This window comes from Sarcophilus harrisii, chromosome 6, assembly GCF_902635505.1.
Source record: "Sarcophilus harrisii chromosome 6, mSarHar1.11, whole genome shotgun sequence".
Classification (NCBI taxonomy): Eukaryota; Metazoa; Chordata; class Mammalia; order Dasyuromorphia; family Dasyuridae; genus Sarcophilus; species Sarcophilus harrisii.
In genome coordinates, this window is record NC_045431.1 from 47,166,625 (window position 1) to 47,238,713 (window position 72,089).

Genomic DNA, 72,089 nt, shown 5'->3' on the forward strand with positions numbered 1-72,089 from the left:
ATGCTAATGACACATTGAACTTGATTTATTTCTAAATATTATAAACCTTGGAATAAGATTGCCTGATAGAAGCAATGTATTTTTGTAACTGATCTAAGTAATACATCAAATGTCTTCAGCCTCAATACTACTTTCCTACAAAATCAAATGAGGGGAAAAGGAAACTAATTCTGAGAAAGTAATTTTCAAATGAATCAAATCTTGCTTTGTACAATTAATAGATAGGAAATGGGGTTTAAATCAGATAAGGTCTTCAATAAAATCTCAGAATAAGATTAGACAACACTTTCTGAAGCAGGTTCCTAAACGTTTAGAAATTAGCCTATTAAAACATTTTTTCTCTAAACAATCCTAGACTCTGGTAGCTGGTAATTATGTCTGACCAAAGAAGATTATATAATACTACATCATAAAAATAAAATCCATCTTAAGCAGATATCTGGTATGTAAATTTTAAAAACATTAATATTTTATTTTTCCTCATATTTTTTTACAAAATAAAAAGTCTTGCTCAGATTAGTTCATGCAACCAAGAATTAATTTTCATTATTAATTTCATAGAACATGAGACTTTTAGCTAGGAATCTCAGCAGCCACCTATTCTAACTCATTCCTCAAGAACTGGCAAGTTCTCATCTAGCTTCTGCTTGATTTCAGCAAAATCCACTAGTTAAGGCAGCCCATTGAATTTTTGAACAGTTATAATTGTTGCTTGGTTTGGCTGTATTTTATTGTGTTGTATTGTGTTTGTTATTCAGTCCTCTATGCTATATTTGACAATTCATGATATCCATCCACTCCTGGGGTAAAATAAATCTTGTCTAATCACAATAGTAATGTAATATTTACTAGAATATTAAAGACAAGGTGATTTGTTAATAAAGAAATGACTCATTTATCTCCTAGAGGACACTATCAAATTAATTCTTAATCACTTCTCCTTCCATTTCAAACCCAACCCACTCAGCTGCTCTGAATATTAAAAGTTAAAGTTTCTTCTCTGTTCCCATCTCTCTCAGTCTCTCTGTGTTGTCTTTCTGTGTGTCTTTCCTATCTCTTTCTCTGTCCTTGTCTCTGTGTGTCTCTATTTCTCAGTCTATCTGTATCTCTGTTTCTTTTTCTTCTCTATTTTTCTCTTTATTTCTCCTTCTCCCTTTGTCACTAATGTTCAGATGTTTAAGGAGGGATGCTGTATCAATTACCTTTTTATTCTCTATATCTAACATTTTGTTGTTGTTTTTCCTCAAACCATTTTCAAAACCAATTTTAAAAAGTTGCATATCCCCAGAGTTCCCCCCCCAGAAAATTTAATATACTATTTATAATATTATTTATTGCTAAAAACACCATTAAAAACTTTTTCATATGGAACTCTAAATGGAATAACTGCTCTAAGTCACTCAGTTAAAGGAAAATTTGTCAAGAGTCTCTCTCACTTTTTAAACAATCACTAAGAGAGAAAACCTAAGGAGATGATTTTCTTATTCAAGAACCAACCAGACAGATTATTCTTATAGAGAATTATTCTTAATCTCTATATGTTTACCCTACATGGAAAACTCAAATCTAAAGAATTATTTTTAATTCATTTGTTTGCTTTGTTTTGTTTTTATTTTTTTTTACTTTGGTGTTTCATTTTAATTGTCAGGTAAGGTTAATGTCTTCAGTTGGATCATGGCCTTGTCATTGTGGAGGGCTTTGTGTATCTCAATGAAATTATGATCTGTGCAAGGTTACCCAAGAAGAACCTGATCCTAGGGGAAAGTTATGATAAAAGGTGACTCACTGGAGAAGAAAATGACAAATGATTCTAGTATATATGTCAAGGAAACCCCATGGATGGGCCCTGTAATGCTATGATCCATGGGGTCATGAAGAGTTCAATATGATTGAATGACTGAATAATGACAAGGTTGATATACCAATTAATTTTGCTGAATTGCTTCTTTCTACTTGACTTATAAGAGATGATTCTCTAGCTAAGAGAAGAGGTAAATGTATATACTGGGAAATTAAGGTAATATTAAAATAAAAGATAAATTTTAAAACAGTATATACTTTTTTGTTGTCCTAAATTGTAAAATTTATTGCTTTTGCTATATCTCTGAGTGTGATTTCATTTTTATTGTGCCTTTTTTTTCCTTTTATACATCAGAAAACATTGTTTTGATAGGCTGTTTTATTTGAGATTTTCAATGTTTTTGTTGAACTAGTCTAATCTCTAAAGAGAGGTGAAATTCAAATAGATGACTTCCTTAGATACTTGGTCTCTATAATGGTTACTAAGAAGTACTGAAAATCCATGCTAAAAATTTCCCCGTCAAGTTCCTTGAACTTGTAAGTTTTGTTATTCATATGATTTTTGTTGGATAAAAATACCTTGTTTGGTATGAAGGAGCTATTGCCTTCTCCCCTATAATTCAAGTGAAATAATATTTGACATATGAAAAGATATGAGTTAACCTATATAATGCATAACATATGATGTATAAATACAACATATACTATATCTATATATTTATATGTATGCATGCATGTATTTAGAGAGATTCAAGGGACTTCAAAAGCCATATAGTATAACTTTCTTACACTACAAATGAGGAAACCAAGAACTAAAATGCTTAAGGGATTTCCTCTGGTCCTGCAAATAATAAACACTCTTAGGATGATTTGAACTTAGATCTTTTATATACTTTAAGACCATAGACAATATGCTAGCAAATTGAACTAAGGAATAGTTATACAGTTAGGAACCAAGAAAGAAGCATGTCATAAAAATCCAGAACACGTAGAAAGAAAGAATTGCCAACAATGTTAAATGCTATAGAAGTGAAGGAAGATGATTATATGGACATGTATACATATACTGTTTTTAACTTATATTTTAACATATTTAACATGTATTGGTCAACCTTCCATGTGGGGGAAGGGGTAGAGGGAAGGAGGGGAAAAGTTGGAACAAAAGGTTTTGCAATTGTCAATGCTGAAAAATTACCCATGCATATATCTTCTAAATAAAAAGCTATAATTTAAAAAAAGAAAGAAAAAAAAGTGAAGGAAGATGATTCAGAAAACCAGTGGATTTAGCTTTGTAAACTCATAGATAAGTGTTGGGACTTCAGTGGCAAATAATTCTGATTGCATGGAGTTGAAAAGTGACTTTGAGGAGAGAAATGAAAAGCTTTTTTGCTCCATGAGTTCAGCTATGAAGAAAAGGGAGACATGGGAAGATGGTGTGATGAGAACACTTTTGGAAGACAAGATCACCAATGCACTGTTGGTAGAGATGTGCAATGGTCTGAGTGTTCTGAGCATCTGTTGGAATTGTTCAAGAAAAGTCACTAAAGTGTCTATATCTTCTTTGAACCTGTAATATATCCCTGAGTGTATCTCATAGATGAATAAAGAAATAATATTCAATAAACACTAATATTCGAAGAATAATTCTGTGGGAGTAATTAAAACTTACCCCCTTCCTATCTTTCCAATCTTTTTATACTTAGATTTCTCCCTGTGCACTTCCTCACCCATCTACAGTGATCTACTTTCCATTTCTTGTACTTAATGGTCCATCTCCCATTTTCATGACTTTTTTAATGATTGCCCCCAGTCTGGAATTTTCTGTCTCCCCACTTCTACTTATTAGTTTTCATGTTTTAGAGGTAGAGTCAAGATGGAAAAGTAAGAGCTAACAACTTTGCCTCCATACCCTCCTATACAATGACCTAGACAAATATTGAACTGAAAAGGAAAGTCAGGGAAAAGTCACAATGAGTCTTTCTTTTTTTTCTACTCCAGAGCAGTTTAAGAACATAGCCTGTCTTCTGATGGATGTGACTCTCATCAACATTGAGATGATTTAAACCAGTTCCACTTGTGCAGTGATGAAGAGAGTCATCTACACCCAGAGAGAGAGAACCATGGGAACAGAGTGTGGAATACAACATAGCATTTTTATTCTCTCTGTTGTTATCTGCTTGCATTTTGTTTTTCTTTCTCAATTTTTCTTTTTCTTCCTTCTTGATATGATTTTTCTTGTGGCACAAAATAACTGTATAAATATATATACATATATTAGATCTAAGATATATTTCAATATATTTAACATGTATTGGATTACCTGCCAACTAGGGGAGAGGTTGGGGGGAGGAGGAGGAAATTTGGAACAAAAGGTTTTGCAAGGGCCAATGTTGAAAAATTACCTGTATATATGCTTTGTAAATAAAAAGCTTTAATAAAAAAAATAACATAGTCTGTCAATATTAAAATAGGGAATGATCAAGAGCTCAGCACAATGAAGCAGCAGAATGTCAGCAAGTGGGAAAGAAAGAGGTATAGAAGGACAGCATACAAGGACAATAAAGTTATGAACACTGTGGTATCCCTATTGCATTGAAAACCGTAACAAGAATATAGCAACAGATGCAAGCTGTATCAGGACATAGCAAGGACACCATAACCTTCACTGAGTCTACTATAACCCTGGGTTTCAATGCACTCACATGACAGTGCTGTTGTCATTTGACCCTGGGGCCCAGTTCAAAATTAAAACTGCTTACTAACCTAATGGAAAACCTCAATGACCTATGCACTGCTTTCCAATTCCTTCTCCTTCTGTTTGATTTTTTATAATTACCATGGGATTTGTTAGGGGTCTTTTGCATAGATCCAGATCTATTGAATTGTTGGGCAGCTCCCCCAGACTGTGCTTCTATGTAAGTAGTACATATGATTAAATGGATTGTATAATCATATTGGAGCTCTCAGCCTTCTTCTTCAGTATCAATAAGCCCCTTTGGTACATGAGTATCCCTTGTTTTAGGAGAGGCTCTAAATTTTATTGATTGGGGACTCCAAATCCTGCAAACATCTAGACAGAAAGAGATCCCAGGGGATTCCTGTACTATTTATAAGGAATCAGGAATAAGTGACATTTAAAAGTTTTATTGCCCATTATCCAATTCTGGCTCCCAGCTTCCAAAGCAATGAGGAAAAGTCCGTCTCAATGGTGTAGGGGTTCTAACTTATAAGATACTTTGTAAGTTCAAGAATTATTGATAGTGTTAGGCTCAGGGTATATTCAATTTTAACCTACACTTCATGTATAGACTGGCAGTGGAATAAACTAGAGCAGGAGACTAAAACCTAGGGCAAGTCAGTAGTTAATTCACTATGAAACTTCAAAACCTTCCAGTAAGCTAACTATGATTTAATGTGACAGGAGCTGTCTATCATAACTTAACTATACACAAGTTAATTGAACAAAAATAATTGAGGAACTAGACCTATAACACATAATTTTGGAAACACTGGAACAGTATAGGCTCTAAAATTGAGAACTGAATGGAGCAGAAGTTCATAAAAGACTGTAACCAAAGCCAGACTCCCCCCTCCCCTCCCCGCATAGGCAGAGCAGAGCACAACACTAACATAAATTCCAAAATTAAGAAATAGGCTGGAAAAATGAGCAAATAAAAAGGACATAATCATAACAATTACTATAATGACAGGGCAGCACAACCTTGAATATGAGTTAGTCTTGTTTTGAGGATCCATATGCCAATTGTGAAATGCTCCCACTTGCTACTTTCATAAAGTCCAAACTAGGTTAAAAAATGGGAATCAAAAATGATTTCCTAGACTTTAAAATTAAGCATAAGAGAAAACAGTAGCTCATTAACAGAAATGGTGAATGATACTATTCAAAAGTTGAAATATAACTTAACACTGTTTTCCCCAAAGAGTTGGAAAAACACAACAATAACAACAATAAGGGCAACTGTTGCAAATAAGTTTTGGATCTCCAAGTATCTGGGTGATTGCTGGGAAATGCACTAAATTCAACAAAGTGACATAAATGATTACTTGACATAAGTAGAGAATTATATCAGGTTAACTCAGTAAATGAGGATATGATTATAAAACAAAATTAGGATATGTATTAATAGCCTTTGTTCCTGTTGAATGCCAAGACCTACCTTTATTGTTTTTGTTTGTTTTATTTTTTGCCTTTGTTTTTTTCTCTATTTTTATATTCATGGAGAGAGGGCTGTAGTCATCAGTGAGTATAACTCACATGAAGGTAGGGAATCCGCAAGGTTTGAGATGGCCAAGAATCCACTAACTTTGTTATGGAAAAATGGGGGTGCCAAAAACCATATCATCAATGTAAAGTCTTCTGATACATATGGAACAAAGAAATGAATCAAGAAAAAATGTGAAATACATCAACTAGAAGGTGAGATTTTTATCTGAGACTTGAAAGAAGCCAGGTATATGAGATGAGAAAGGAGAGTATCCCACCCATGGGAGATAGTCAGTGAAAAAAAAAAAAAGCATAGAATCTAGAGACATCATATTTCTCACCTGGCTGCAGTGCCTTGGGGTTACTGGTTGACTTGTAAATAAAGCCTCAGAAAGCCCACTGAATTATCTCATTGAGATAATTTCAATGTCCTTTAAGATCTCAGTCTTGGCATTCCATTTCATCAGTTCCTGTTTTAGGGTTGTTTCCCTCAATAGAATGTGGACTTGTTGAGGTCAGGAAATATGTTTTTCTTCTTTTCTTATCTCCAGCTCTTTTTTTAAGGCCTGGCCAAAAAAAAATATTCAATGCTCTTTGACTCACTAGATTGGAAGATGTAGAGTCTAAGAAAGGCTAGGGGATATCCTAGCAAAGAGGTGAAGTTACAGTTCTGACACTCAGGAAAAACCAGGAATAAAGTTCATTACATTAAAAACCAAGGAAGAAGCTACTCATATAAAGCCCCAGCGATCAGGATGTCTCACCATATACTCAATATACTTATCTTAAGCTTTGCTCCAGCATTTAAATTTATCCCTCCTCCTTTTTCTGTAAAGTCTTTGCAATTGAGTTTTTAGTTAGTTCTGAAAAATATTCTGGATTTTTATTACCAGATGATGAGTAACTGATTGCATCACACAAGATTGATCCAAATTGGTTTTTACCCTATCTGAAATCACTAGTTAGGGTCTAATTATTTTTAATGGCTTTCAGAAACTCTATAGGACTGGTTGGCAAACATCCCAATTCTCATTCTCCATCTACCACCACTCTATCATCTTTGCCTTTTTATAACATAAAGATTAGAAAAGAAAAAAAGAACCCTGAATTTCATAAGAACAATGTATAAAATATTGGTATAGGGAGAGGAGACAGACAGGCAGACAGATACTCAGCTAGATACATGGGGATGCTTCTAGGAATAAATAGAAGTTTGATATCAAAATATGAAAATATCCTGAATGGAAAAAACGGTTGTCATATAAGTAAAATAACAATCCATTTCATGATTACTCTTGTTTAATGTCTGAAGGTAAAGACATTATATAAATCCAACTAATAAATACCTAATTTTCCTTATCTTGCAGGAAACCTTATTAGAGATTTTAATGCTATGTCTACTTCTTGGTTCTCATTCCAGTGGAGAAGTATATTTTAGGGGCTTAATTGCTTCAGATATGATTTGGTGGGAAAATACTCACTACTATTATTTATTATCATTTAATTCGGTTTTGTACTTTCAAATCACTTTGAGTAATTAGCCAATTATTCTTTTGGTTATCTTTTTCAGGTTGGAGGAAAAAAATGATTGTCTTCATCATTATCTTGCTCTGTTCTGCTGTACAATTTTTACTTCTGTTCATAAATTTGAGCAGCTTGTCTTAAAATCAGAACAGAGCATTTGAATAATGACTTCCTGCATGACTGAATACTCCATGTTGCAGTAAGGAGTAATGCTTTGTTTTTCTTTTTTTCCCCTGAACACCCTACTCTTTAATTCATGCACATTGCAACTATAATCTAGTTGCAAGCTTATCAAGAGCCCTCCAATATACAAGGGGGAAAAAAGTATATTTTACAATCTGGAGGAGAGAGGGAGAGCAAAGAAAGAAAGAAAAAGAAAGGAAGGAAGGAAGGAAGAAGAAGAAGAAGAAGAAGAAGAAGAAGAAGAAGAAGAAAAAGAAGAAGAAGAAGAAGAAGAAGAAGAAGAAGAAGAAGAAGAAGAAGAAGAAGAAGAAGAAGAAGAAAAAGAAGAAGAAGAAGAAGAAGAAAAAGAAGAAGAAGAAGAAAAAGAAGAAGAAGAAGAAGAGGAGGAGGAGGAGGAAGAAGGAAAGAAACAAAGAAACAAAGAAAGAAAGAGAGTAATGACAATGTTCTAAAAGTTATAAAAAGAATTTCAGTTTTTCTACAAAATGCCCCTAAAGTGATAGAGCTGTGGTGCCTTCCTCTCAGTTAAAAATATTTTTAAAAAGACTGGGAAAAATTAAATAGAAAAATCCTCTGATGGGATAATAAGCTGGTAATAGAGTTTGTATCTATAGATTCATACCAACTTATGCTAATTGCCTTGGAATCTTGTAGTTGAGCCTGAATCTGATGCATCCATCTCTGATGTATAATCCTAAGAAAGCACCATCCACCAACATCAATTTCCTTAAACAAGTATTATGACAGACCCCAAACTGCTGTTTGCAATAAGGTTTATTGCATAACCTGTATCAGTAGTTGCCCCAATCACAAAAGGCCTAAAACTACCTTCAATTTCTAGAGAGAACCCAAAAAGCCTCTCCTACGCATCTAGCACCTGGCTTAAGATGACTCACAGATCCAAGAACCTACTTGTAACCTAGCAGAAAAGTGATGAATTTTTCTGCACTCTTTTCTTCCTGTTTCTTTTCTTTGGTAATAGGCTTGAATAAAAGAGTATCTCTTCTGTCTTTTGCTGCACTAAAAAGAAGCCTTGGGAATCCTGTGAATGCATTGCTCTCTCAGCTCCCTAAAAGCATTGAGACTTAAATTCCTGCATCCCATCTGCCTTTGGAATGCTTTGCTGTATTCCATTTTCCTTGCCCTGGGTCTTCCAAGAATGATGGAAGCCTCTTGGCATCAGAAACAGGTACAAACAGCCTCTTTAAATGCTAAGGTCTTGCTTGTTAAGCTTACCTGAAAATGTCCAGAATTGTTCAATGTCTTTTCCATTATTCAGCCCTACTCTAACCTTTCTTAAAGCAAAAATTCTCTGTGGCACCTCCTTACAAATTCCAAAAGTTACGAAGCATTCTAAAGTCTCATTTCTCACCCCTTTATAGCCAAGATTCTCCTAAGCCTAATCTTAGTTTTTGGTTTAGACCACTGAACTAAGAGCAATAACTCAAAGTTCAATGTAGGTCAGATTTGCTAAGATCTGCTACTTCTATGACTCTTCTCCCTGGATGGAAGCATGAGTAATAAATCAAAATAATTTATAATACAATAAAAAATTCTGCAGTTTCAAAAACCTAAGAGATTAAAGCCTTTTAGAAGGAAAATCAAATCATCCATAAACAGAATAGGAACAACACAGAATAAATATAACTTGATAGTAACTCCACGGAAGGATTTAAAGGGAGCTTTTTAATGGTTAAATAAAAACAAGTGATAAAGGAACAATTAGGAAATTTGGAAAATAACACACAAGGACTACAATGGACACATTGATCTCGACATAAGGACCCAATGAAATCGACAGAAAAAAATAAAATTAAGTTCTATAAAGATCTTTCTGAAAATTCTTCCTTCCCTCCTTCCTTGCTTCCTTTTATCCTTCCTTTCTTTCTTAACAATATTGCAAGCAAGATGGGCTGGCATTCAGGTAATACTAATCTTGTACCTCTCTAATAATTAGGGAATGTTAATTGCTTTATGAAGCCCATCTGTATCTTGTAGTGTTTGCTAAGGGATTGCAACTAACAGACTTGCTTTCTCCCTGGAAGAGATTAAAAACTCCTTTAACTACAGAAAATTGGAAAGACCATACATTTTGGAAATGGTGATTTTATGAAGCTAAACAAATTGATATCCATGAAGTGTCCTAGCACATTAATAGCATGAAAAAGAAAAACATTTACTTATTTCATTTTTTACCTAATTGTATTTTATTTTTTTTAATTACACGTACATAATTTTAACATTCATTTTGTAAGATTTTCAGCTCCGAATTTTACTGTCTCCTTCCTTTTCCTTTCTTCTATCCCTTCCCCAAGAGAATAAACAATATATGGTGTACATGTGTAATCATGTTAAGCATATTTCAAATTAGGAATGTTGTGAAAGAAGACTAAAAATAAAACATAATAAATCAAACAAATGAAAAGAATACAAAAGAAAAAAATAAGAGTAATATACTTAGATCTACATTCGGTGTCCAAAGATTTTTCTCTGAATGTGGTCAGCATTTTCCATTATTTGGAATTATCTTGGGCCATTGTATTGCTGGAAATAGCTAAGTCTATCATAAGTGATATGCTGAGAACACAATGCTGAAAACAAACTTTCTTTTAAACTAAACTAACTTAGAACCAGCTCAGCAAAATTCCTGAACTCAACTTGAGCCAGGTGGATACAGATCCAATTATAAATTCAATGCAGAATAAAGTCAGTTTTATTGACACAGTAGAAATCAATGTAAAATAAATTAGAGGTTTTTTTTTTAATGCTCCCTGGGCTTAATTATCTTTATGAGAATTCTTTACATGTATACACATAGGCATGTGTAAGTAGTTTATATATATATATATATATATATATATATATATATATATATATACATACATATATATATATATGTATATATATGTACACATACACACACACACACACACACACACACATATATATATATATATATATATATATATATGCATTTCCCCAGTTCTTCCCCTGAGATTCAGCCCCATATCTCCAGTTATCTATTGGACATTTCAAACGGGCTGTCTCAAAGACATCTTAAATTCAATATACTTCAAATTGAACTTATTACATTTCCTCCAAAACTCTCTTTATGTGTGTCTCATTAATTTTCAAGGACTCCAGTGAACTGGATGTCTTTATTTCTGTCAATGGATGTCTTTATTTCAGTCTCTCAGATTCAGAACCTTGGTCTTATTCTAAAATCTTAATTCTCTTTCCCTGCATATCCAATCAGTTGTCATATCATGCTGTTTCTACCTTCACAAAATTCCTCACAGTGGCTCCCTCCTCTCTGCTCATAGAGCTAACTCCTTAATGCAGGCCTTCATCATCTCTCCTCTATATAACTATAATATTCTATTTTCTCTTTTTTCTATCTCAAGTCACTCCTTTAGTCCATTAGACATATGATTTTCAAAGTAATTTTTCTTAAGCAAAGATCTCACCATCATGACTCTTCTTTTCAACCTCATCTGATGGATTCCCATTGCTCTTAGGATAAAATATAAATTCCTTTTTTATATTTAAAATACCTATACAATATGGCCTCATCCTATTTTTTAAATATCATTGTGCACAATTTTCCCTAAAGAAACTGACCTACTCATTTTTCTTCATACACAATATTACTTCTCCTTAATCTGTGTCTCTTTACTAGTTGTCTCCCATTCCTAGAACTTATTCCCTCTTTACTTCTGCCTGAGAAAGTCCTTTTATTTTTTAAAGACATGTTTCAAAGATAGGATTTTTCTATCTAGTCTTTCACAAGAATATCTAAGTGTCAGAGTAGAGAGAGTGCCAGGACTGGACACTTGCATTCACCCTAGGCTTCGGGCACTTATTAACTGGGCAAATCATTTAATTCAGTTTGGTTTAGTTTCATCAAATGTAAAATGAGTTGGATAAAGAAATGGTTAACTAAAGAATCTTTGCCAAGACAATCCTCAATGTACCACAATCATTCAGATGTGACTGAAACAACTGAACAACAATAAAAGCCTTCATTTTCTCCAAATGCAAGGCCCTTTTTTTCTAGTTACCTTATATTTAAATATAATTGCATATTTGTATATATTACTTTTATTTGTGTTGTATATAATAGGTTTGTATATAGTTTAGATACACAGTATAATGTATATGTTATAGAACATGTTTTCTCTGTTTGTAAGAAATGTTAATTCTAATGGAAGAGACTAATAAATATCTCTATATAATCTATCTATACATCTATACATGTACATATGTGTAGATAGATATATGTCTCTCCAGAATATGCACACACACACACATACTGATAAATTCACATCTAGACATAAGTATACAAATATAAATACATATTAACATGTGCATATATATTACATGTATATGCTTGTATGTGTATGTATAGGTACATCTGTGTATACACATAAACAAGTACTTGTCTGTAATGGGCTGAGGCTTGAGTTGATGCACTGAGGTCCCAAGCACGTGAGGCTAAATAGTAATTGGACCATACGCTATTAATATATATGCTTGGAGAAAGAATGGCCCCTGCCCACTCTCTGTGCAAGTCCTGATGTGTTGTATAGGAAATGACGATTTTGGTGGGTGGAGGCAGAGGGGCAGGAAGAGAGGCAGGGAGAGAAGGCTGGCTGGCTTCTGATCTGGCTAGCTTCTAGTCTGGCTGGGTTCCTGTTACAGCTGCACACATTGCGTGATAACCCCTTCACCTCTGATCCCCCTTCACCTCTGATCCCCCTTCACCTCTGATCCCCCTTCACCTCCGATCCTTCTTCACCTCTACTGAGAATAAAGATTGAAGATTTTCCCTTAACATGAATTCCTGACTCTGGCTGATTTTAAAATACACAGTCATCACACTTGTCTCTCTCATATTATATAATTTCTCTCTATTACTGATACTTAGATCCTATTATCTAGTGTAAGGAGAGTTATGACTTGGTCATTTTATCAGTGGTCTTTTTCATTGTCCCTATGTATATTAGTATACATGGGATATAAAATAATCACAGTATTATTTTACCCTGTATGGGACTGAGGACCACACATGACTCAGGGGAATATGTAAAGTCCTTCTCTTAGTTTGTCTCGCTCTTCCCTCTAGTTTTCAAAGTTTCAGGTCTAAGTTTCACATTTTATAACTAAAGAAACCAAAGCACACAGAGGTAAGTTGTTTTCCAGGGATCATAGCTAGTTAAATGTCTAAGGGTAGATTTAACTTCAGGTCTTCCTAATTCCAGACCCTGACTTCTATTCACTCACTGCTTTGCCTTGGAAACCAATATGGTCAAGCAAAACAGTTTCTGACATTGAACATGTCCAAAGATGAGGATCTCATTAATTTTCAAGGACTCCAGTAAACTGGATATTTTGGTGAATATATATATATATATATCACCCTTTCAAAATCAGAGGAAATGTAGAACTAGTTTTGATTAGGGGTTTTGTCAGAATTGTCATCTGTGTGCCCATGCACATATGCCCTTATTATGAGAATTTCTTTATGAAGTAATGAATTTACTATTGTACTATAGGGAAACCCACCAATGATTATTTCTTCAAACACAAAACATAAAATAACAAGAATATAAATCAATTTATGAATGTGCTGATTTTAAAAAAATGAACAATAATAGCAAAACAACCACCCTTATTAATTTTCTACTGGTTCCAGTTTATGGACTGACATAAAGCTTAACATTGTGAAGCACTTTGTCAAAGATTATTTAGTGGGCAATACCAATTAGTATAGTGGGCCAAAATAACTGGAATAATTTTATAATTGTTAGATACATAACTTTTGGTTACTTTTACAAAGGGTAGGTGAGGAAAGGATATTCATCTAAAATCTCATTAACTGAACGAGATTTTTTTCACTGCTAGAAATGGATTTGATAATTTCATGGAAGTATTTGGTAGTAGAGTTGAGACTTGAATTGAAGTCTTTTATCTGTAATTAAATTTATTCAAACCAATCCATCACACTGCTTCTCACTTCTCACCTCAGTTGCAAGGGTTAAACATATAGTAAGTATCTTATTCTGAGGGACTGGATCTCATAAGTGGCCACTGTTTTGGGGTTTTTCTGTTTTTGGTTTTGTTTTTTTTTTTTTGGTGACTACTTTGATTTTTTATTTCCCTTTTCTTTCCCTCACTTTACCCTCTTCCCCAATCTGAGTAGAATAAGAAGAAAGGTATTATAAGAACAAGTCCCCTTAGGAATAAGTTGGTGACTCAGAATACTCTAAATAATAAATAATGATAATATATGATAGTGATAAAATTAAAATTTAAATTTTATATATGTACTGTTTAAGGTTTGAAAAATGTTTTTTTTAATCTGATTCTATTTTCCCAACAACTCTGTAAAAGAAATGCTTTATCCCCATGTTACAGATAAGGGACTGAAACTGAGGGAAATGTCTTGATCAGAATGACCCCACGTGAATCAAACAGCTAAGTGTTTCAGTCATGATTGGAACTCATTTCTTCCTTACTCCAAGTCCAACCCTAGCTTCAGAGAGAGAAAGAGGAGGCAGACAGAGGAGAGACAGGGACAGAAAGGTAGCTTATGTTTACTGTGATCATGTCAAATGATTTTGTGGGAAAATTCATTCACATTTCACTTAAATTAAAATGATGCCATATCTTAAAGAGCTCACATTATCAGAAGTGTTTTTCACTAAAAGCCCACTTTTAAGAATTCTTTGTTTAAATTATGTTGCTGTTTGCTAAATAATTATCATGTTCCAGATGTAGCATCTGGGCATTGTTCTGTACTGTTGCAGAATCTTTATATTTAACTATTTCTGAAAGCATTCCTCATAATAGGATTTGTTTTTTATTATTTCTACTCTTCCATGAGGGAGGCCAATAGAAATTTCCTATTATGGCAGAGATTCTTCAGGATGTAGGTAGACATGGAAGATTCATCACTACATGTAATTTCTCTATGATTATTCCTTCCACTAGATGAATTAATTTTCTTTCTCTTCTCTTTATCTTATACCTCAGATTCTCCTTTTTCTGACAAATATCTTAATCAATGTCCCTTGCTCTCACTTTTGCTATAGGAATTTTACTTATACTTAGGTTTAAAGCAAATTATATTGATCACTGGGTGGATCTTCTACTTTGTTAACCTTTGGCCTAAGAAAGGATAATAGGTTTCAGAATTTGAATTTAGAGATAATTTAGCCCAACCCTTTCAGAAGTAATGTGTGGTAATAAATAAAGCACAAAGACTTGGTTATGGATTCTGTCTTTACAGGAGCTCAAAGACCAGCAAAATAGCTGATTTGTCACTTTCTTTAAACCATTTGAACCCTTTACCTCTCTCCCCAATGGAACCATGTGTCAAATGTTGTAAAATAAATACAACTAAATTCAGAAAAGACCAAAATTTGAATCTTCCAACAAGGAAAATGTTTTAAAGTTAATGCCAGAGAAATCAAATATGTTAGTCCATAGTCTTCATCCATTTGCCTCCACATTCAAGAAGACAAATACACTTGTAGATTTGCTTGTATTCTGGTCCTAGGTTTTGTGGGGAGGAGTGAGTATGGCAAAAGAGAGCAAAAAAAGGGGAAAAAAGAAGAGTGAAAACAGCATGACTAAGTTTGAGAGACTTAAGGGAAGGAGAGAAAAACCCAGATGGATTAATCCTGGCCCAGAAGAATTTATTTATTCCAGAGACCAGAAGAGAAAACATCATATTTTTATAACTGGTTAAGGCAGCTTTGAAACATCAATTCTATTTATGGCAAAGAGAAAATCTGCCAAAAGTAAGTGACAGAATATTAAAAAAGGATAAAATACCAAAAAAAAATATCAAAAGGAAAATATATTCCAATTCAAAAAAGTCATTAGAGAAGATTCTAAAAATAGAAGTAAGAAGGAGCAAAACCTCAAAAGAATTCAAAGTTTTCTACATAATTACTATCATAATGCAAAGAATAATGAACTAACTGCATTATAAAATATAAAATCCTATGGATTATCAGGGAGTATAAAAACAGCTATTATAAAATAATTCAAAAAATAAAATTCATATGAGAGGAAAAAGAGAATGAATGTGTCAGAAATTGGAATTCAATGCAAATTCTTTTTAAAATGCAGATTAGGAAAAAAATCTCTTTTTAAAGAAATATTTTTTTTAATTTTCAAAACAAAAGCATAGATAAATGTTCACCCTTGCAAAATCTTTTGTTCCAATTTTTTTCCTCCTTCCCTTCCCCCACCCCCTCCCCTAGATGGCAAGTAATCTAATATATGCTAAACATTTCAATTTTTCTATACATATTTCCACAATTACATTCTGAAGAAGAAAAATCACATCAAAAAAGGAAAAATAAATGAAAAAAATGCAAGCAAACAACAACAAAAAAGTGAAAATGCTATGTTGTGATCCACACTCAATTCCCATGGTCCTCTTTCCATGTGTAGATGATTTTCTTCATCATAAGAACATTGAAAGTGGCCTGGATCATCTCATTATTGAAGAGAGCCATGTTCATCAGAACTGATTATTCTATGATCTTGTTATTGCCTTGTATAATGATCTCCTGGTCTCCTGGTTCTGCTCATTTCACTTAACATCAGTTCATGTAAGTCTCTCTCGGCCTCTCTAAAATCATCCTGCTTATTGTTTCTTATATTATATAATATATGGAAAATACCTCTAAAGCAGAAAAGGAGGGATTTTTATATTAGAAACCTAAAAATACCAAAGTAAAATAAAATTCATGTTTAAAAAAATGAAGGAAACATAATAAAAATACAATACAAATTCAAAGGATTTAAGACAAGATGTGCAGAAATAACCTAAGATCTACTAGAAGAACATGAAAGTTTAAACATCAATTTATTGAATCTTCAGTTAGATTTAAACAAAGTAACACACTTTCAATGCTAAGTGATCAAATATAAAAAGTACACATCCAAATAGCCAATTGTACATCAGCCAAGAAATAGATGTCTGTTTAAGTCAACATTAACACAAAATGGTTACAGAATAATCTAGTATAAAGAAATTGTGGGCAACTAGGTGGTGCAGTGGATAGAGCACCAGCCCTGAAGTCAGGAGGACCTGAGTTCAAATTTGACTTCAGACACTTAAAACTTCCTGTCTGTGTGACACTGGGCAAGTCACTTACCCCCAATTGCCTCAGGGAAACAAAAAGAAATAATGGGAACAATGGTGTAGATGAGATTGGAGCAAAAGGAGTGAGGTATAATGCTATCCTACTAAAGGACAGTAGCAGATAAGGAAGTTTTTTGGGAGCGATTAGTGTGTCAAGACATTTCATGGACTAGTCAAAAATAACTTAAGTTCCTTCCATTTGTTGAATATTTATATTATTTTCATTAATGGTTAAGGTTGATTTGAATTTGGGTCTTCCTGAATTCCTAGATAGGTGTTCTGTGAAGTACAAAAAATTGAAATATTGAAATAGCTTTCCTATGAAATAATGTAGGGAATTAATTTGAGGAGAATAAAAGGACCATGTTGTTGAAAAGAGGACTCAAATGAAATAGGATATCATGAATTTGTAATGTTTACAGTTATCTTCACTGTGGGATTTCACCCATCTTTCTTGTGATAGAACAGCACTGATACTTCAGAAGATTTCTCATTTATTTAAGGTATTAGGATATAGCGATTTTTTTAGTGAGCAGGAATTGTGTGACCATTCATGCCCAAAACTACAATCAGGGTAGGAATAATTGATTCATAAATTGTAACCCATTCTTATGCTTATATAATTGTTATAAAAGTTATTTCATATTTGGGCAATTATTTAGAAGACTGTACTTCTAGACTTGTGCCATAAAGCAAAATTTTCTGTGGAAATGATACATTATAATAATGTATCATTTAATCATAAAGTATTTAGGGCCATTATAGTGATAGTGAATCTATTCTGGATTCATCAGAATTATAAAACTCTTAATGATAAGTAATTTTATAAAGCAATTTTTCTGGGTTAAAATTTGAATGATTTTGCATATGTGGAGAGCTAATTATTCCCTTTCAAAACTTGGTTCCATATGTGATAACTACATATATGACCCTGGTAGAAAAAATAGAAAAAAACAAAATTATTGAGCATAAGATCTCCAATTCTTGAAGGGCTTCTTCTTCATTTTAAACCGCACATTCTGTTCAGAAAACTAGTTTTGGTCATGAATAGTCACACAATTCCTGCCCACTCAGTTATAAGCTAAAAGAAAGGGAAACATTGGTAATGACATAAAACCAAAGATCTCTGACATTTGTATTCTGTAGTACAAATGGGAAAAGGAAATTAGAACATTTTAAAGATGGATATGATGTCTTTTCTTCAAAGTGAAACCTCCCAACACCATTCTAAATTTAATTAGAAATTCGCTATATTTTTTTCTCATCCAAATCCAAGCATCACTATTTAAATGGGAAATGGCTTTATTGTGACATAAATGACAGACTAGATAGATCATTTGTGTATCAACTGGTTTTTCTAAAAGTAATAGGCTTATTTCTTAGCCCTGGGCATTTATTTTGATGTTGCTGGCAAAGTTACTGAAGAATAAATTTGGAATACAGGAAGGGTGAGAAATAAACAAACAAACAAAAAAGCATCTTTAAAAACTACATAATGGAGAATGTCACTTAAGGCACTGCTACAATTTCCTTTTACTTAAGAGATTTCAAAAACAGTTTTAGTAAAATAGATGTATCAGATTTGTCTCATTGCTGATTTATGTCACAATCCTTTGACAATAGCCAGACATGCAGATGTGTTCCTTGATAATTCTACAATTTTGCCATTGGGGAGTGATAAACTGAATTAGGAAGCTGATGTAAGCATCCACCAGTGCTTTGATCTTCATAAGGTTATGTTTTGAAAATTAAAGGGAGAGCTACATGCAAAATCAAAGCCAATCTACTGTTTTCTTCAGTGGGGAAGCATGAATTATCCAATATAAAGTGCAGAGCCATATAAAGACTGTAATCTCATCTCAGTATTCTTATAGCTTTAATAAACTCTTCATGCTTCCTTCTTGCAGTTTATGGCATCATAGGGACCCTTCTGTAAAATTGCAGCCATAAATTTCACCTTATGCTGGACAGATTTTACTTCCTCTATTCTGTATATCTTTCATTCTGTTTTGCACAGAATCAAGACATGACAAAATTGATTAAAGATTTATATTGCCTTTTCAAAATTCAAGAAAAAAATAGAGATGCTTAGTTAAGAAATGACAATGTGAAAGGGGAACTAAGTTCAAACTCAGCTCTTAATATTTCATGCTACTCAGACATGAGCAAAAATAAAAAAAAAAACTAAAATACAAACCTTTGTTATCACTGAATTTTAATTCTGCATGTTCAAATCAAATATAGAATGGATTTCATTATGTCTACTGACATTTGGCAAAAGTTGTTAATCAGTCATCAAAAAGTGCATTGTTTACTACCATCTGCTGGCACATCTGGTTTTTAAGAAAATTCATAGCTCCAAAGAGATCATATTTAAGTTTGGTATATTAAAAAATCCCTCTAGAATTATTATATAAGGAATAAGTATAAAGCAGGGCTACCCTCTAGAGATAATTTTCTTGGTAGGCTCTGGAATATTTGATAATTCATTTAGTCATAGCCAAAGTTTTACCTATAATTTCAAATTTTCTAAATGCTTCCTAGTTTTGATCGAGGTTCTTACTATCACTTTATTATTGCTATGTTTTACATTTTCTTTGTGAGAAATGAACACTGAATTTAGAATAAGCAGCCCTTCTGATCATCACATCACTGCCTTCCATACCCTTGGAGCATACTCAGAAAAATGGACCTCTGACTTCACTTTCTCTCTCTATTCTATTCCCAGTTCAATCTGAGGCCTCAACTATTATGATTAGATAGGCAGTTGTCAGATACATACATACATATACATATATATGTAAGTATATATGTATATATAGTCTTTCCAGTTTGTTAATCCAGTTTTTCTACTGCCCCTTGGATATCTTCACTTTGAGGTAGTTTAGTTCTTTCTAAATCAGCACAAGAAGCAACATGGTATGGTTGAGAGGGTGCTGGACTTGAAGGCATGAATATTTGGCTTCAGATACTTATCAGCTTTGTGATTCTAGGCAAATCACTAAACTTTTTCTAGGCCTCAATTTTATATCCTAGAAAATGGGGATTTGGGATTCAATGATCGATCAGTAAGATCCCTTCCAGCCTCAAATTTATGATCTTAAATGTATGTTCATATGATAGCTAACAACTTTCACATTTAAATATGCGTGTATACACACACATATATACATATATATCTCAATCTGAGCCTTAATCATCTCTTTTCTATTATTAGTTCTATGAGCTTCCCTAAATACTCATGATCACAAAAAATGCAAGGAATATTTGACGTAATCAGTTCCTACTAATATCACATTTAGTTGCAAGCTATATGGAGTAGAAGAAAAGCTATTGAAATGTTAGCTTTTTGGTAAGACAAGATAAGGAATTACTTGTTCCTGGTCTGGAGAGAAAGAGAAAGAGAGAGACACACACAGAGAGAAAGACATAGACAGACATACAGACAGACAACAGTGACAGCGGGGGGAAGGGGAAGAGGGAGGGAGATGGGGAGAGAGAGGAAGAGAAAGAAGGAGGAGAGGGAGGAGGGAGAAAGTGGGATGAAGAGGGAGAGAGAGAGAAGAAAAAGGAGAGGAATAGAGAGAAGGAGAGGGAGAGGAAGGGAAAAGGAGGGATAGAGAGGGAGAAGAAGAGAGAGAGGGAGGAATGGAGAGGGAAAAGGAGAGGGAGAGGAAGAGGAAGACTATGATGAACCTTTTTACCTGGATAAATTGATGTCACATGAATTTCCATCTAATTCCAAAATGCTTATTATGGTTACCCAAATTTTCTCCAGTATGCATGAAGTTTGTCTTTGTCCTCATTTTTTTCATATGAATGTACACATATATATAGATGTATGCATATATATATATATATATATATATATATATATAAACATGCTATTTAAAGTGAAATCTGCAAATGAGAAAATCTGAAACACAAAGTTCTGAGCATAATCGATTTTTAAGTAAAAATAATCATTGCCAATAAAAAAAGATTCAAAACTCCTTATTATATAGAAATGTAGCGTACATTTAACACATAAAATATAAACACATAACTGATAAGAAGTAAAATAAGATAGTTAATAGTCATCTTTATCAATTCCTTGCATTTATATTTATTATTAAGGAAGACTACTATCAATTCCTTGCATTTATATTTATGATTCTACCAAGTCACTTCCCCTCTTCATAGGCAAATAATGTGGCACCAGACAATGTGCTTTTGGGGAAGCACTGAATATTGGGGTTCTGTCATGTGAAGAATTCACAATGGCCATTCTCTTTCACCAAAGGTAGATTTATTTAGAAGAGGTTACAGACAAAATGAAGGTATATTATAGATATCAGAATGGTCAATACAAAATATAGTAGGAGAGCATATATAGCAAGGAAAGAGGTTTTAACAATTAACTATGAAAAGGACATGTTTCCTAGTAGAATTTACAATTTGACGAGAAAGTGTGAAGACCGCGTATTTTAAAATCAGCTGGAGTCAGGAATTCAGGTTAGGGGAAAATCGTCAGTCTTTATTATCAGTGAAGAAATATCGGAGGTGGAAGAGAATGGGCAATAGCAATGTGTGCAGCTGAGTCAAGAAGCTAGCTAGACCCAGCATCTATTTAAAACCATCAGTAAGCATCATATGTAATGGAGACAAACTGCAACCATTCCCAATAAGATCTGGAGTGAAACAAGGTTGCCCACTATCACCGTTACTATTTAATATTGTATTAGAAACGCTAGTTTTGGCAATAAGAGCTGAGAAAGAGATTAAAGGAATAAGAATAGGCAATGAGGAAACCAAATTATCACTCTTTGCCGACGACATGATGGTATATTTAGAGAACCCCAGAGATTCTACTAAAAAGTTATTAGAAATAATCCACAACTTTAGCAAAGTTGCTGGTTATAAAATAAACCCACATAAGTCATCAGCATTGTTATATATCACTAACAAAATCCAACAGTCAGAGTTACAAATAGAAATTCCATTTAAAGTAACTACTGATAATATAAAATATTTAGGAATCTATCTGCCAAGGGAAAATCAGAAACTTTATGACCAAAATTACAGACCGCTTTTCACACAAATTAAGTCTGATCTAACCAATTGGAAAAATATTAAATGCTCTTGGATAGGGCGAGCAAATATAATAAAGATGACAATATTACCTAAACTAATCTATTTATTTAGTGCTATACCAATCAGAGTCCCAAAAAACTATTTTAATGTCCTAGAAAAAATAACAACAAAATTCATATGGAAAAACAAAAGGTCAAGAATTTCAAGGGAATTAATGAAAAAAAATCAAATGAAAGTGGCTTAGCTGTACCAGATCTAAAAATATATTATAGAGCAGCAGTTACCAAAACCATTTGGTATTGGCTAAGGAATAGATTAGTTGATCAGTGGAATAAATTAGGTTCAAGGGATAAAACAGTCAACAAATATAGCAACCTAGTCTTTGACAAACCCAAAGATCCCAGCTTTTGGGATAAGAACTTACTGTTTGATAAAATTGCTGGAAAATTGAAACTAATATGGCAGAAACTAGACATTGATCCACACTTAACACCGTACACCAAGATAAGGTCAAAATGGGTTCATGACCTAGGCATAAAGAATAAAATTATTAACAAATTAGAGGAACACAGGATAGTTTACCTCTCAGACCTGTGGAAGGGGAAGGACTTTATGACCAAATCAGAACTAGAGATCATTACTGATCACAAAATAGAAAATTTCGATTATACCAAACTGAAAAGTTTTTGTACAAACAAAACTAATGCAGACAAGATTAGAAGGAAGCGATAAATTGGGAAAATATTTTTACAGTCAAAGTTTCTGATAAAGGCCTCATTTCCAAAATATATAGAGAATTAACTCTAATTTATAAAAAATCAAGCCATTCTCCAATTGAAAAATGGCCAAAGGATATGAACAGACAACTCTCAGATGAAGAAATTGAACCTATTTCTAGTCATATGAAAAGATGCTCCAAGTCATTATTAATCAGAGAAATGCAAATTAAGACAACTCTAAGATACCACTACACACCCGTCAGATTGGCTAAGATGACAGGAAAAAATAATGATGATTGTTGGAGGGGATGTGGGAAAACTGGGACATTGATGCATTGTTGGTGGAGTTGTGAACGAATGCAACCATTTTGGAGAGTTTGGAACTGTGCTCAAAAAGTTATCAAACTGTGCATACCCTTTGATCCAGCAATGTTACTACTGGGCTTATATCCCAAAGAGATATTAAAGAAGGGAAAGGGACCTGTATGTGCACGAATGTTTGTGGCAGCCCTTTTTGTAATGGCTAGAAACTGGAAACTGAATGGATGTCCATCAGTTGGAGAATGGCTGAATAAATTGTGGTATATGAATATTATGGAATATTACTGTTCTGTAAGAAATGACCAACAGGATGATTTCAGAAAGGCCTGGAGAGACTTACACGAACTGATGCTGAGTGAAATGAGCAGGACCAAGAGATCATTATATACTTCAACAACAATACTATATGATGACCAGTTCTGATGGACCTGCCCTCCTCAGCAATGAGATCAACCAAAACATTTCCAATGAGAGTAATGAACTGAACACACTTCAGAGAAAGAACTCTGGGGATGACTAAAAACCATTACATTGAATTCAATCCTATATTTATGCCCACCTGCATTTTTGATTTCCTTCATGTTAATTGTACAATATTTCAGAGTCTGATTCTTTTTATACAGCAAAATAATGTTTTGGTGATGTATACTTATTGTGCATCTAATTTATATTTTAATGTATTTAACATCTACTGGTCATCCTGCCATCTAGGGGAGGGGGTGGGGGATAAGAGGTGAAAAATTGGAACAAGAGGTTTGGCAATTGTTAACGCTGTAAAGTTATCCATGCATATAACCTGTAAATAAAAGGCTATTAAATAAAAAAATAAATAAATAAAAAAGCTAGCTAGACCAGCAGCCACACGACCAGCAGCTAGGAGTATGGAACCCAGGCCAATCTTCCCCAGCTTCTCTTCCTGTCTCTCTCTGCCTCCACCCCCCAAAATCATCATTTCCTATACAACACATCAGGACTTGCACAGAGAGTGGGCGGCGGCCATTCTTTATCCAATCATGTATATTAATTACTATTTAGCCTCATGTACTTGGGACCTCAGTACATCAATTCAAACCTCAGCCCATTACAAGAAAGGAAATACCTCAAGAGACTGGAGTGTGCCCTTGACTAGTAGGTTAAGTCCTAAATGGGTTTTGGTACCCTTGAAGAGTTAGCTATAGGAAGGAGAAAGATACTGTAAGGCATGGTGGGGATTGAGAGGAGAGAATAGTGGGGAGGCAGGAAAGTGGAGATACCACAAGGCATGATGGAGGAGGAAGGAAAAAGAAATCATGAAGCAGAATACTTTGGTAGCAACCCAAAGGAGTCTAACAAAATGGTATGATCTGTAAGCAGATTTATAGGGGGAATTTACCCTCAGGGATGTGTCTGGGATTTCTGACAGAGGCTTAGGCCTCAGGAACTTGACCTAACTTGGATTTCTTGGCTGGTCACAGAGAGGTAGGGTCAGGGGTTGGGGGGGTAGACAGGGAATCTCCACAGAGGGTGGGACCACTAAGTCGTTCAGAGCCTTTTCCTTGCCTGCTCAGTGAGGAATTCCATAGATGTTCCAGTCCCTGTCTACTAACTGTATCCAGCTATCCAGACCTCATTATTCTCAGTGCTCCAATATCTCTCTAAGACTATAAAACTAAATGGTAAATGGAGTCAAAGTGGTGAAGTAAAGAAAGCACTCAGCTGAGCTTTCCCAACATTGCACTACAAACACTTTTAACATAGTGTTTCAAATAGAATGCTGGAGCATTAGGGACAAGAAAAAGGTCAGAGTAAGATATTCTTCCAGGCCACCACAACTTCGCAGTTCAGAGAAAGAAAACAGAGAGAAGGTATTATATACTCAGATGCTTCCTGAAAAAAAGATAATAGAAATAATCTGTAAAATGTGTGGAAGCTGACCTAAATCCTGTATGCAGAGAATAATAGTAGTGGAACCAGGTGATGACAATACAATCAGCATCTGCTTTGTAAGCTCTTAAGTCTGAAACCATTATGGGATCTGGAAACTGGGAAGCAAGAGATAACAATACTAATACAGCAAATTTCCAGACTCCCAGATCTTTCTCTGAAAATAAAAGTGATTAAAAAATCTCAAATTTGAGACAATGACTCTCCCCCTCTCACACCAGGAAAAGATCCCACATTTTACATAAAATTCAGAATTAAGGAGTGGAGCAGAAAAATGACTAAATAACAATAAAAGAAGGAACATGATCATAAAGGCTACTTTAGTGGCAGTGAAGATCAAGGCACAAATTCAGAATACAATGAAATCAAAACAACTATAGGAAACAAAAATAAAACAAAAGCAAGGAAACAAACCAGAACAGGAAAAAAAAAAAAGGAACAAACAACAATAACAACAACAACAAACAAACTATGATTTGGACATATCCCCCAACAAGTAATCTTGAAAAAAATAAAAATAAGATTTTCAAAATAATGAAGGGGTGGAGGATAGTTAAAGAAAGGAAAGCAAAGGAAGAAAATAAATTATGAAATGAAAATTGCTTGGTTAAAAAAATGATTAAATACTGAATGCTAAGCTGTTTAGTTTTATATAGGTGTGGATAATAGTTGTTAAAATCTAAGAATTATTATTATTGCAATTATTAGTGCAATTAGAAAAATTCTACATATAAAGAGGGCATGGAAGTGAGTTATTAATATTTGGATGATGTAAAAAATGGATAGGCAAGGAAAAGAAATACCCTGGGAGAAGAGGAAAGGGAGAAGACTGAAAAAAAAAATTGCATCACATAAATAGGTGTGAAGGTAGAGGTTTTATAGAGGAGAGTAAAATGATGGGAGGAAGCAGGCAATGCATGAATCTCAATCACATTTAAATTGGTTCAAAGAGGGAATAGACATAAACACACACACAATTGAAAATAGAAATAGGAGAGGAATGGGATAAAGGAAAATATGCTGTAATAAAAAAAATACAGCAGATTATAGAAGACAGTTGTTAAAAGCAAAACAGACTTTAGAGGGGGAACAGGATAAAAAGAGCAAAGGAAAAGTAGAATAAGATTAGACAAAAATGGAAAATTAGTAATTTTATATGATTTTGAATGGGATAAACTCAACTATAAAACTGAAGTACATAGCAGAATGGAATAACAACCAGGATTCAGCAACAAGAAACACACTTGAAATAGACAGAGTTAAAATAAGAAGCTGGAGCAGACTGTATTATGTTTCTACTGAATCAAAAAAAATTATGGTAACAATAATGTTCTTATACAAAGCAAAAGCAAAAAATGGACTTAATTAAAAGGAATTAACATGGAAATTATGTCTTGCTAAAAGACACCACAGACAGGAATAAATGTCTTTTCTCTCCTCAGTGCCTACCAGTTAATATTAACTAATATTAATAGTAAAGATATATGCACCAAATGGAGGAATAGATGAATATATATATATATATATATATATATGTATATAATTTATTTATATTTCCATGTCTTACTTACCTTTATATCTCAATGACAAACACTGAAACTTTCTTGTAATTTTTTTAATCTAACTTTTATTATTGCTGTTCATTTAATTTAATGTATTTTTTGGTATTATTCCCAATGCTTAAAACTCAAAACTCTAATATCCTCAAAGTAAGGCTGATTTCCAAGAAAATATTTCTCCCTATTTCTAGTATTGAGGGACAAAGAAATACACTTGTATAATTCAATTTTGTAGGTAAATCTAAGTGCTAAATAGGGTAAAGAGTCAAGATTGTTGATTGATGAATAGATTTGGACATTAGAATTTGCATATAGTTATCAATCTTTAATTTTATCACAATAATAACTAACCTTATTTACATATATTTATATGTATACATAAACACACACATACATATTACTACTGCAATTGGAAGGCAAACCATGAAAAATAAGTTAGAGGAATTTCTTTAAAAGTGTTTTCTTTTTTCATTCCTGACCTTTATTTGAAATTTTCAGAGTTTCTAAAAAAGATATTTTTTTCAAAAGTACAATAGGATGCTTATGTCTGTGAATAAAATCTGTTAGATGAGCAAGCTTCATGGGATCTACATCTATCTTGCTATCCAGACTTTCTTTGGGGACCTGTGTCCAAATTAATCATGAAATGATGAATGAAGACTTTTTCATTTGTGATGAAAAATAAGTCCATCTGACCTGGTGCTTCAGCAGAAATGTCATGAAATTTGAAAGTGCCTTTCTATAGTCTCAAAACTCAAAGGTCCTCAAATTAAGAACCAATTTAAAATCTGTAGTTCTCATGCTGCTTGCAGCAGGGGAGCCAGTTTCAGATGAATTGAAAAAAGCAGTTAAGATTTATACAGTGCTAATACTATTACAAAAATAAATTTTATTAAAAGCAACCCTTGAATTTTGGTCAAAGATTCTAATTAATGGGAGTAAATTTATTAATTTTATATTCTTAAGCTAGTAATAGGTATTTCCGTGAAATAATAATATCTAGCATTTATATAGTTTTTACTATGTTCCAGGTATTGTGCTAAGTATTTTACAATTATTACCTCATTTGATCCTCACATCCTTCCTGAGACATGGTTGCTATCATTATCTCCACTTTACAGCTGTAACTGAGACAGGTGGAAATAAAGTGATTTCCCAGGTGTTACACAGCTCCGAAGTATATGAGTCTGGACTTGAATTCAGTTATTCCTGACACCAGGCCCAGTGTGTCTACAAGTCTCACTGTGCTACCTACCTATTCCTAATATATTATGTCAAATATAATTATGCAAAATGTTAAATAGATGTTTTCCTGTATAATAAAATATTTCTTCCCTCTATGCTAAATCACACTGACCAAAACAAGTCTTATCACAGAAAATGTCAAAATCAGTGATCACAATCTTTTGAAAATGAAGCTTCTATAATTCTATAATATTATATTTATATACACATATATGTGTGTGTGTGTGTGAATTTAAATACACATACACACATGGGTATATACATAAACACATATATACATATATCCCATCAAAAAAAAACCCAAAAAAGAACCAAAAAAAACTTTCCTAAATAGTAAAAATCAGTATCTGAAAGGAATATATTTTTTTAATTATAGATTTTTATTTACAAGACATATGCATGGGTAATTTTTCAGCATTGACCCTTGCAAAATCTTCAGTTCCAACTTTTCCCCTTCTTCCTCCCATCCTCTCCCCTAGATGGCAGGTAGACCAATACATGTTAAATATGTTAAAGTATATGTAAAATACAATATATGTATACATATTTATACAATTATCTTGCAGCAAAAGAAAAATCGGATTTAGAATTAAGGTAAAAATTACCTGAGAAGGAAAACAAAAATGCAAGCGAACAAAAACAGGAGTGGAAATGCTATGTCGTGGTCCACACTCATTTCTCAGAGTTCTTTCATTGGGCTTAGCTGGTTCTCTTCATTATTGAACAATTGGAACTGATTTGGTTCATCTCATTATTGAAAAGATCCCCATTCATCAGAATTGATCATCATATAGTATTGTTATTGAAATATATAATCTTCTGGTCCTGCTCATTTCACTCAGCATCTGTTCATGTAAGTCTCTCCAGGCCTTTCTGAAATCATCCTGCTGACCATTTCTTTTTTTTTGTTTGTTTGTTTGTTTATTTAATAGCCTTTTATTTACAGGTTATATGCATGGGTAACTTTACAGCATGAACAATTGCCCAACCTCTTGTTCCAATTTTTCACCTCTTATCCCCCACCCCCTCCTCCAGATGGCAGGATGATCAATAGATGTTAAATATATTAAAATATAAATTAGATACACAATAAGTATACATGACCAAACCGTTATTTTGCTGTACAAAAAGAATCAGACTCTGAAATATTGTACAATTAGCTCGTGAAGGATATCAAAAATGCAGGTGGGCATAAATATAGGGATTGGGAATTCAATGTAATGGTTTTTAGTCACCTCCCAGAGTTCTTTCTCTGGGCGTAGCTGGTTCAGTTCATTACTGCTCCATTGGAAATGATTTGGTTGATCTCATTGCTGAGCATGGCCAGGTCCATCAGAACTGGTCATCATATAGTATTGTTGTTGAATTATATAATGATCTCCTGGTCCTGCTCATTTCACTCAGCATCAGTTCGTGTAAGTCTCTCCAGGCCTTTCTGAAATCATCCTGTTGGTCATTTCTTACAGAACAGTAATATTCCATAATATTCATATACCACAATTTATTCAGCCATTCTCCAACTGATGGGCATCCACTCAGTTTCCAGTTTCTATCCACTACAAAGAGGGCTGCCATAAACATTCGTGCACATACAGGTCCCTTTCCATTCTTTATTATCTCTTTGGGATATAAGCCCAGTAGTAACACTGCTGGATCAAAGGGTATGCACAGTTTGATAACTTTTTGAGCATAGTTCCAAACTACTCTCCAGAATGGTTGGATTCGTTCACAACTCCACCAACAATGCATCAATGTCCCAGTTTTCCCACATCCCCTCCAACAATCATCATTATTTTTTCCTGTCATCTTAGCCAATCTGACAGGTGTACAGTGGTATCTTAGAGTTGTCTTAATTTGCATTTCTCTGATTAATAATGAGTTGGAGCATCTTTTCATATGACTAGAAATAGTTTCAATTTCTTTATCTGAGAATTGTCTGTTCATATCCTTTGACCATTTTTCAATTGGAGAATGGCTTGGTTTTTTATAAATTAGAGTTAATGCTCTATATATTTTGTAAATGAGGCCTTTATCCTGCTGACCATTTTTATGGAACAATAATATTCCATAACATTCATATACCACAAATTACCAGCTATTCTCCAATTTCTGAGCATCCATTCAATTTGCAGTTTCTAGACAGTATGAAAAGGGCTGCCCCAAACATTTTTGTACATATTGGTCCCTTTCCTTTCTTTAAAATCTCTTTAGTATATAAGCCCAGTAGAAACATACTGGGTCAAAGGATATGTACAGTGTGATAACTTTTTGAGCATAGTTCCAACTTGTTCTCCAAAATGCTTGAATCAGGTCACAATTCCACCAACAATGTATCAGTGTCCCAGTTTTCCCATGTGCCCTCCAACATTCATCATCTTTTCCTGTCATCCTGTTTATGCTGTTCTGAGAGGTGTGTAGTGGTATCTCAGTTGTCTTAATTTGCATTTCTCTGATCAATAATGATTTGGAGCATCCTTTCATTTGGCTAGAAATAGTTTTCATTTCTTCATCCAAAAATTGTCTGTTCATATTCTTTGACCATTTATCAATTGGTCAATGGCTTGAATTACAGTCAATTCTCTATATATTTTGGAAATGAGATGAAAGCAACATTTTTAGATCACTGATTATAACATCCTGATTTTACAGATGAGGAAACTGAGATGCAGAAAACTTGCAACTTATTTCAGGTCATGGAGGTAGTGTTAGGTACACTTAGCACTACATCTTATTTAGCACTTGCTAGAGTTATGACTAGAGAAATGGTTTTGTTCCTTGATAAATTTATTTATATGTCCCTGTTTAATGTAAGTCAGAGGGAGATTAATTTTCTATTCAATACATCTCAGTGATAGAAGAAAATGACAATTAACTCTTGGGCACTTTCCTGTAGAGTTAACTTGATATGTCTTTAAAGACCTAAATTCATTTTTTTTGCAAATCCTTGTCTTCAGATTATCCCCGTGATTTTATCCATATTGTTAGTCCCCAAGTACTCTACCAAGACAGATTAAATCTGTTAGAAAACCTGTAAAATTTAGAGATTTGCTTTGGGTTACTGAGATTTGACTCAATTGCCCAAGTATTTGTCAAAGGCAAGACTTCCACCTCCCCTTGACTCTGAAACCATAAAATTGAATATTCTTCCCAAGGTAGCAATTAAAAAAGTTTTAATTTCCCATTTTGTAACATAAATGTGGTCCAAAAATGGAAATTTAATTTCATGGATAGATATTTGATTAAATGCTTTGTTCATATTTGTGTGTCAATATCATCTATTTACAAAGAAGAAACTGAGGAAATGAAGAAACATTAGTGACAGCTAATGAATATCAGAGATGACACCTGATTCCTTTTCTGACCCCCTACACTAGTGAGCTTTATTGATAATGGTAATCATCACTATCATCATTTTCAACACCATTATAAAATCTTATTATTGCTCAGTCATTTCACTCTGACTTTATAATGCCATTTAATTCTCTCAAAAGATACCATTGCAGTTTGCCATTTTCATCTCCAGCTCTTTTGACAGATAAGGAAACTGAGCAAAACAGATTTAGATGATTTCCCAGAGTCATATGTCTAATCACTAGATTTGAACTCTTGTCTTCTAGACCCCCTAGTATTCTATACTCTATTCACTGCACCTGCCCAATGGAACAATAAACTATTCATATTAACAAAGGGTGTTATATTTCAAAAATAACTTTTTCTCAGATTTCCTGTGAGAAAATTAATGTAAATGTTTCAAAAACCATTTTCCATATGGTAGGTCTTACTCAATAATACTTTTTCATAGACTTAAAATTAATAATACCCCTAAAAATTCCTTCAACCAAAAAAAAATACTTTACTAATTAAAAAGTCTGATAATTTGAAGGGGCTTCATAGACTAACTCAATTTAAAAAAAAATACCAGAAATTCATACCTGATAATTGCCTTTTCAGAATATGCATACATGCTTTCAAGGAAAGGGAACCCACTGTCTCTAAATGAAGTTCATTTGCCTTTGGGGAAGCTCCAATTATTAGATTTTTTCCCTCTCCTCAATGCTAACCTTCCTCTGAAATCTCTTCCCATTTTTCATGAGTCTATCTTTGGGGTGAAGAAGATCACATCTGATCTCTGCCATATGATAAATCTTCAAATACACGAAGAAAGTCTTATGTACCACCTGCACTTTTATAAGTAAAAATCCCTATTTCCTTCAAGTGATTTTCATATGTCAAGGAATTGTCTCCTTTAATCATCATGGTTGTCCTCTTCTTCACATTTTTAAACTTACCAATGTCTTTTTTTTTAAACTATGGCACCCAGAACTGAACATAATTGTACATATAAGATCCCATGAGAGCAGATTGCAGTATAACTAACAATTTCCTATTCCAGGATACTATGCCCTCCCTAATGCAGCTCATGATTTATTTATTTAGCTTTTTCTCTACAGCCAAAAAAATATTGCTTTCTTTTACTGAACTTCCACCAATCCCAAAACACCACAAGATCTTTTTGTTTCTTTAATTTCTATATGCAAACTTTGACCAACTAAACCCTCTGCCATTTTGTTCTGGTTTGTTCTCAGCTAGAAGATTTTGCATTTAGTCACTCTTTTTTCCTTCCAAAACCAAATATGAATTTTTTCTGCTATTTCAAGTACTTCACAACTTGCTCTTTTTTCATTATTTTTGCGTTCACATATTTATTCTCTTCATTATACTTTATAATCTAATGTTTCTGGCTTTATTTCTGCTCCCTGATGGGCAAGATAATCCATCCTCAATTGTCCATATTTTCATTGGTTCCATTCCTTAAATTCTCCTCCTTCTTACCTCTATCTATATGATTGTCTAGTTTGCTTCAAGTCTCAACTAAAATCATAAAGTGTTTTTCCAACATTCTTTTTATTATTTGTCTCTTCCCTTAGACTATCCCTCATTTATCCTCTCTCTATCTTATAATTACTTTCATATTTTTGGTCTATTTCCCACATACTTCAATTAGGTTGTGGGCTCCTTCAGTACAAGGCCTGTTTTTGCCTTTATATAAATCCTGTGAAGTAAGTATAGTGCCTGACTCCAACAGTAGCTTAATAAATTTACTTGTTTACTTATCTTGGCTTGACTTTGATCTAATTAGGTTCCTTCCATTAATTCTAGACTTAATTGATATAAATATATAAATATAGGGCTATATAATAGATATAAATATATAGATATAGATAGATGGGGGGAATAGATGATAGATAATTTACTATTGTCACCTAGTATGTGAGTCATCCTTTCCACTTTTCCACTTGAAATTTGGTAAGTATGCTATTTATTTCTTTAACTCAGTATGAAAATATTATGCCTAACAGAGTCCAACACTGATAACAGGAATCCTCCATTGAAGACCACCTGCTACAATGACATTGAATGACTAACAAGTACTCTTACCATCTACTCCACATTGCTTTATTTTTCTTCAGAAAAATAGTATAAAATATAAAATACTGTCTAAATGAATAATTGTTATTTGTCATTTACATTTGACAGTTAAATTTAGAATAATAAATTTAGAGATGGAAGTGACCTTTCAGATGACCCAAATACATTATTGTGTGCACACACATATAATATGTGAATATATATAAATGAAATATATACACACACACACATGCATGTTTATAAAGATAGACATGTACAATACAAATTTCTATCCTGAACTATATCTATTACTACATTTTATCTCTACATAAGTGAGAGGCAAATTGTTGGTTAGAACTGTGGACCTAGAATCCTAAATTCAAATTCAGCCTTAATTAGCTGTGAAACCAAAAGAGCAAATCACTTGGTACTCTCGGTCTCAATTTCCTGTCTGTAAAAGGTGAATAATAATAGCATCTACCTCACATGGTCCAAGTGAGGATCAAATAAGTTAATATGTGTATGACAGTCTCAATTGTTTTTGTTATTATTGTTTTTGTCATTAGTGTTTTTTGTTATTGTTGTTGTTGTTATATTAAAGTGCAACTAAGATCCCTGATAACTTAATTGACTCGTCAATAGTCATAAAGGAATAAGTAGCAGAGGTGAGCATTGAACCCTTATGCCCTTACCCTGAATTCAGTAAAATAATAATAATAATAATAATAATAATAATAATTTGACTGTGGCTCCTTATTTCTTGTAACGAGTATAACAATCTACTATAATACTTGTTACTGACGTCAAAACAGTTTTTCTGTATTTTAATTAAAATATGTCTTGTTTTTGCTAAAATAGCTTTTTTTTTTCATTTCTTTCATGTTCCTTCTTTCTCATCACTTAGAAATATATGTGTAAGTTGTTTAATGTATAGTGGAAGGTGAGAAGATTATTTTTCAGTGGGTAAATAATGTGATGATAGTAAACATAGAAAGAATGAGAGCATTTTAGCATACTATAGAATGATAATTAGGAATAAACATTATAAATCTCTTTTTCATACTGGGGCTCTGATTATTGCCCAAAGACTGGAGAGTTGGCTTCATCCTCTAACTAGAGCTTCTGGGTCTCTAATCCTGCCAACATTCCTGGTGTGAAATTGTTATTCTCTCTCTTCAGGGAGGAATATAAAGAAGATTCAAAAATCTCCACTCTTCTAGAATGTAAAGTAGACAACAGAGATGGTCCCTTTATCCCTCAATGGTTATCCACATAGTAATGTTGGATATAATAATAGCCTACATTTACAAAGAAAAATTTCAAGTTTACAAATATTTATATATATATATATATATATATATATATATATATATATGCATGTACTATTGTATAGATAAGGAAATTCAGGCTCTGTGAGTTTGTCCATGGCAAATAAATCTTTTTAATTAGTCATTCTACTATATCACAAATGTGCCTCAAAGTGCTGTAGAATATTGAGAAATAATCTTCCTGTCCTAATCTAGTACAATTTTTACACTTGTCTCCTAGTGCTTGTATGCTTTCAAGTTTACCCATAATACATGTGAGTCTTTTCAGTCTATAATTGAGTTCTATGTGAAAGTTATCTTTTATAATATAAGATATTACAGGACAAGTGGATGAAGAAAAGTGCAAAACAAACTGCTGTTGGAAATTAAAGTACACATAATCTTTGGGAAGAGCATCATGGTAGATTTAATGGAAGAGACAATATTAGAATTAGACCTCAAGGGATGTATATGAATTCAATAGGTAGAGGAAAAATGTATTCTGGGTATAAAGAACAGGAAAAGCAAAAACAGGAAAAGCCCTGGACATGTATAGAAGACAATGTTTTCATATTGTTCAGGAGCAGATTACACAGAAGGACCAAGAATATAAAAGCTACTTAGAAGTTACATATTTTAACCAGGAAGAAAAATAAGGAGTAAGGTATACTGAAAGGAGATGGGGTTGTACGGCAAGAGACTGAGATGCAATTCTAACACTGACATCAAATCATTATATAAGAAAGCACAAGTAATTTTAATCTCTAAGGATTTCTCTTTCATATGACAAAAAGTGGGTTTGGAGTAGAAATGAAATAAAATCCTCTTTGAATGCTAAAATAATGCTTTAAAAATTCCAATGTATTATTTATTTTAACATAATTTCTTTTAAATTTTGAGTTCAAAATTCTCTTTCTCCCTCTTATCTCTCTTTAAAATCCTGAAAAGGCAAATAGTATATGAATATTAGATCCCAAGCCATGAAAAACTTATTTTCTTATTAGTAATTTTTTTATAAAACAATAATATTATATTTCAATCTGCACTGAGTTCTTCAATTATTTCTCTAGAGGTAGACATTTTTTTTTTATTGTGAGTACTTTGGAATTATCTTGAATTATTATATCAATCAGAATAGCCAAATCTTTCATTGTCAATCATCATTACAACATTGCCTTTAATGTGCATAATGAACTTCTGGTTCTTCCAAATAACTTTGCATGAGCTATATGGGTTTGGAATTGTTTTTATTGTTTGTTCCCCTTTCTAATCACAATAATGCTCCACATAAAATGATATTTCACAACTTCTTCAATAATTCCCCAAGTGATGGGCATTCCTTTAGTTTCCAATTCTATGTAACTATTCAAAAGGCTACTATAAATATTTTTTTCACATAGAAAATTCATTTTTTCCCTTCATTTTCTTAGAGACACAGACATAGCAGTGATATTACTAGTTCAAAGAGTATGTACAATTTTACAGCCATTTTGGCAGAGTTTCAAATTGTTCTCCCTAATAGTTTGACCAGTTCACAATCCCACTAGTAATTCTTTGGTGTACTTATTCTTTTCCTCCTCTCCTCCAGAATTTTTCATTTCTTATAGGTGTGAGGTAGTATCTCAGAATTATCTTAATTCACATATCTCTAATCAATAGTAATTTAGAGCATTTGTATATTACAATAAATAGCTTTGAAATTAAATGATTTTAAGGAAGTTTTCCAAGTAAATTTCCAAAATCTAACAAAAGATACATAGACAAGAGAATAAAATTAATATTAAGAACATGTAAACAAGATCTTAGATTATTAGCGTATTAAAAACTGGAAGCAATGGGTATTTTAAATAGTGATTAAAAATGTATCATGATTATTAGGTCATTTTTTTTAGAAACAATAAATACTTTAATTAAAGAGAATTACAACAATAGGACAATCATTCAAATCTTTGGGGTTTCAGTTCTTGCTTTTTAAAAATTTTATACTTTTTTTTACACCTTTTTGTTTTCAAAACATATCCATGGCTAATTTTTAACATGGACCCTTGGAAAAGCTTGTGTTCCAAATTTTTCCCTCCCTTCCCCTTATCCCCTTCCCTAGATTGCAAGTAATACAATATATGTTAAACATGTTGACATATGTTAAATACAATATATACACATATTTATACAATTATTATGCTGCACATGAAAAATCAGATCAAAAAGAAAAAAAATGAGAAAGAAAACAAAATGCAAGCAAACAACAAAAAGAGTAAATATGCTGTTGTGATCCACACTCAGTTCCTACGATGCTCTCCTGTAGATAGATCTTTTCATCACAAGATCATTGGAATTCACCTCAATCATCTCACTATTGAAAAGAGCCATGTCCATCAGAATTGATCATCCTATAATCTTGTTGCCATGTACAATGATCTCCTGGTTCTTCTCATTTCATTTAGCATCAGTGCATGTAGGTCTTTCAAAGACCTTCTAAAATCACCGTGCTGATCATTTCTTACAGAATAAAAATATTCCATAGCATTCATATACCATAATTTATTCAGCCATTCTCCAATTGATGGGCATCCACTGAGTTTTCAGGGTTTTTTGCCACTACAAAAAGGGCTGCCACAAACATTTTTGCACGTGTGGGTCCCTTTCCCTCCTTTAAAATTTCTTTGGGATATAATCAGACTAGATGCACTGCTGCTTGGAAGAATAGGCACATTCTGAAAGCCCTTTGACCATAGTTCTAAATTACTCTCCACAATGGTTGGATCATTTCACAAACTCACCAACAATGTATTAGTGTCCCAGTTTTCTCACATCCTCTCCAACATTCAGCATTATCTTTTCCTATCATATTTGCCAATCTGAGAGGTATATAGTGATATTTCAGTTTTCTTCTCTGATCAATAGTGACTTAAACATCTTTTCATATGACTAGAAATGGTTTCAATTTCTTCATCTGAAAATTGTTGGTTCGTATCCTTTGACCATTATTCAATTGAAGAATGGGTTGAATTCTTATAAATTTGAGTAAATTCTCTATAAATTTTAGAAATGAGATGTTTATCAGAACCCTTAAATGTAAAAATATTTTCCCAGCTTAGGGCTTCCCTTCTAATCTTGTCTGTACTAGTTTTCTTTGCATAAAAACTTGTTAATATAATCAAAATTGTCTATTTTGCGTTCAATAATGTACTGCAATTCTTCTTTGGCCACATATCCCTTGCTTTTCCATAGATCTGAGAGATAAACTATCCTATGTTCTTCTAATTTGTTTAAAATATCACAATTTATTATTTCTGCCTTACTGCATTTGAGTTTGAGGTTTTTATGTCCTAATATATGGTCTATTTTTGTATAGGTTCCATGAACTGCTGAAAAGAAAGTGTACTCCTTTCTGTCTCCATTTCATTTTCTCCAGAGATCTATCATATCTAACTTTTCTAGTATTCTATTTACCTCTTTGACATCTTTCTTATTTATTTTGTGGTTTGATTTATCTAATTCTGAGAGTGCAAGGTTGAAATCTCCCACTATTGTAGTTTTGCTGTCTATTTCTTCTTGCAGCTCTCTTACTTTCTCTTTTAAGAATTTAGATGCTACACCACTTGGTGCATATATATTTAATATTGATATTGCTTCATTATCTATGTTACCCTTTAGCAAGATATAGTGCCCTTCCTTGTTTCTTTTAATTAGATCAATTTTTGTTTTTGCTTGATCTGAGATCAGGATGGCTATCCCTGCTTTTTTGACTTCACCTGAAGCATAGTAGATTTTACTCCAACCTTTTACCTTTACTCTGCAAGTATCTCCTTGATTCAGGTGTGTTTCCTGTAAACAACATATTGTAGGATTCTGGCTTTTAATCCATTCTGCTAACCACTTCCTTTTTATGGGGGAGTTTACCCCATTCACATTTATGGTTAAAATTACCAATTCTGTATTACTTGCCATCTTGTTAATCCCTATTTATGCTTTTCTCCCTTCGTTCCCCCTTACCTCCCTTCCCAGTATTAAACTTGTGAGCACCACTTACTTCACACAGCCCTCCCTTTTTTAGTGTCCCTCTCCCCCACCTTAGAGTTCCTCCCCCTATCTTACTCCTTCCCCTCACAGTTTCGATATTCCCGTCTGCTTAGCTTATTCCTTCCCTTTTCACTTTTCCCTTCTCACTTTTCAATGAGATGGGAGAAGTTTCACCACAAATTGAATATGTCTAAAATTTTTCTCTTAAAGCCAATTCTGATGGCAGTAAGATACCCACTCTATTCATCTCCCTCCATTCTTTCTCTCAGATATAATAAGTTTCCTTTGCCTCTTTGTAAGATGTATTACCCCCACTTTACCCTTTTTCTGGTACATTGTCCTTTCCACCTCTAATTTCTAGAACAAGGTATACATCTATTCTTTATACATCTTTACAGCAGAAACATAGTTCCCAAGATTTCTTTTTACCTTTTTAGGTTTCTCTTGAGTTCTATATTTGTAGATCAAACTTCTTGTTAAGTTCTGTTTTTTTCATCAAAAATAGGTGAAATTCACTTATTTTGTTGAATGACCATCTTCTTTCCTGGAAAGAGATGGTCATTCTGGCTGGGTAAGTTATTTTTGGTTGCATACCAAGTTCCTTAGCCTTTTGGAATATCATATTCCAGGCCCTTCGATCTTTTAATGTGGATTGCTAGATCCTGGGTGATCCTTATTGTGTCTCCTCTATATTTAAATTGGGTTTTTCTAGCAACTTGGCGTATTTTTTCCTTCATTTCAGAGTTCTGGCATTTGAGCCACTATATTTCTTGGTGTTTTGATTTTAGGATCCCTTTCAGTAGGTGATCGATGAATCCTTTCAATGTCTATTTTACCCTCTGTTTCTATGATTTCTGCACACTTCTCTTTGATAATTTCCTGGAAAATAGTGTCCAGGCTGTTTGTTACATCATATTTTTCTGGGAGTCCAATAATTATCAGATTGTCTCTCCTAGACTTATTTTCCAGGTCTGTTGTTTCCCCAAGAAGGTATTTCACATTTTTCTCCATTGTTTGATTTTTTTTTTTGGTTTTGCTTGACTGATTCTTGTTGTCTCCTTGAGTCATGCAATTCCATTTGTTCGATTCTGATTTTCAATGAAGTATTTTCTTCATTCACTTTTTTTATATCTTTTTCTAATTGTCCAATGAGTTGTTTTGTTCTATGGAATCTTTTTCCATTTCGCCAATTTTATTTTTTAGAGAGCTATTTTCTGTTTCCAGTTCACTAATCCTATTTTTTAAGGATTTGATTTCTTTATCCATTCTGTCTTTAAGTGAGTGGAATGACTTTTCCAGACTCTCTTACCAGGCCTCCTTCTCCTTTTGCCATTTTTCTTCTAGCTCTCTTGTGAGAGCCTTTTTAATTTCTTCTATGAGATTCATCTGTGCTGAGGAACAGATGATCTCCTCCTGTGGGGATTCACCTGGAGACAGTCTGTTTTTAGTCTCCTCAGGATTTAGAGTCTGCTCTCTATCCCTATAAATGCTGTCAATCATTAAGGTCCTTTTCAATTTTTTGCTCATTTTGGCAGAGAAGAATCAGAGACAAACTAGCAAAGAAAAAAAGAAAAAAAAAACCTCAAATGGGATCTGCTTTTTTTGGGGGGGAAGGGTTGGGTGGTGTTACCGAGCTTCCTCTAGAGACTGAGGGGGCAGCAGCGAGGCACTAGCAGGACTCTTCTGTGCCTGCACTCTGAGACTCTGAGAGCATGCTGAGACACTGTGGGGGAATGGTGGTCAGGTCTGGAGAAACTCCAGCTGTTTGGGGTTGTATTCTTCACCCCCGGTGTTTTTAGCTTCTCTGCTGGGCTACTGACTTGCTGCCAGGGCAAAGTATCCAAGCCTGTAGCAAAGCTCTCCCTGCAGAGACGGCTGAGATCACATCCCAACCCCCTCCGGTCTGCCTGCCAAGCTCTCGCTGCTGCTGCCTGCCCTCTGCCTGTGCCTGATCTAAAATTGTCCCACCCTCAAGCAAAAACAGATCTTTCCTGTTGACTCTTAAGGATGTCTTCTCTTGGTAACTATTTGTGGGGTTTTTTTCAGCGAAGCATTAATTTAGAGACTTATCGTGAAATGAATTCTGAGAGAAAACGCAGAGCTTACACAGTTGTGTACCTCCTTGCCACCAAATCATGTCTATGATTTGCTGTTTCACCCAATCATTCTTTAGTATGAGATTATTTAGTTTCCAATTACTTTTTGGTCTACTTTCCCCTGGGTTTTTGTTGAATGTAATTTTTATTGCATCATGGTCTGAAAATGATGCATTTACTATTTCTGCCTTACTGCATTTGAGTTTGTGGTTTTCATGGAACGTATACAAAAACTGACCATATATTAGGACATAAAGACCTCAAAATTAAATTCAGGAAGGCAGAAATAGTAAATGATTTCTTTTCAGATCATGATGCAATAAAAACTACATTCAACAAAACATTAAGGGTAAATAGACCAAAATGTAATTGGAAATTAAATAATCTCATTTTAAAGAATGATTGGGTGAATCAGCAAATTATAGACACAATTAATAATTTCACTCAAGATAATGACAATGATGAGACATCATACCAAAATTTGTGAGATGTTGCCAAAGCATCAATAATAAATTTTATATCTTTAGAGGCTTACTTGAATAAAATAGAGAAAGAAAAGATCAATGAATTGTGCTTGCAGTATAAAAAGCTAGAAAAAGACCAAGTTAAAAAAACCCCAATTAAACACTAAACTTAAAATTCTAAAATTAAAAGAAGGAATTAATAATATTGAAAGTAAAAATATAGATATATATATATTGAATTAATAAATAAAACTAAGAGTAGGTTGTGATGACCACATATTTTAAAATCAGCTAGAGTCAGGAATTCAGGTTAAGGGAAAATCCTCAATCTTTATTCTTTGCCTAGGTGAAGGGGGATGGAGATAGGAAGTGAGAGCAGTCACAACACGAACCCAACCATCAGTCTCTTTGCCTTTCTCTCTCCATTCACCAAAACCGTCTCTACGTCATTTCCTATACAACACATCAAAACTTGCACAAAGAGTGGGTGGGGCCATTCTTTCTCCAAGCATATATTAATAGAGTATCATCCAATTGCTATTTAGCCTCATGTGCTTGGGACCTCAGTGCATTAACTTGAGCTTCAGCCCATTACTGTTGATCAGTGGAATAGGTTAAGTTCACAGGACAAAACAATCAATAACTTTAATAATCCAGTGTTTGACAAACCCATAGACCCCAGCTTTTGGGATAAGAACTCACTCACTATTTGACAAAAATTGCTGGGAAATGGCAAATTAGTATGGCAGAAAGTAGGCATTCATATTTAAACAGATATCTATGTATTTCTAAGAGCTGGGACTTTGTCACCTTGGAAAAAAAGAAAGAATGATATAAAGAGAAAAATGCTTTATAAGAAAGCAGGATAAAATTTTGGTTCTTTCTATTTTACATATTATGCAACTTGGAACAAGTAATAGAACTTTTCTGAGTTTACTCACTTGGAAAATGGGGATACTATTACTTATGCTCTGTGTCTCTAGAGATTCCTGAGAGGAAGGGCATATCATAGATATTTAATATATGCTTATTGATTACTTATAAATTTAGAAGTTATGTAGATGAACTATCATTATTATTACCTTAAAGGTAAAGGCAATCTATTATAGTAAAAAGCAAATTGTATAACAGGGCCTTCTGTTTCTAGTTCTCCAAATATTAAACATGTGACTTTGTGTAAAAAGACAAAAACAAAAACAAAAAAATAACAAAAACAAAACAAAAAAAAAAAACTTGGCACCTTAGTTTTCTAAATTCTATTTTCCTTTCCTAATATTGCTGTAAGATCTAAATTAGCATGTAAAATGCTTAGTAAATATATAATAACTTAGAAATATAAAGGATTCTTACAACTCTCAGAAAATTTAATTATTTCAGTCTCTAAAAGTCTTGCATAAGGATTGGAGATTGATTTTATTTTCCTTGTTATGGGTTTTTCTTATTATATTTCTTCCATGGCATAAAGGGAAAACATTTGCTTCAAGGTGGATAAATTTTATTCATTAAGAATTACTTGTCAAAAAAAGAATTATTGGTCAGAGTAAATATTTTATCACATTAGGATTTTATGTTGTTTTCAGGTAACAGCAATTTCTCCAAAAGAGGTTTTGAATTATTATTCTTTTAAGTTTTGACTTTTAAGTACTGGAAAAACAAAAACAAGTACACTGTATGACATTATTCTGAATGGCTATCTGTAGCCTTAAAATCTGTTAAGATATAGTCATCCCTCAATTATTTCTTAATAATGAAGCAATAGCATAAAAATACAATAGTTTTTTTTTAATAAGTCCCTTATTGATACTGGGTTCCAAATATATCAAACTTGAGCAATGAGAAATGATAAGGAAAACATAAATGTATCACTGTATAAGTAGCTAGAGTTGCAGGAATGCCTTCTTATCTATTCAGAAATAATGGCCAAGCAGTTGAACTCAACTATTCCTAATAAAATAAGAGGTCATTGTGGTGCATATTTTCTGCCAGAATGAGGTCATTATCCTTTATTAGTATAATTATATCCCAGGGCATTCTGTCTTATATCTTACTTTAGCTGTGACAGAATTGCTTTCTTTTCATTTCTTTTTGGACCTTCCATTTCATAGATCATAATCCCTCTTTTTTTTTTTCCTTTCACAACTTAAAGGAAACTATGCATAGAACTTAATAAAGAAAATCTGATTTTCTAAAAATAATAGTTACAAAATAAAATGTTTCCTTAAAATGTTATTTCTTCCAACTCCCTTTAACTTCTCTAATTTCACAAAGCTAAATTAATAAGGCATTAATTTTTAAAGGAAGAAAAACACAAAGGAAAGATTTTGGCTTTATTGTCTTTTCATTAACATTTGAATGCACCAATATTTTTCTTTAACTTCAGTGCAAAAAATTGGTACCTAGATTATAACTTTGGAAGTGTCTCAAATGCATTGAACTGGGAATGGAGTCAAGATGGTGAATATTAGATACATCTTTCTCTGAGCAATTCCTGGTTTCCTCTGATCAACATCTGATCAAGCCTCTAAACATGTTTTGGAGGGAAAAAATCCACAAATATTTGGAATGTAATAAATTTTCAGCAGAAGGTATTTTCAGAGAACTTCAGGAAAGGTATGTCTCAATCAGGCAGTGGAGGTGATTGCACATCAGCACAGCATGGTGCAGTGCAGAAAGACCCAAGGCAGAAAGTCTTCCCTATGCTGGGAAGCTTTTAGTCAAAATACAACAGCTTTTGTTACTCTGTCCTAATTCAGAAATCAGTAGAACAGCAAGTTATCTGTGAGACCTCCAACACAACTACAGAAGGCAGTTACTGAGACCTTGAACCTCACTCTAAATTGGCCATGCCCACCTAACAAAAAAGAAAGCCAGCAGTCCCCTCCTGAGGGTAGCTGCAAGCCTCTGTTGCCTGTAGAAGAATATTGGTACAATCTTCCCTTTACCCTAAAATCAGACCTCAACATTTAAAAATGGGCAAAACAGCATAAAAAACAAAAAACAAAAAACAAAAAAAAAAAAAAAAAAAAACTCTGATCATAGATAGCTATAATGGAAACAGGAATGAACAGACCTCAAACCCTGGGGACACTAAAGGAAAAATATCTCCAGATGAAGTCTCATACAGTGATATAAATTGGTCACCATCTCACAGGACTCTTTTGGAAGAATTTAAAAAGTATCTTAAAAGAGAGTTAGAAGAAAAAAAAGGGGGGGGAAAGAAACAAAAAGCTTGAAAAAGGAAAAAAATTATTTGGACAAAATCACACCTTAAAATTAATTTTGGTGAAATGGAAAACAAAATAAACTCTTTAAAAATCAGAATTTGTAAAATGGAAAAAAAACCCAATGAACAAAATAACTCAATTAAATGGTCTGTTGGCCAAATGGAAAAGGAGATAAAACAGCTAACCAAAGAAAATAATTCACTAAATATTGGAATTGGAAAAAAAAATTGAAGTGAATGACTCAATAGGACATTAACATTCTGTCAAACAAAACCAGAAAAATGCAAAAAAAAAAAAAAAAAGAAGAAGAAATTGTAAAATAGCTCATAGGAAAATAATTGATCTGGAAAATAAGTGAAGGAAAAACATCTAAGAATTATTGGACTATCTGAAAACCACAATGAACATCTTTCAAGAAATCATCAAGGAAAACTGCCCTGATGTCCTAGGATCAGAGGATAAAATATCTATTGAAAGACTCCACCAACTACCAGCTGAAAGAGAAGCCAAAATTAAAATTCCAAGGAACATTGTATCTAAATTTCAGAATTATAATATCAAGTAGAAAATTTGCAAACAGTCAGAAAGAAACTATTCAAAAAAGGAGGAGCCACAATCAGAAACAAAAGGTCAAGAATTTCAAGGGAAATGATGAAAAAAAATGCAAATGAAGGTTGCTATATCAGATCTAAAACTATATTATAAAGTAGTGGTCATCCAAACCATTTTTTTAACTGGCTAAGAAATAGTTGATCTATGGAACAGGTTAGGTACACAAGATAAAATAGTCAATGACTATAGTAATCTGGTGTTTGCTAAACATGAAGACCCCAACTTCTGGGATAAGAACTCACTATTTGACAAAAATTGCTGGGAAAATTAGAAATCAGGATGGCAGAAACCAGGCATTTTTCCACACTTAACACTTTATACCAAGATAAGTTTGAAATGGATTCAAGATTTAGACATAACAACAAGTGATATTTTAAGCAAAATAAGAGAACTAAGGATAGTCTACCTTTCAGATCTATGGAGAAGAAAAAAATTTGTGGTCAAAGAAGAACTGGAGTTCATTATGGAATGCAAAATGGGTAATTTTGATTATATTATGTTAAAAAGGTTTGTATAAAGAAAAGTAGTGCAGACAAGATTAGAAGGGAAGCAATAAACTGGGGGAGGGGGAAATTATATCCAAGGATGCTGATAAAGGCCTCATTTTTAAAATAGACAATTGACTCAAATTTATAAGAATTTTAATTAATTATAATAAATGTTTATTGAAAAATATTCAAAGGACATGAACAGACAATTTTCAAATAAGGAAATTAACACCATTTCTAGTCATATGAAAAAATGCTCTAAAAACCTATTGATCAGAGAGATGCAAATTAAAACAACTCTGAGGTATTACTACACACCTTTCTGATTGGTTAAGATGACAAGAAAAAAATAATGACAAATGTTGGAGGGGATATGGGAAAGCTGATACACTGATAACATCGTTGGTAGAGTTATGAACTGATTCAATCATTCTGGAGAGCAATTTGAACTTTGCCCAAAGGGCTATCAAATTGTGCATACCCTTTTATCCAGCAATATCTCTACTAAGTCTGTATTCCAAAAATGATCATGGGTAAAGCACCCATACGAGCAAAAATATTTTTAGCAGTCCTTTTTTGTAGTGGCTAGAAACTGGAAACTGAATATTTACAAGAGTAGGGAACTTGGTGGGCAAGTACAATTAAAAGTTAAAAACATTAACTTCGTGAAGAAGTTAAGGAAAGCTGTACATAGATAAAAGCATAGTTTTTCATTAGATTCTTTTTTTTTATTATACACTAAATTAGATATTTTGTCCCAATGTAAATGGATAAAATCTAATTTTTCTTGAATTTTTTTCACCATCAGATAACAGAGAGACTTATGGTTCAAGGAACATTCTTTAAGACAAATATGGACAAAAATAACCAAAAATAAATCTCCAAAGTATAAACAAGGATTGGAAAGAAAAATATGGGTATTAAAGGGATACACACACACACACACACACACACACACATTTATGTCTGTATGTGTGTAATCAAACAATAAAGTTCAATCTTTTACTGATATAGTGAAAATTAATAAATAAATATTTTGATCTCTCCACTGTTTCATAGTATGAATGGATAAGCTAATATACTTGTAAAATTTAATTAATAACTGTCATTTATTTTTCTTTCAAGAAAATTGAATGACCAACTCAGTTAGAAAGCCATATCTATCCTTTAAGGAAACAGAACACACATTCAGAAAGCTATAGTTTTTAATGATATTTATGATTTTTTTACCTATTTTGAATGGAACCATAATTATTTTTTTTCTTTCCCCCCCTTTTATTTGGAAAAAAGCATAAGAAAATTAGGAAAACAAAAAAAAAAATACAAAACAAAATAAAGCAAAACAAAAGAACATGTGCCCAGCAGAATAAATATATAATAACAAATTACCAGCTCAAGAAAGCATATATATAAATATGTATGTATGTATGTATATTTATATATATAAATTATATTCATGAAGCACCATTTTTATTTACTTCCTTGTAAATTGCTCCTTGCTTCTCTGCTGTTCACCTTATTTACTTTATTTTTTGTCCCCTTTTCATCACTCCACCATACCCAAGCAAGATCTATTTAAGAAAACACATATTTATGTATACATTCTAGATATATTCATATACTCACACCCACACCTACTCCACATACAAACATATGTCTTTCCTATCCTTGCTGACTCTTCAATTAAATTAAATTCTGCACCATAACTTGTGTTGCTATTACTTAACCTCCCCCACACCCAAGGATCCTTTTCTTGTCTTCTCTCATTCTTTGCTTCCTCATTTGCCTATCACTCCTTCTTTATATTTATGGAGTTTGGAAGGTGTTATACCCTTCATGGTATATATGTAGTGTTACCTATCAAACCCATTCCCTATGTATGTTTTCAGAACTATGAGCTTTCCTCCCCCGTCTACTGCCTCTGTGTCGATTCTTCCTCTGTATTTCACTTGTATAATGTGATTGCTATTTTTACCTTAATTCTGTCAGTCTTTTTTTTGAGCTACCCTATTGTTGATGTGAATCTTATATACATACATATGTAAATTTATATATGTAAAAACATAGTTTGTTCATGTTTAAACAGTTTGCCTATGTTAAATTTCTTAAAACTGATCTTTAATATTGGCTCTTATATATAAAATTTTCTGTTAAGTTCTGGTTTGTTTATATTGGGATAAGTTTCTAAAAAGAAAGTCCTGAAAATCTGCAAGTTCATTGAATATCCATTTTTTCTTTTTCAGGATTATATTTAATTTGCTGGATATGATTTTTTGGCCAGAGGCCTAAGTTCTTTTGATTGTCCATAGATGTAATTCCAGGACTTGCAGTCTTTTATTGTAGCTGCTGATAAGTAGTTCCAGAAGTTGATTTTATTGTTGTTGTTGTTGTTGTTGTTGTTGTTGTTTCTTGCAATATTTTCTTCTTGATCTGATCTGAGGGTTTCAAACTTTGGCAATAATATTCCTGAGTTTTGCACACAGGGTATCTTTGAGATGGTGATCAGTAGAATTTTTTCTATTTCTACTTTCCCCTCATGTTCTATTACTCCAGGACAATTTTCTTGGATTATTTCCTGCATTATTGTGTCAAGCTTATATTTTTGCTAACAACTTTCTGACAGTTCAATAATTCATAAATTTTCTCTTCTTGATCTGTTGTCCAGATCTTTCATTTTTCTTATAAAATGTTTCACATTCTGTTCTGTTTTTTTTAGTTACATTTTTTTTGTTATTTCTTATCATTCATAGCTTCACTGACTTCCCCTTGCCCAATTCTAATTTTCAAAGAGTTATTTTAATTTTTGAGACTCTGTATCTCTTTTTTCTAATTGGTTACCTTTTTTATAAGCTTCTTGTTTTTCTTGGATGGTTTTTATTTTTTCTTTAGTTTTTTCTGAATGTCTCTCATTTGATTTTTGAATTATATAAATTTTCAGGGAGCCATTTCACATTACTCTTTGGAGTTGAAGCTTTTTATCCTGTAGTGTCCTCCTCTGAAGATGAACCCTGTTCCCATAATTTGCTTTAATGATGAGATTCTTCATTGCAGGTCCTTTTTATCTTTTTTAAAGAGGTATTAGTGTAAGCATCTCTAATCCTGGGATGGGAGGATGGTATGTCAAGCTTCCTTTCAACTCTCCACTCTGACCAAGAACTCCAAACCACAAGCTCCTACTCCTTCAAATGCCCATAGCCAGTAGTGCCCTTCGCCTCCTGCCTCTGCACTTTGAGTGTGCTGGTTCCTTCTTGCCCAGGGCTATGTCTCAGCAGCATATCTGGGCCCAGCAATCCCAGTTAGCCAAGGTTCCCTCAGTCTTCCCTGACTCACACCCCAACACTCACAGAGTGTTTTCACACTCAGAGAGGTGAAAGTCTCTGTGGTTGCTGTTAATGCTGCAGCCACACTCAGCTATCCCTAGTCTCCCCCACTTGATGTTTCTGGGAGCTAGCCTAGATGTCTTTACACTTCAGGCAGGTTAAAATTTAGCCCAACGTCTTTCTGGCATTTTTTCAGCAATCTATGTTCACCCTGGTTCACAAATTTGTTCTTTTTGTGGGAGAAACCCAGAGAACTTGAAATTTACCAACCTATTCATCCATCTTCCCAGAATCCTTTAAAAACAATTTTTTTAAAGAAAATATTCATCATATACATTTGATGATACTACAAAGTATATCAATCACTTTACAAATGTATTTTTTAATCCAGTCAGTTCCACTAAATTAGAGATATAAGCACTACTCAAGTGGAAAGCTTTGTACTTAAAACATTTTCATTTTTTTTCAAAATTTATAGTTTATTTCTCTTTTAATCTGTTTCACTGAGCTAAACAATTTTATGATATCAATTTAAGATGTTTAAGTATATCTATTTATACACATTGAAATAAACATTTCATTATTACTAATAGCAATTATTTAGTACCTTACAATTATTATCAAATCTTATTATACAAACAATTCTGGCAGATAGATGCTATCATTATCCTCATTTTTATAGTTGAGGAAAGTAAGACAAATTAATTGCCTTCCTCAAGGCCCAAAGCTTGAAACACATTATTTCTTATAGATTCCTATTTGCTAATTATCCTAAAAAACATATAGTTCAATATCTTAAAACATTCAGAATTCAATTCATGAGATACCCATATAAAATGCATATATCATCTACATTCAAACTTTAACCAGATTTGCTTTTTATGAGCAATATATTTGATATTATATGTGTTTCTTTACTTTTTATTTTGAAACTATATGGTAACAAAAAATAATTTTACTGCTTCCATGACTTGAGCCCTCACTTATAGCAGACAGTACTATAGGAATAGAGAAGGGCAAAAGGGACCAGTCATAAACTGACCTTTATCCTTAGGTAGCATTTTTAAAAAAAGTTATAATGCTCTCTTTTACATTACACACATTTACACATTCTTCCAATTTCTTGAAGCATCACCTAATGGTGAAATGATAGAATACAATTTTCACTACAATGATCTTTACAGAAGATGAATGCAACATAAACATTTTTAAAACTTCTCTATCTCTAAAGACAATTAACAGAAATCCATTTCATCTACCCCTCCTATCTCCTTACATTGTGGAGTCTAGGGAAATGGAAAATACAAGATCAATAAAATGACTATCACTCTAGAAAGCTAAAGCCTAATATTCATATCCTTACAGAAAAGTAATTATAGTTAGGATTAGACATCAATTCTATACACAGAAAAACATATACATATAGCGAATAAGAGATTATTTAACTTAACTATGTTTATTTAACAAAGTTTTGTTAATGCTCATTTTTAATGGGAGGGAAAGAAAATAAATCTGTATATGTTAATTTAAGAAAATGGAAAGGTGAAGGGGTGCTATAGATTTGAACATATTTTCAAATGGTCACTTTTTTTTTTAGTTTTACTTAATATCTTACCTCTCAAAAAGTGTAATACATAATTTAAGAAAAAAATTAAAAATCTAAATTTATGATAAAATTTTAAGGAGTATATTATATATTATTAATTTGATAACATGATTCTTTTTGATAATCTTTGACATATTGTTGTATATGTACAATTTGAAACATTCTGTTGTATTCTAACAAATAAGGGAAACATAGTAGGTTTTGTCTCAGCCCAGAATACATTGCCAAAGCCAGTGGTAGTTGTTCTTGTTATTGCTGTTGTTCCTGTCGTTTTGCTTTGCTTCCTTCGATTGTCTTGGTGGTAACAGTTGTAGTGCTGGTATTGCTGTCAGACAAATATAATCAAGGCAATAATTTGGATGCAGAGAGAATGAAATGGCTTTGCCTTTTTCACTAAGTTTCTACTCCCTTTTAATTAATTTGTCCCCTGGAAGAATTGAGATGAGTTTTATTTTCAGTGATTCCACAATACCATTATCAAAACTGAAAAAAGGGACTAGTCACCAAAAATAGATTTTAGAAAAAATATGAAGAATACCCATTCAAAGTTTAAGTTTTAGAAGGCTTTTGTAAACCTGGAACATCAGCCACCAGATGTGGGCAACAAAGATAATAGACTGAATCTTAGTCTGGGTGCCTGGAGATTGCTTTTGTGAGTTGCCTTAGATAAGTCTATAGGCTTATATCAAATATAGACAAAAGAACTGATGACTAGCTTTTCTGAGTTTCTATAGACACCACCTTTCAACAGATAGGGAGCCAAAAATTCAATATCTAAAACTGAAGACGTGAAACTAGAAAAGGATTGCAGAAAAAGCACTTAGCTCAGTCTCAGTTACTGTAAATATTTCCGGGCCTTTCTAAAATTGGTCTGTTCATTATTTTGTATAGAACAATAATATTCCATTACTTTCATGTGTCATAACTTGTTCAGCCATTCCCCAATTGATGAGCATCTCCTCATTTTTCAATTCTTTTCTACTACAAAAAGAGCTGCTACAAACATTTTTGCACATGTGGGTACTTTTCCTTCCTTTATAATTTCCTTGGAATACAGACCCAGTAATGGCACTGATGGGTCAAAGAGTATGGCACAGTTTTGTAGCCCTTTAGGCACAGTTCCAGATTGCTTTCCAGAATGCCTGGGCCATTTCACATCTTTGTTTCACACCTGATGCTATTGGGGAAACTTCTAACTTCTCCCCATTACAAAAAATGCTTGTTGATGGTTTTAGGTAAATGCTGCTTATGATTTTAAGGAAAACTCCCTTTATTTCTGAGCTGTCTAATGTTTTCAATAGGAGTCAGTGGTGTATCTGAATCTCTTGAGATTATATTATGATTTTTGTTCATTTTGTTATTCATATGGTTAATAATGCCAATAGTTTTCCTGAGATTGAATCAACCCTGCCTTTCTGGAATAAATTTCACTTGGTCATAGTGTATTATTATCTTGTTGATAAATTGTTGTTATCACTTTGTTAATATTTTATTTAAAGATTTTTCATCAATATCCATTAAGTAGATTGGTCTGTAATTTTATTTCTCAATTTTGGTTCTTTCTGGTTTAGGCATCCATACAATATTTGCATCATAGAAGGAATTTAGCAGAACTTTTTCATTACCTATTTTTCCAGAGAGGTTACATGATATTAGAATTAATTGTTCTTTAAATGTTCTGTAGAATTCATTTGTAAATTCATCTGGCCCTGGAAATTTTTTCTTAGGAAGTTCCTTGATGGCTTTTAAAATTTGTTCTTCTAAAATGAGGCTACTTAAGTAATTTAATTCTTCTTCTTATAATCTGGGCAATTTATATTATTGTAAATATTCATCTATTTTGATTAGGTGTCAGATTTGCTACCATACAGTTCAGCAAAATAGCTACCAATTATTGATTTAATAAGTTCACCCTTTGCATTTCTAATATAGGTAATTTGTTTTTTCTTTTTTTTCCTTTCCTTTTTTCTAATCAAATTAACTAATGTTTTATCTATTTTGTTGTTTTTTTTTAATAAAACCAACTTTTAGTTTTATTACTTCAATAGTTTTCTTAGTTTCAATATTATTAATCTCTCCTTTGAGCTTCAGAATTTCTAATTTACTATTTGATTGGGAATTTTTACTTTGTTTTTCAAACTTTTTTCAGTTGCATGTCCAATTTATTGATATATTCTTTCTCTGTTATTCATGTAGCTATTTTTGATATATAAAAATGAACTTCTTTGGTTGTGACCCATAGGCTTTGGTATGTTGTCTTATTATTGTCATTGTCTTGGATGAAATTATAAGTTGTTTCTGTGATTTGTTTCTTGAACGATTCATTTTTAGAATTAGATTATTTAATTTCTAGCTGTATCTAGTCTATCTTTCCCTGCCCTATGATCAATTTTTGTGCCTCTTCATGTGACCTAATATATCTTATTTTATATCAGCTTTCCTCTCCTCCTTCTACAAGCCTTTTTCCAACCCTTAATGTTTTTTCTTTGATATAATTACATCAGATTCAATTCATACTCACACTTCTCTAAGTATATGTCCCCTCTAACTAACTGCCCCAATAAAGATGGAGTTTTCAAGTTTGCAAGTATCATTTTCCCCATCAATTGATGAAAACAGTTTAATCTTTAAATAATATGTATTTTTTGCCCTTTTTACCTTTCTATGCTATTCTTGAATCCTGTGTCAGAAGATCAGTTTTTCCGTTTAGTTCTGTGTTTTTTTAATGAAAAATGATTGAAAGTCTTTTATTTCATTGAAAATCCATCTCCTCCCCTGAAAGATGATACTCAGTCTTATAAGATAGTTGATTTTTAGTTGTAATCCCGGTTCCCTTTCTTTCTGGAATATGATATTCCACTCCTTCTGGAATATCATGTAGAAGTTACCAGATCCTAGGTAAGCCTGACTATTGCTCCTTAATACTTGATTCCCCCTCCCCTCCCAGGAGCTTGTAGTATTTTTTTCATTGAGATCATAATTCTGAAGTTTTAGAGAATGTTTCTTGGGGTTGTCTTTGTGGGATCTCTTTCTAAAGGTGATAATGTATTTTTTCAATGACTGTTTCCCCCTTTGTTTCTAGAATATTGGAGCAGTTTTCCTTTATGATCTCTTGAGTAAATTTATCCAGGCTCCATTATTGATCTTGGCCATTGTTACACTTTTTAAATCATCTCTCCTGCATCTATTTTGTAGATAAACTATTTTCTCAAAGAGAAAATTTACATTTTCTGTCATTTTTAAAAATTATTTTTAGTTTGACTCATTCTTCATGTCTCATAAAGCCATTAGCTTTTATTTGCCCAGTTTTGATGTTTAACATATTATTTTCTTCATTTAACTTTTGTATCCCTTTGTCCATTGTAATAGTTCTGCTTTTCAGGGTGTTGTTTGATTCAGTGAATTTCTTTTCTTTTCTTTTTTTTTTTAATTTGTCTAATTGTATTTTTAAGGAATTATTTTCCTTTCCAAGATCTTGATCTCTCTTGCATACTCTTCATTTCTTTCCCCAATTTTTCTTTTACCTCTCTTATTTGCCTTTTAATATATTTTATAAGCACTCCCAAGAAGGCTCTTTGGGTTTGAGACCAATCTATATCACTCTTTGACATTTCATCTGTGGACATTTTGTCCTCATTTGAGTTGGTGTTTTGGGCTTACCTGTCACCATAGTATCTTTCTGTGGTTAAGGTTCTTTCTGTTTCTGGGTTATTTTCTTTTTTTTTTTTTTAATTTTTTTTTATTCTTCCCTATTTTGTGACTTTAAAGTCAAACTCTGCTTCTGGGGTACAAGGAATGTTATCCAAGCTTTCTGTGCAGCCCTGATCCTTGGTTTTGAGGACAGGGGCTTCTTGGGTTTTGAATTCACAGCCTGGGGTAGCCTTAGTTGCTCTCCTCAGAAAATAGCTTGGTTTACCAGGTTGACAGTTTGTTGTCTGAGCTTGGAATACAGGTTGCCCCACTAGGCTGCTGTGCTACTGAGTCCAGATTAAGGGTCTCAGTTACTGATCTACTGATATTGAGTCCCTTGAATTGACTAAACATCCTTTTTATGCCAGTGAGACTGACCTTTCTTGAAGTCATTCCAGTCTATCTTTAGCTAGAGAGTAGTTTCATTCCATCAGATTGTTCAGAGGCTTGGTTTCATGGGGTTTTCAAGGGAAATTGGGAAACCTCAGTCACTTCCTGGCTTCACTCTGCCCTCTTGACTCTTATAAAAAGACATGATATAGAAGACAAAGTATAGATTCTATCATTTTACTCCCTTTTACAAACTTTGAATTTCAGTCAAACTTACCTACTCGATATCCCCAAATTACCTTCGACCTTTTCATAGATCGTTCTCTAAACTTAACTTTCCCCAGATCAAATACATTTTGTACTTCTATCTTTTGTTCATGCTTTGGCTCAGATTCTACTTCCTGATGGAAGCCTATTTTTAATCCTAGTTGTTGGTGAATTAGTGTCTTCAACTTACTTATCTTTTTATATGTTATATGCTTACATATAAGACAAGGTCAACAATGGTAGGTAGTTTTTCTATTTCATTTTTGGATTTGCATTTGCAGTACATAAAACAATGCCTTACTTATCATATGCAATTAATAAATCGTTATTAAATTGCATTGTCAAGAATGCTGATGACTTTGGAGTATTTGAAATGGCCAAAAATTGAGAAAAGGACTAGCACTAAGAATATTTGTTAGTAATGTTAAAGAGAGAAGTTTGAATAGAGTGGTGGAGAAAAAAGCAGATTTTAAAAATACAATTAAAAATGAATGGTTTAGTCAAGAAGTCTAGTAATGTAATCTAACTAGGAAAAAAAGAAAGAAAAAATATATAGCAAAAAGCAACGACAGAGTAACATGAAGCTTTTTTTCTCCCTAAAGGATTAATGAGATTGAGGCAAGTTTAAAGACAGCAGGGAATGTGTCAGTAGATAAGAGTATTTATCCATTGTAGTAGTACTGTATCTACTGAGGTAGGCTCCAAAGGGAATAATAAGGAGTGAAGTGAAGGGTATAAATTAAAGCAGTGAAGGAGAAAATAAGCAAATGTTGCTCAAGAGTTTAGGATGCTTCAAAAACAACTACAAAAAGACAAATGAAGGGCATAAAAGAATTAAACATAATCAATCAACAATTTGATACTTATAGTCAAAGTTATATTCAGAAAAAGTAACCTATGTTTTGCCCTAATATCCAAAATTCAATAAAACAAAACAAACAAAATTTAAAAACCAATACAATTCTTTCTATATCAAATAACACAATTTAGCAACTAGATGGCAAAAATAATTTGTTAAAAGAGCAAACTACTAAATAGAAATCAAAGATCAGCTTCTCAACCTCACACTAGAGCAATGCATAGAGCACAGGCGGTAGAGTCTGGAAGACCTGATTCAACTCTGACCTCAGCTGTGTGACATTAGACAAGTTATTTATTGGCAACTGTAAAAGGAAAATAATATTATCACCTCTCTTATATGGTTGCTATGAGGATTAGATGATAAAAAAGACAAAAAAAAAACCCTAAAATGCACTCAGCAGAGTATCTGGGAAGCCTTCTTCCATTCCCTTACTTCCTAGGTCTCAACCCTGTGTCCACGTGCTTTTGCATGACCACCATCTCTATTTGAAGATCCCTTTCCCCTTGCTCTTAGCTCAAAAATGTCAAGTTACTGATATGCACATTATAACCACAAGGTAATAAGATTTTGTTTAACAATTTAGTTTGATTCTCAACTAACTATTTTGGCATGTTGCTCACTGTTGTTCTTCATGTAAGAATGAAAGAACCATCCTCTCACTAAGATGTTAGTTCTTAGTCATTCGTTTGTTACTGGGGGTTTGAATTTCAAGACATCATATCACAGAATTAGTGTATCAAGTTTTAATTTTGTTGCTTGATGATTTCAGTTGATTAATGATTTCAGTCATGTCAAACTTCCCATGATTACTTTTGGGGATCTTCCTTAATAAAGATTCCAGGGTACTTTACCATTAAGTTCTCCAATTGATTTTACAAATAAAACAAATAAGGAACACAGAGTTAAATGGCTTGCCCAGAATTAAACAATTAGTAAGATTTCTAAGGTCGGATGTGAAATCACAAAAATTAATCTTGCTGTCTTGAGACCTGATACTCTATGCAGTACACCATCTAGCTGCCCAAGTCCTAATCTAATAAACAAGGAAACAATTGTGGAGAAGTTAAGTGAATTCTAAAGATACAGAGCTAATGAATTTTCTACATATTTTGAACCTAAATATTCTTGACTCCGAATTCAATACCTCATCCACGACAGCATATAACCTCTGGAAATATTTTTTTAAGTAGAAATATCCCATCTTTCCTCAAGTTATCATGAAAAAATTAGGATCAGGAAAAGAAAAGACTAATGTCAAAGAAAATAATTGAAATTAAATCTTAGAGAAATAAATGTGCTGTGTATGTATTTGTATGTATGATTATGCTAGGAAGGGGGGGAGAAATGTGACTTCAAGTATAAGAAAATTTATTGTAACAGCGTTGGTTGAATGTTTCCCCTATTTTCTCAAAAGAACAACACAGAAGAAAGAGTTTTGAAGTATATTAAGAGAAAGTTAGGTTAGATATGACTAAAATGGGGGAGGAGTCTAGAGAAAGACAGCAGAACAAGTATAAAAATAATTTTTTTTCAATCATAAAGTAGCACTGTAATATTTCTACCTATAGAGATATATAAAATATAATCAATAACTATGTTTCTTTTCCAGTTTGCTTTTCTTCTCTCCTTAGAGAAGCCCATTAGTTTTATTATACTTTAAATTCGTTTCAATATCAATCTGTCTCCTCAGAATGTTCCTCATTTTTCTTCTCTACATTCTCTTTTACTTCCTTCAGTTACCTCAACTTGCCCATGTGAATTTCAAGTTTCTATTTTGACAAGAAAGAACCATTTCTTGGGAACAAGAAAACCACTGAATGAACTTCAGTGAAAATTGTTTAAGGGTTTTGAAAAATCACATAATAGTAAATGAATGTAGTAGACAAAAAAGATGATTTTATAAAATCTGACTGTTACAGAATGGTTTTAGATTAAGTAAAACAATAACAACATTGCAGACATTAGGGTACATTATCCCAGTTAGGTATGTCTGAGAATAAGACAGAAGTTCCCATCTAGTTTCTGATATAAAAATTAGTTATTAAAAAAATGTTACATGTATTTATTAAGAATTTCTATTTGGTGTCAGAAAGCAGAACAAGGAATGATGACAGAAAAGATACAATAAAATAGGCATGATGACTAGAAGAACTTTCCTTATTTTTTTAATTAAAGCTTTTTATTTTCCAAACATATGCATAGAAAATTTTCAATATTTACCTTTGCATTCACCTTATGTGGAAGAATTTTCTAATAGTACTTTTGACCCAAAGAAAAGGAGAATGAATAAACTAGCAGGGTATAAAACAGGTGTAAACTCTTTAGTTGTGTTGTAGTGAAGATTGCTTTCTGGGACATAGTATTTGGACTTGAAGGTCTCTTTCACATTCTTAAACTCTCTGAAAAATTTGAGGGAGTGAAAAAGGAAAATTAATATGGACTTCATAAATGAGGAGACATTAAAAATTGAATGAGTACTTGATAATTGAAGGAAAATATAAGAAATTAAATTTATTTGTAGTAATGGGCTAGATCTTGACTTCAGATTTATTGATCATAAATACAGACTGTTGTCATATTTTCACATATAAAATATCTTGATCTTAAGCTCTACTAAATACATGCTAAATAAAGAGTTGTTTTTTTCCCCTTAAGAACCTTGACACATTACCCTTTCCCTATATAAAACATTTCATCTGTTCATTCATGAGTTTAACTATGCTGCAGACTATCCTGTGGAAAGAAATCTTATTATCTTCAGCTTAATGTTTCATTATCTAGAGCAATATAAGGATATTAGACTTTGATTGCTGGTTCTCTTTGGAGATTACATCATTTAAAATCTTATTCCCATCTTCATTTCAAATTTTATTTTTTCTTCAACTAAATACAGTTAGAGTACATTTAAATGTTGCCTTTCAAGCTTTCTTGGTAAAAAAGTTTTGCAGAGAAATTACATATTCTAATTAGGTTTTCCTTAAATTGCACAGATTACTCTTACACTACTCATCCAGCCATTTTATACCCAAACAATATGTTAGCAGAAATAATAGAAAGCAAACTACATAACATTTGACTATGATTTGTTCTGGTTCCTTTTATTTTGGAGTTACAACATAAGGGAGAAAAGACCTCTAAAATAGACTTAAATTGCTAATAAGTATGCACTATATAAAAATCAAACTGGAGAAATAACATCCAAAGCTATAGTAAATGAGTTATTTAAACATTTTTTATTGTTGGAAGTATAGCATATTATTTTAGAGTCTGCTATATGTTATGAAGCATATATTCTTCCAATGATAAATCCTCTACTCTCTTTGAGTCATGTTCTTTCTTTGTAGTTCCTATAAAAATGCTATTTTATGACAAAATATGACATATTCTATTGGGAGAGAGCAATTAATTGAACAACTCTACATGCTGTTTCTTTCCTGTTGCCCTTTTCATTAGCAGGGAGTTTTCCGATTAGTATCAGATTGATAGTCAGTAAAAAAGAAAAATATAATTTTAGTTGAATCGCTAAGCCATTCACTAAACAAATCAGGTCTTTTAATTTCTGTGTGGAGTGTGTGTGTGTGTGTGTGTGTGTATGTGTGTGTGTGTGTATGCATTTAAGTAATTTAAGGGCACACCATTCAAATCATTTGTCCAATTCTTGTATAACATACTGAAAGATAAGTAAAAGTGGTAGTAAATTTTGGGAAAATGAACTTCGGTATGTGAGAAATTTAATGACATGAAAAGTTCTGTTTGTCAAAATGATTCTAGATGTGATTCTACCAAATCACTAAAATTTTAATATCAGAATTAGTAACTTCCATTTTGTCAAAATTCTACTATTTTAAAAGATTCTCTATTGACATTTTATGTAATTTAAAATTGTTTCATTTTTGTGATGTTACTCAATTCATTTTATTTCATTTTCACATGACTTTTGTTCCTCCTAAATAAACCCCTAATGTTTTTATCATTATAAATTATAATTTTTTTCTTTGCTATTCATAAAACAGATGTTTAAAACTGGATTTGCCCATCTGACTAAAGCTTGACAATTCAACTGGGGAGCAATTCCTTTAAATGTGATTCAACACCTAGTAAGATATTATTCAGTTGTGTCTGACCCTTCATGAATATCTCTTTAATTCTTAGAACAGTTACTTGAGTGGTTTGTTATACTTCTTCAGTTCACAAGGCAAATAGGGCTAAGTCATTTTCCCTGACTCACATAGCTGCTAAGTGTTTAAGGCTACATTTGAAACTCAAGTCTACCTTAGTGAAAATCTGTCACTTTTCCACTGTACTTCCTAACTTCTCCAGCAGATAGCTAGTTATTAGCCAATTATATTTGTACAATCAATTTTGTGTATCAGTTATAATTATAAAGTGAAATAAGTGGGCAACCAAAAAATTCTTATGTTATCAAAAAACAATTATGTTATCAATTCAGTTCAATGAGATAAACCATATTATTAATTAACATAATGTCCCACTTAAAAATCTGGCCTTTTGTTTTCAAATCACATGAGTTTAAAAATATAAGACACTGAATAAATGTGTATTCATATGTTAGAATATTTGTTTTGTTGACTATATAAAAACTGAAGTTTTCCTCTGATTAAATGATGTCCATGTTCTTCCCTTATTATTGTCCCTGATCACATTAGATACTTATTTCTTAAAAAAAATTGCCGTCCTCCAATTAAAAAACAAACATTTTTAGTATTCATTGTCATAATAGCTTTTGATACTTTTAATTATGAAACCTCCTAAGATTTTCAATATTATCATTCTATTTCTTTTTCATTTATGGGATGTGCCAAGATGATTTACATCTTTACATGCATCTTGTTCAGTTTAATCTTCTCTTGCTCTAGCAGTGCACTGATGAGCCTTAGAGATTTAAAAATCTACTTGAATATTAATGTTTTACAATTCTCCAAATTATATCATATATTTAACCCTGTTTTAAAATAAACAACCCTCCCAACAACAACAAAAAACAAACAATAAAACAAAACAACTTTCCACAATGAATAAATATGAACAGTAACACATAATATTTATGTGCTTGTGAACAAATAATATGAATAACTTCTTTTGTTTTCTACAATGTATCAAAGAAGAGATGTGATCAGGTTTCATTAATACTTACAATTTTTTCCCCCTTCTCTTACCCAGAAAAATTACTCACAGATGCCAATATCATTAAGAAGGTTTTGATAAAATTATAATTCATAATATATCTCTCTTCTAAACTTTTATCAAAATTACCAAGAATTATCATCTAATGTGATGAAACATGAAATTTACTTCTGCTTTCTATACTACCTTCCATATCTCTCAAAATCTCTATCCTGTTTTTGTTTCACATATAAAATGAGTTGGCTTTTTCTTCCTCAGTAAATTTCCTTATTCTGTTTCAGAGAAAATTTAAGATGTATGATGAAGTGAAATAAAGAAATTGAGCCATATGTGAAAGTGAGTGACTAGAGTAATTAAAAGCAATACACTTGAGTAGACTCAAGATGGTAGAGCAGAGGCAGGGATCTAAATGAACTCTCCCAACTGGCCAATCTACTTTAAAAATAATGTCTCAAAACAAATTTTGGAATAGCAGAAACAATAAAAGATCTGAGAGGGAGAATCATCACTCAGCCATGCCTTTCAGAGGCTGGTTGACCTTTCTAGGGATTGAATTTTAACAGAAATAAAAGTAAAGTACTGAATCACAAATTAATGACTTCTTCATATAATAATATAATATTAATTTCTGTTATAAGGAATTTTAAATAATCTTGACATATGGATTTGAGACTTTTTTGGAAAATTCTTAAAGCACCATTTCATTTTGCTAATTTCAGAATGATTTTTTTCCTATACACAATACAATAGGCACATGGGGATCTTATATTCTCTATATTTTCAGTAGATTTTTGTTTATTTTAACATATAGAAAATCACTTACGAAGTCTATTCTATTCCCTTTTAAATGCAAGATCATAGAAATCCTCAAAAGAAGACAAATATTAGATAGATAGATATATTGTGTTTATAAAACTTTTATATAAACAACTAAGTGGAAATGCAGGCTAGTAGCATATGTTGATAAGCATCTGCTTATCTTTTTATATTAAAAACATCCTAATATTTTCTCACATTTTTATAGATCTTTCCTTAGTCTCATCTAAACTGCTCCCTTGATATTTTTACAACTATGTCACTTCTAGGGTATCTCATCTTTGCTAGTCTCTGAAAATACATTGCAGTTTGAAAATACCACTTACACTATCCTTTTTTGTTTGTTTGTTTTTGCTTTCATTGTAGCGATTCAAAAACAGATCTCAGCTTTTATAGTCTTATCACAAGATGTCTTGTAAATTATTGTACTGATGCACTATTAAATGACAAAAAAATTACTTATGTTATTATGAAGGAATGAATAAGGCATTTATATTCTTTCTTCTAAAGTTTTCATTCTGCATTTTTGATGAATCATACATAAAGATTATAAATTATTTAACATATTGAAACATTTATGTCAACATCACTCATATTATAGTTGTTCCATTTTCCTTCTTTTTAAAATCAAATTTCTAAGATTAATACAAATAAACAATCTTGTGACAGATTTGGATATATATTTTTCCATTCTTTTAAATTTCAAATTCTTTTTTTGAATTTGAATTCTTTTAAATTTCAAATGTTTAAGCCCATCTATTTTGATTTAATGTAAATATTTTTTATAATTTTCTATTGCATTTCCCTACTTAAATTTACTTTTTTTCTCTCCTGATAAGTACTCAAAAGTACATTTCTGAGCTCTGAAATGGGTAAAGATGTTAAGTATAAGTGAAAAATATAAAGAAGGATAAGTAAATATATATATATAGTTCCTGGAAATGAATAAGCAAGGGAGAAATTTTGATTGTGGTCAAAAATAACTGGCTGAAGGAAAAACTCTTGATAAGGTAATTCCATTCAGAGGCCAGAAGGACTTAGGAAAAAAAAAAAAAAAAAACAAGAGGTTTCATATCCCAGGTAGGGTTTAGAGATTTTGGAAGATTTAGTAGAGGATGCAAAATTAAATAATCATTTGAATTATTCAAAGCTCATATCTCAGATTCTGAAAAGAAGATCTTGTAGTCTGAAAGGACAATGATAAAGCAAAGAACCTTTACACTTAGTATCACATAAATTCAGTCTTTAAAAACCAGGAGAGAAATGAACCTGAAATAACCACTGGCAAAAATGATAAGCCTAGATTTGAAATGAAATCCTCATAAAGAAAAAGAGGGAAAAATAATTTACTCTAAGTAAAGAGGTCACAAATGTAATCATAGAGGACCCTTTGGTGGATAATAACAATATCTCAAGGTATAAAGAAGCAAAGAGAACATCTAGTGTAACTCAGGCTTAAATAAGAATATTTTTATAATATCTTCAATTGATCATCTATTCTTCATTTCAAGTCTTCTGATAAAGAGAACCCATTAGCTTTAAGCATTATTATCCTACTTTTGAATGGTTGTAATTGCTGGGACTCTTTACCCTCCTTATTTGAAATGTAATGGATTTTCTTTGCAACTTTAAACATATAACTCCTCTTTCTACCTTTTGAAACCAAACAAAATAAAGCAATTTCTTTTCTGTGTAACAGTCCTTCAAATACCTCAAGACCAGAATGGTTTCAATATTTTCTGATTGTGATCTGGGTTGTCAATGGTTTTTATGGTGCCAGGGGTGGAGCCAAGATAGCAGAATAAAGTCAGGAAGCTACTTGACTCTCCCAATTTCTTTCAAAAATCACCTGAAACTGAACCTCTGAACAGAGCTCAGAGTTGCACAGGGACAGCATCTCCTATATCCCAGGAGTAGAGCTCCACCTTAAAAGTAGAAAAAAAAAAAAAAAAAAAAAAAAAAAAAAAAAAAAAAAAAAAAAAAAAAAAGAGGTAATACCAAAAGAAAAGGAAAAAATGAGCAAGGAATAGAAAAGAACCTGGAAAGCTGCTATGTTGACAGGGAAGACAAAAACACCAACTCAGATGAGGACAAAATATTCCCAGAGGTAATCTCAAAGAATGATATGAATTGGGCTTCTTAGAAGTTCTCATAAAAGACTTTAAAAGGCAAATAAAAGAGGTAGAAGAAAATATGAGAGGGAAAAAGGAGTGGTATGCATGAGATAATCAACAGCCTGAAAAAGGAAGGAACAAAAATTGCCTGAAGAAAACAACTCCTGAAAAAGTAGAATTAACAAAATGGAAAAAGAGATACAGTTTTTTCAACAAGATATTTCACAGATTTTTTCATTTAAAAAATAGCTTTTTGACTGATTCTTGCTGTCTCATAAACTCATTAGCTCTCATTCACTCTGTTCTAGTTTTTAATGTGTGATTTTCTTCAGAATGGGGCATCATATGGATTGAGGATATGGTTGTGAATGGACTATGATGTGATGATACCAAAGGAAAAAGCAAACATTAAGGAGTAGGAAAAGGTCTGTACTGGAAAATGAGGAAAGGGAAACTATAATGGGACAATTACTTTGGATGAATAGGTACAAAAGACATTACAAAGAGGGGAAAGTAGGGAGGACCAAGAGCATTTTCTGAAGCTTTGTCTCATCAGTTTTGGGTCTAAATGGGAATAACTTGATCATTCATTTGGATACAGAAGTTTATTTAATCTTATAAATAAGTAGGAGGAGAAAGAGAAAAGAAAAGAGAGGAGCAGGACAGAAGGGAGGGCAAAAACACTAGGGGAAAAGGTAAGAGAACTGGAGAAGGAGTGATAGAAGATAAAATAGTGGGTGGAGTGGATTAAAAAGACACTACTAAGAGAAGAGGGAGAGGTGATAGGAGATAGTAGTATGTGGGGTGGGAAAAAATGAACAAAACCATTTCTTTTCAGGATAAAAAGAGAGAACAAAAGTAAATACTGGGGAGAAAATAGTATGGAAGGAAATACAGAGCTGGTAATTATAACTGTAAATGTGTGGAATGAACTCTCCCATAAAATGGAAGCAAATAGCAGAGTGGATTAAAATACAGAATCCTACAACATATTATATGAAACACATTTGGCACAGAGAAACACAGAGTGAAGATAAAAGGCTGGAACAGACTTTATTATGCTTCAACTTAGCTAGAAAAGCAGGGATAGCAATTCTAATCTCAGATTAAGCAAAAGTACAAACAAATCTTATTAAAAGATAAGGAAGGACAGTAAATCTTGATAAAATTTTGATAAAATATCTTGAAAAAGATAAACAATGAAGTAGTAATGATGCTAGAAGTGTATACACACCAAGTGTTTAAGAAGTTAGAGCAATCAAATTCCTAGAGATTTTAAGCCACTACAGGAAGAAATAGACATCAAAAGTATACTAGAGGAGGACCTCAAATTCTCCATCTCAGAATGAGACAAATCTAATCACAAAATAAACAAGGCAGAAATTAGGGAAATAGAATGTTCGACCTCTGGAGAAAATTGAATAGAAAGGAATAAACTTTTTCTCAGCAGTATATGGCACCTAAATGAAAATTGATCAAGTATTAAAACATAAAAACAACATAATCAAATGCACAAAGATAGACATAGCAAATGCTTCCTTTTCAGACTACAGTGTAATAAAAATTATATTCAATAATAGGTAAGGGAAAGATTAGATTATAAACCAATTGGAAATTAAATAATCAAATTCTAAACAATGAATGGGTCAAACAGTAAATCACAGTAACACTTTATAACTTCATCCAAGACAATGACAATAATGAAACAACATAGAAAAACCTATGGGATGCAGCCAAGTAGTTCTTAGGGAAAATTTTCTATCTTTAAATAGCTACATGAATAGCATAGGGAATGAGAAGATCAGTGAATTGGGCATTCAACTAAAAAAAAAAAAAAACTAAAAAAAGAAAAAAAAATGAAATTCTGAAACTCCAAGAGGGAATTAATAAAATTGAAACTAAGAAAACTAATGAAATAATAAAACTAAGAGGTGATTTTATGAAAAAAACAACAAAAGAGATAGATGTTTAGTTATTTTGATTAGAAAAAATAATGAAAAAATCAAATCACCAACATTAAAAATGAAAAGGAGGAATTTATCACCAATTACAAAGAAATTACAGAAATTAGGAACTTTTTTACTCAACTGTATTGCAGCCTGTCTAACAATAAAACAAAAGTGGATAAATATTTACAAAAATATAAATTGCCTAGGTTAATAGAAGAGGAAATAAAATACTAAAATAGTCCCATTTTAGCAAAATAAATTGAACAATTCATTAATGAGTTCCCTAAGAAAAAATCTCCAGGGCAAGATGGATTTACAAATGAATTATACAAAACAATTAAAGAACAATTAATTCCCATACTATGTAAATTGTTTAGAAAAAGAAGTAGAGAACAAGTACTGCCAAATTCCTTCTATGACACAAATAGGATACTGATACCTAAACCAGGAAGAGTCAAAACAGTGAAAGAAAATTATATACCAATTTCCCTGTTTGAATATTGATTGATGTAAAATTTTTAAATAAAATATTAGCAATGAGACTACAGTAACATCATCAAGACAATGCACTATGACTAAGTGGAATTTATACCAGGATGCAGGGCTGCTTCAATATTATAAAAAATATTACCATAATTGACTATGTCAATAACAAAACCGACAGAAATCATATGCTAATCTCAATAGATGCAGAAAAAGCTTTTGACAAAATACAGCATCCATTCCTATTAAAAACACTAGAGAGTATAGGCATAAAATGAGTTTTCCTGAAAATAGCATCTATCTAAAACCTAGAGCAAGCATTATTTTTAATGGAGAGAGAAGCTGGACACAGTCCTAATAAGATCAGTAGTGAAAGAACGATTCTCATCACCACTATTATTTAATAATGTGCTAGAAACATTGGCTTTACCAATAAGATAAGAAAAAGAAATTAAAAAAATTAGAAAAGGCAATTAGGAAATACAACTATCACTCTTTGTAGATGATATTTTAAATATATATTAAAGTATATAATCACTTAAATTATAATCACTTTAGCAAAGTTGAAGAATATAACAGAAATCCACATTTATTCAGCATTTCTATATATTACAAAGTCCATCAGGAAGAATTAGAAAGAGATATTTCATTTAAAATAACTATAGACAAAATAAAACATTTGTGGGTGTACCTGCCAAGAGAATTCCAAGAACTATACAAATATAATTACAAAACAAATCTCACAAAAACAAAGCCAGTTCTAAACACTTGGAAAAATATCAATTGCTTATGGTAAGCTAAGCTAATATAATGAAAATCCCTATTCTGCTTATATTAGTCTATTTTTTCAGTACCATATCAATCAAACTCCCCAAAATTATTTTATAGAACTAGAAAAATAATAACAAAATTCATCTGAAACAGCCAAAGGTCAAGAACATAAAGGAAATTATTGAAAACAACGCACAATGTTTGGTGGCTTAGCAGTAGCAAAAATTAAAACTATTACAAAGAGCCATCATCAAAACTATTTGGTACTGACTAAGAAATAGAATGGTAATTCAGTGGAATAGATTAGATACACACAGCACAATAATCAACGCCTATAGTAATCTAGTATTTAATAAAACCCCAAATATCAGCTTTTGGAAAAAGAACTCACTATTTGACAAAAATTTCTGGTAAACTAGAAGATAATATTTCAGAAACTCAGTATCCTATATCTCATACCGCATACTAAAATAAGGTAAAAATGGATACATGATTTTGGTATAAGGTATGATATCATAAAGAAATTAGGAGAACAAGTCAGATCTTTGGGGGGAATTTATGACCAAACATTGATTAAAGAAATGCACATTAAAACAACTCTGAAGTATCACCTCACACATCTCAGATTGGTTAAGATGACAGGAAAAAAAATGATACATCTTGGAAGCAATGTGAGAAAACTAATTGCGCAAAGAAGATGTTAGGATATTTCTTCTTTATGGGCACTTCTCTTGAGAAATAAACTGCAAGATCCACTCCACAAACAAATTTATTGATTTGCTCAGGCAGCAAGGTAAGGACTCATCTATTGGCAATGTTGAAACAAGAAGCTAAAATTATTAGATAAATGTCACTTAGTCACTTTTACCTGTGTCAATTCTCCTTATGTTGTTTAACGCCTTTGGAAATTATATATATAAGGTTCTCACTGTTTATTTTCAATAAGAATAAGTGTATGAATAATAGAACTGATATTCATTAAGTCAGGATTTTGAGGATAAAACATTAATTCAAATAATATTGTTGGTAGATTGTAAAATGGTCCAACAATCCTGGAGAGCAATTTGGAACTATGCACAAATTGATATCGAACTGTGCATATCCTTTGACAGAGCAGTGCTATTACTGGGTCTGTAATCCAAGGAAATAATAATAGAGGGAATAGGACCTACACGTCAAAAATAGTTGTACCAACTCTTTTTGTGCTAGCTAAGAATTGGAAAACGAGTAGATGTCCATCAATTGGAAAATGGCTGAACAAATTGGGTTGTATAAAAAATGATGAACTATTTGATTTTAAAAAGGCCTGGAAAGATTTACATGAACTGATGCTGAGTGAAATGAGCAGAACAATGATTACCTTGTACACAATAATAGCAAGAAGATGTGATGAATAACTTTGAAAGATTTAGTTCTTCTTAGTGGTTCGGTGATCCAAAGCAATCCCAATAAACTTTGGAGTTCATTTCTTTTTTCTTTCTTTTTTTCTTGCGACATGATTCATTAAAACAAGCAAGCTAGCAAACAAACAAACAAACAAACCTGGCATGGTCCCTATAGCTAAACCCAGTTTTCCAGTGTTGTCTTTCTAGGGCATGTTGTAATAGCACTAGAGCTTCCCAAATTCTTTGATCCATTCATTTGTTAATGTAGACTATTTTGGTTCTGCATTTTAGTCTTTTGTGGTCTTTTTTGAACAAGAATTGCAGTCTGCAGTTAAAATAATATAGTGGAAAGATTGACAGATATGTAGTCAAGGGACCTTTTGTTTTCAAAGTTCAATTTCCTTTTATGTTTCCATGAAGCTAAGGAGTCAATGATCTTTAAGGTTCCTATCATCTTTAATGAATGATCCTACTATAATGTGTAGAGAATATGCTCACTCTCTTAATTCCTACCCGCATTGTGAAATATGGGAAGGAAGCCAGGATTTATTAATGATCTACCATGTGCCAAGTAGGAGTGCTAAGTAGTGTGTGTGTGTGTGTGTGTGTTTGTGTGTGTGAGTGTAAGTGTTTATGTGTGTGTATAATCTTATCTGATTCTCATATTTTAGAAAGGAGAAACCTGAAGCAGGAGATTAAGTGGCTATTCCAGGATGACATGTCTAGGAATATTCTGAGGCCAGATTTCATCTTAGTTCTTCTTGATTCCTGGCTCAAGAGCTTTACACCATGCCAAACAGTTACCCCTGATTAGTCCCCCAGTGAATAGTAGGCAACTTTTCCACCAATAGTAGGATGACTTTATGATATTAAAAATGACATTTTTGATACCATAGCTAACAAGCCTTTAGATGGTTTATTTATCCCAAGTATATTTTTCACTTAGTTAATATATCCATGTATTACTAACCAATTGCTGTAGCTTCAATATCAGCCAAGTAGTGACTGTTGTTACAATATTATTTGAATTCATATTCTATCATCAAAATCCTAACCAAATGAATGTAACATAATTCATAAAGTGATACATATTGAAAATATACAGTGAGAACCTAAAGAAAAATCATTTCCAAAGCAGAGAAACAACATGGGGAGAGTTGACTCAGATAAAATAGTGACTACATGACATTCATCCCATAATTTTGGCTTCTTGTTTCAGCATTGCTAATAAACAAGTCCTTGCTTTGGTGCCTGAGCTAATCAATGCATTTATGGAATGGATCATGCAGTTTGTTCCTCAGGGGAAGCTCCCATGAAGAAACAATATCCTAACTTCTTCTCTGCGTAAGTCTAATTTTCCTTAAAATGTAATGATATATGCTTCCAATCCTATTTGGTACAGGGGATTAGATTTGTAGACATTTGAAATCCCTTCTTCATTTCCTAAGAGCAAAGAACCCAGGAGGAGTTCCAGGATTATACTGATGCATGGAATTAAAATGGGTAATTCCTAAACAGGAGTTTTGCTAGATTCAATCCTTTGAAAATGTCTGTACTGCCTATCTATCATTGTTGAATAATCCAGTTTTGCTCTATCCAAATACATTATTGGGTTAACCACTGAATGATTTTAAGATTATCTCCTTTTGTTCCAAAAATCAAGTCTCAACAACCTCAGCCTAAGTCAGTTCCAATCTCTTTGGTCTGACTGCTGTTGTTACTCTTCTGTAACTCAAATTCTGATGAATTTGGGGTGAATCAAAGCTCACACACTCCTTTTCTTTTACAATTCATCTTTAATACTCTTTAGCCTAAAATCTGGAAAGAAAAGTCACTACAGAAAGAGACAACAATATAATGCATTTGTGGTCAAACATATGCCTATGTAGTGGAGTAAAATTCTCTTAACCACTGGTTTTCTCTTAATCTTTATCTTTATTCAAGTTACCAGGGACAGAGACATTTCATTTGTTTGTGTCTTTTATATGCACAGTCCATTTCAGCTCAGTATCCAATTAAAAGATGTTTTGTCCTAGAGGAGTAAGATGAAAGGGAAAGGATAATAGATACTGTATAAGCTCTGATTGGGGGCAAATTCCCTCCAGTATGAGTACCCAGAAGCAAATGGACTGCATATAGATTTATATAATGCATGGTATCCTGTCCAAACTTTTGTGATTCATTCCCAAGTAACTCCATTATAGCTAAATCCTGAATAGAGAAATTAATCCTCTAAAGGGTTTGTATTAGTAATATGTGCACTTCATATTTCCCTTGGACTGGAACAAATTACTAAATTTTACCTAGTTATAACTTTGAATACTATAAACCAAAACACGTGATAACTTCACAGGATTTGTTATATGTTCTAACTACAACCTAGCTGGGGACTATGACCTAATATCATTCCATATTATTTATAAATTTGACAAGCATAATATTATGCCTTTATTTAACTTATTGCTAGACATGTTGACAGAATAGTCTTAGATATTTTATAGGGGCCCTTCTTCCAGAATGAGATCAATTGTCAAATTTTGATTGAGAATATCTTTGTTTTGAAAATGTTGAGAGATCAAAAAGGGCAACATTATGCAGTTTAGAAATGATCAGAAACTGCTTTTGTTCTGTCTTCTAGACTCAATTTTCCCTTTGACTCATAAATTTTCTATATTTCCCTAAAAGAATCTTAAGCTATATCTCTCAGAATTTTCAACATCATAAATAAGGAAAACACCAATCATGGATCCCTAATGATGGATAGTTATAGAAGAATTTTCAATGGGAAAGTACTTTTGAAAGTGTGTAAAAGGGATTTCAACTGTCTACAAATGAATAAAATGGTAGTTCTACTTGACATGTAAATATCAAGAAATCAGACCCTTTTACATCCTTCATTTCCACACATTTTATGCCTAATTCTAATAGTGCAGCATTTAGGGAATGAAAAATAGAAACAATAAATGAAACTGTTCTTTTCTAAGAGCCTGAATAATTTATTAACATTCACAACTTGTGAACTTCAACTCTTCCAGGCACTGAAATCTCAGATTTATTTAGTTTCCCTCAGAACAAAACAAATTACTGTTAACTTTCCCCAAACATTTGTGATCCTCTCCACAGGCAGCTTTGATGCCTCTCTGTCATTAAGTCTTTGGATTTTGTGTTTCCTGTTGTCTTTTAAAGTCCCAGAAAACATGAGCTGTCAACCAGCTGTTCCTTTCTGGGCTCCAAAGTTAAGCTGCATATACAAGATCATTAAATTCCTTAAATCCTTGAACATTTTTTTGCATCATTCAGTAAAGGAACAATTTTCTTTTGCAATTATATTCATATACAACTGAAAAATGGTGAATGCTTTAATGAAAGAAAAAAGTGTTTAAACACAACTATTTATTGAGCACTTTATTAAGCCCCCAAAATACAAATTTATTTGGACAATGTGAAATCATGAAATATATTGATTTATACAATAAAATATTCAACTTTTTACACATCAAAATATTTTAATATACAATATGCCCTCCTTTTCATCAATCATTTATTTTCCACAATTGAACATGCTATTCATTGTATTTTAGACTTTTACTCTGCTTTTCTCTCACAAAAACACTCATTACATTGCATATATTTTCCATTTTCCATGACTAATCATAATTGTATCCACATATGTTTAAAAATGAATTTTTATTTTTAATATGGCTTTCTTTTTTTTTTAATTTTTTTGTTCCAAATTTTTTCTCTCCCTCTGACATAACTCCCACCAACTGAGAAGAAAAGCAAATGATATCAATGACACATATAAAATCATGTAAAATACATCTCCATGTTATCTATATCACAGTAAAAAATGAAGAAAGAAAGAAATTTCTGCCTCAGTTTGCACTCAGATTTCATCAGCTCTCTCTCTCAAAATAGACAGATTTGTTTTGACCAGTCCTTTGTCTTAGATCATCATACAGATCAAAGTAGTCTTTCACAGATCAATATAAC